The 72089-nt window shown below is 37.0% G+C and overlaps 2 protein-coding genes and 2 pseudogenes across 8 annotated transcripts in view; 2 read left to right on the plus strand and 2 right to left on the minus strand.

The window, feature by feature from the left end:
• The first annotated feature begins 15481 nt into the window (after positions 1 to 15481).
• LOC114044617 lies at positions 15482 to 17472 on the plus strand (annotated as a pseudogene).
• Positions 17473 to 34510: 17038 nt separating this feature from the next.
• LOC114044581 lies at positions 34511 to 35427 on the minus strand (annotated as a pseudogene).
• Positions 35428 to 42210: 6783 nt separating this feature from the next.
• On the plus strand, positions 42211 to 54474 carry LYSMD3 (LysM domain containing 3). Of its 5 annotated transcripts, none has more exons than XM_027864298.1 (5): positions 42211 to 42311; positions 42587 to 42745; positions 43178 to 43289; positions 44932 to 45223; positions 50457 to 54474. In XM_027864298.1, exons 4-5 carry the CDS (start codon positions 44963 to 44965, stop codon positions 51123 to 51125), a joined length of 930 nt encoding a protein of 309 aa, XP_027720099.1. In that variant the 5' UTR covers positions 42211 to 42311; positions 42587 to 42745; positions 43178 to 43289; positions 44932 to 44962; the 3' UTR covers positions 51126 to 54474. The 5 variants fall into 5 exon arrangements, with proteins under 5 accessions (XP_027720099.1, XP_027720098.1, XP_027720101.1 ...); XM_027864297.1 differs by having other exon boundaries at positions 44952 to 45223; XM_027864300.1 differs by having other exon boundaries at positions 43200 to 43289; positions 44952 to 45223.
• Positions 54475 to 64118: 9644 nt separating this feature from the next.
• POLR3G (RNA polymerase III subunit G) overlaps positions 64119 to 72089 on the minus strand; it is a 66134-nt gene continuing 58163 nt past the window's right edge. For all 3 annotated transcript variants that reach the window (XM_027864264.1, XM_027864266.1, XM_027864265.1), the window contains exons 7-8: positions 68989 to 69138; positions 64119 to 65173 (exon numbers count right to left, since the gene is read on the minus strand). In XM_027864264.1, coding sequence (XP_027720065.1) covers positions 65087 to 65173; positions 68989 to 69138 — 237 coding nt within the window. In that variant the 3' untranslated portion in view covers positions 64119 to 65086. The remainder of the gene's footprint in view (positions 65174 to 68988; positions 69139 to 72089) is intronic.

Here is a 72089-nt window from a genome sequence, read left to right on the forward strand (position 1 = left end):
GTAAAATACTGCTTAAAATAACTGGACCATTCAAAAGCTATGAAGAGGTTGCTTTCAGATCAAGTAATCAAAGCTACATATAGTCATGTAAAAAAATGCTCTACCAAAAAAAAAGAAAAAAAAGAAAAACTGCTCTAAATCACCACTGATTACAGAAATGCAAATTAAAAGAACTCGCCTCACACCGATCAGATTGGCAAAAATGAAAGAAATGAAAAATTATAAATATTGGAGAGGATGTGGGAAAATTAGGACACTGTTGGTGGAATTGTGAACTGATCCAACCATTTTAGAAAACAATTTGGAACTATGCCCAGTGTGCTATAAAACTGTTCATAACCTTTGGATCCAAAATACCACTACTAGATCTGTATTCCAAAGAGATTTAAATTTTAAAAAAAGAAAAAATGACCTATTTGTACAAAAATATTTATGGCAGTTCTTTTCGTGGTAGCAAAGAATTGGAAATTGAAGGCATTTCCATCAATTGGGGAATGGCTAAACAAGCTGTGGTATATGATTGTAAAGAAACACCATTGTGCTCTAAGAAATGATGAACAGAGTTCCAGGGGCGGAGCCATGGCAGAGTAAAATCAGTGATTTGCTTGAGCACTCCCCCAAACCCCTCCAAATACCTATAAAAAATGGCTCTAAACAAATTCTAAAGCAGAAGAACCCACAAAAAGAAAGAGTGAAACAAATTTCCAGCCAAAGACAGCCAGCATGGTTGATCAGAAAGATATATCATGCCGGGCGGGGAGAGGAGCATAGTTTGGCGTGGATGCGCAGGCCAAAGTGAACCTGGAGCAGGCCTCAGAGGACTGAATCACAGGCAGCTGTGGTGGTTTCCAGACTTCTCAACCCATGAACACCAAAGACAACTTAGAAGGTCAGTGGGAAAAGTCTGTTTCTGTGGTGCTGAGAGAGAAGGATGGTGGGGTTCCAGCCCCATTCCCCGAGAGTGGCCCCAGCAAAGTGGCTGCCTCCTGAGCTTCTGGTCCACAGACTGAAGGGGAATCGAGTGGCTGATCAGAGGGGGATGGCAGGAATCTCTCTGCTGGTGCAGGATTCTCTTGCTTTGCCCGTGCTTGGATCTGGGTCACAGTTCTGGGTGGCAGTCCTAGGGTGAGGAGGAGAGCTGGCATGGTGGAGGTGGCTGCGGAGAGGAAACCCTCCTCACAATTCCAAGACAGAAAAGAGTGCTCATAGACCAGAGCACAGGCCAGGAAAGGAGTAAACACCTCATCCTTAATCATGGTACCCTGGAAGAACTGAAAATTTACAGGTCCCTAGAAGTATCTCTGAAAACAGCTGCACAAAACCCCTGAAGCTTGGGACAGTACATTCTCCACACTGGAAACAGATTCCTACCTTAAGAAAGAGTTTATAACTCAAGTAACTGGCTGAGATCATGAGCAAGCAGCGCAAAAAAAGTCAGACTACATTATCTCACTTTGATGACAAAGAAGATCAAAACATACAACCAGAAGAAGACAATGAAGCCAAAGTTCCTACATCCAAAGACTCCAAGAAAAATGTGAATTGGTCCCAGGCCATGAAAGAGCTCAAAAAGGATTCTGAGAAGCAAGTAAGAGAAGTAGAGGAAAAACTGAGAGTGATGCTAAAGGAGACCCAAAAAAATACTGAAGAACATAACACCTTAAAAAATAGCCTAACCCAAATGGCAAAAGAGGTCCAAAAAGCCAATGAGGAGAAGAATGCCCTAAAAAGCAAAATTGACCAAACGAAAAGGGAAGTCCAGAAGCTTACTGAAGAAAATACTTCCTTAAAAATTAAAATGGAGAAACTGGAAGCTAGTGACAATTTGAGAAATCAAAGCACTGTAACACTAATCCAAAGGAATGAAAAAATAGAAGAGAATGTGAAATATCTCACTGGAAAAACAACTGACCTGGAAAATAGTTCCAGGAGAGAGAACTTAAAAATTATTGGACAATCTGAAAGCTATGATCAAAAAAAGAGCCTAGACATCATCTTTCAAGAAATTATCAAGGAAAACTGCCCTGATATTTTAGAACCAGAGGACAAAATAGAATTGAAAGAATCCACCAATCACCTCCTGAAAGAGATCCCCAAAGGAAAACTCCTAGGAATGTTGTAGTCAAATTCCAGAGTTCCCAGATCAAGATATTGCAAGCAGCCAGAAGGAAACAATTCAAGTATTGTGGAAACACAATCAGGATAACACAAGATTTAGCAGCTTCTACATTAAGGGTCCAGAGGGCATGGAATATGATATTCTGGAGGGCAAAGGAGATAGGACTACAACCTAGAATCACTTACCCAGCAAAACTGAGTATAATCCTTCAGGGTAAAAAATGGTCATTCAATGAAATAGGGGACTTTCAAATATTCCTGTGGAAAAGACCAGAGCTGAATAGAAAATTTGACCTTCAAATACAAGACTCAAGTGAAACATGGAAGAGAACAGGAAAGAGAAATCATAAGAGACTTATTAAGGTTGAACTGTTTACATTCCTGCAGGGGAAGATATTTGTAACTCATGAGTCCTTTGTCAGTATTAGGGTAGTGGGAAGGAAAAACATTTTATGTATGTATAGATAGATAGATAGAGGGCACAGGGTGAGTTGAAAATGAAGGGGGTGATATCTGGAAAATAAAATTAAGGGGTGAGAGAGGATTATACTGGGAGAAGGAGAAAGGGAGAAGTAGGAGGTAAAATATCTCACATGAAACAGACAAGAAAAGGCTTTTACAGTGAGGGGAAATGAGGAAAGGTAAGGGGGAATGAGTGAATCTTATTCTCATAGGATTTGGCTTAAGGAGGGAATAACATACACAATGGGGTATGAAAATCTATCTTACCCTGCAGGAAAATAAGGGGGGAAGGGGACAAAACAGCAGGCGGGTGAGAGGGGAGGACAAATTTGGGGAGGGAATAATCAAAAGCAAACACTTCTGAGGAGGGACAAGGTCAAAAGAGATAACAGAATAAATGGGGGGTAGGATACGACGAAGGGAAATAAACTTAGTTTTTCACAACAGGACTACTATGGAAGTGTTGTGCATGACTACACATCTATAACCTGTATCGAGATGCTTGCCTTTTCAATGAGGGTGGGTGGGGAGGGAGGAAGGGAGAAAATTTGTAACCCAAAGTTTTAAAAACACATGTTAAAAATTTTTAAAAAAAAGACCTCAGTTCAAAAAAGAAATGATGAACAGAATGTTTTCAGAAAAACATGGAAAGACTTACATAAAGTGACGTAAAGTGAAGTGATTAGAACTGGGAGAACATTGTACATAGTAACTACAATATTGCACGATGACAAATTGAGAATGACTTGGCTATTCTCAACAACACAATGATTCAAGACAATTTCAAAGGACACATGATGAAAAATACTTTCCATTTCCAGAGAAAGAACTGATGGAGTCTCTAGACAAATTGAAGCATATTACTTTTTACTTTACTTTTTTCATTTTTTTGTCTGCTTTCTTTCACTACATGGAAAAACATATGGAAATATATTTTCCACGGTTGCACATGTATAACCTATATCAAACTGCTTACACTCTCAGGGAAAGGGGAAGGGATGGAGGAAGGTAGAGGATTTGGAACTCAAAAATGTAATAAATGAATGTTTAAATTGTTTTTTACATAAATTAGAAAAAATAAAATTTTATTTAAAAAAATAACTGGACAATTGACTGGAAGTTGGAAGTGCTTTTGCTAAGGTAAGATTCACTACCAAGGGACCTGATGTGGATTTTTTTAATCTAACTGCTAGAAATATTTCAGATAAGATTTAAAAGTATTGACACATACTTTTTAAGTTAGGCAAAATATCTTCATTAAAAGTCAAATAACAATTTATACAATAACAACAATAATACTGTAAAGACAACCATCTATTAAATACTTTAGAACTGTCATAAACACAGTAACCAACCATAGTTCCAGAGGACTCAAGATGAAACATTCTATCTAACACCTGATAGTTGATGGACTCAGAAGTACAGATGGAGACATTTTAGGGTTGTTGGGTTTTTGTTTTTTTGTTTTTTGCCAATGCAGTAATTTGTTTTGCTTGACTATATATGTTTGGAAAAATAAAATTTAATTAAAAATACATAAAATAAAAAAGGCATAAAGTAAATGATAGCAATGTTTTCAATTGATTTAAATTGGTTCAAGTGTGCAACAGTTTTAGAATCACACTTTTTTTCCCATGGTGAATGATGATCAAATTGAAGTCTTTCAAAAACTGAAATCTAAAAATTTGGAACTCAAAATCTTGTAAAAATGAATGCTAAAAATTTTCACGACATGTAACTGGGGGAAAAAATAAAATACTATTTAAAGAAAAAAACTGAAATCTGAAACTACCTAGATGGGTTAAAATTATTTGCAGTGGTGAAATTTTTCTATCTTATTAGTCAACTATTAAGTGCAAATATGGTAATTATTTTCTTTAGATAATTTAAGGATACACATTCCAGGACAGAAAAATATGGACACTGCTAGATGACATCACTGTATCAGATAATTTTCCTTAGCTGTTACTCTTTGTCACAAGGAGGGTGGAGCAGAATGGTTGTTTTCTTTTCTCTTTCACAGAAATAATTTTGATATACAAACAAAATGCATCCCTAAAACGTTCTGTTTTTTTTTTTTAAGACTCAGGTAAGTGACTAAACACAAAACAGGACTAATATCCATTAACTAGTTTGTTTTTACTAGTAACTTGCAGATTAGTGAATTATTGACAGTGGTTTATTATGTTATCCTTAGTAAGGTTTCTTAGAATAGCAAAAACAATGTTTATTTTTTTAATCCAATATGCAGTCTTGGAGACAAAAAACAAACAAACAAACAAACAAAAACAACCAAATACAATATATCATTCTGCCTGAGAACAAATACTGCTTTGATGTGTTGTGAGTCTCTAATGAAGAGAAGAGGGAGTTCAGGTAACACCTAATCTTTACCTAAAACTAACACACTATAACAATGTAGCAATAACTTGATATTGACAACATATTTTGGATGTGAGGATTCTATTCATGATTTATTCCCTGTCCAGCATGCTGACCTACTGAAATAAGATTCTATTTTATGCTTTCTATGTTTCAGGTACATTTAACTATATATTTATTCATATTTATGCTTTCTGAACATGAGTTTAGATCTGAGCAGCAAAGTGGTTGGGCTGCTAGATGAAGCCTAGGGGAAAAGAAAGGAATTCAAGACATCAACTAAGGGCTCTGGAGAAAGAATGTAACTATAATCCCATCAAAGACAATTAAGTTTCCCCTACAAGAGTGAATATGAACAAAAAAGGAAGAAAGTAGAGGTGTGTATGAGCTTCATATATTTAAGTCCCTAAATAATAATTTTTGTAAATAATTTAAGTAAATATTGGTAAATAATTTGAATAAGCTCTGGTAGTTCAGGAAAAAATTTCAGAGACTTGACATGGGTCAAGAGATTTCCCAATCGTGAAATCGCTATTACTTTTTTAACTTTTATTTTACTTCTTTTTTCACTTATTTTCTTTCCCTCTGACCCCTCCACTTAGGGAGGAAAAAAAAAAGAAAAAAGAAAACTCTTGTAAGAAATATGCATAACCACGCAAAACAAGTTCCCATACTGGGAGATGTCCAAAAATGTATGAATTGTAGTTACAAATTATTTATAGGAACCAACTGCTGGGAATTCAGGTGGATAAGGAAGGTGGAATGATGAATAACAAGGCCCATGAAACAACTTTGCCTGCATCATACGTGCTATGGTTCCATAGTTGATAGGAAACTATCTGCCTGCTAGATTTAGAGAATACTATATATGAAATACAAATGGAATAAATATACCTAACATATCTAACAGGGCAAGACCTAGGATCAGAGTGCATTTATTCTGGCATATATACACATAAAACTAAATATATGTTTTATACATATTCATATCACAGTCCTTCATATTTGTAAATTACTACTGCAAGTGACTACTACCAATCTGTAGGTTTAAATATAAACACATGAATGCACAGTAGTTCTTTATTGCACACACAAAAAATGTTCTTTGTTTTGCACCTGTGGTCATTATTCTGAGAACATACAAAGTCCTCTGTCTGGCATTTAAAGTCCTTCACAATTTAGCTTCAGCCTATCTTTTCAGGCTACTGATACATTACTTCCCCTCAAACAATCTCCAGTCCAGCCAAACAGCCTACATACTCTTCTTTGCCTCTATGACTTTTCAGTCTGTTTCCTACACAAACACACAACTCCATACCTGGAATGCTCTACTTCTCACCTTGGAACCTTTAGTTCCTTCAAGGCTCAGCTCAAATGCAGTTTCCCTGATGGGCTTTTTCCTGATTTCCCCAGGTAGGTTCCTTCTCCAAAAAAATTTACTTTGTATTTATTTATCCAAGATCATGCTGTATCCCTCTAATATAATATAAAAGCTCCTTGACAGCAGGGATTGTTTCTACTATTTTTGTATTGCCTGATACTCAGATGTTTAATAACTGCTTGTTGACTGATTTGCCAGTCTGCCTCTAGACTCTGCCTTACTTCTGAGTCTTGCATGCTAAATTAGTCTCTGTGACTATTAGTTTCCAGATGTCTATTGATAAATTATTAGCATATAAGTATACGCACAGGATATCTGTAACTAAAGTACTGTCATGCTGCAAGTCACCCAAATCTAAACTTCAGAATTATTTTTTACTCATGCCTCTCATTTACCCTCCAAATCCAGCCACCAAATCCTAATGATTCTTTTTCTGTAAGAGCTCTCATTCATTTATTCAATTCCATTCCCACTGTCACCACCCTACTTCAAGCCCATCACTTCAATTTTGTACTGTTATAACGTTCTTTTTAATTATCTTCCCCATTTCAATCTATCTTGCACATATCAACCAGATTAGTCTTACTAAAATACCATTTCTAAATCATTCTCAAAACTTCCCTAGACACTACAAGATAAAGTCCAAATTCCTTTACCTGGCAATCAAGGACCATCCAAATTGGTCCCAATTTAACATTCCAAACTTGTCTTACACTATTCCTCAACTTAAATCTCTGCTCTAAACAACCTGGTTTATTCACTGATAATTTGGCCATTCCTGCCTTCATGGCTTTGTTTATGTTATTTCCCAAAAATAATACAATACACCCTACTCTCTACCTTTCCAAATCCTATCCATCTTACAAGGTTCAGATCAAGTCCTATCCCTTTCATGGCACCTGTTACACATTGAAATCAGCCATATCAACAAAAGACAATCTAACCTTCCTCCTTCAATTTTCCAATTTTCTTATTAATCCTTGTCATCGGCTAGTTGGCTGCCTAGTTGATTGCTCAATGATAAGTTTCAGTAATTTATTGATTAATCCAAAATTTTAACTATGTATCTCTTCCACAGTCACAAACAATGTACATACACATACATATACATATGTGTGTGCGTGTGTATATATATATATAGATATATATAGTCAGATGGTTAGATTTGCAGATGTACTGGTAAATGGTGAACACTAGCTCTCCAGGAAGAAAAATGCATTATCACATACATTTCAGTATAATCTTCCTTACTGACATTTTCTCTATGCCATTCTTAAGTTTAAACACTCAACAAGGCAATAAATTGAACCCTGATTTGTAGAGTTTGCTGATTTCCAAAGTGTGAATGCTCACAGAGCTCTCATCAGCTGGTTCCAGCTGGTTCCAGTACACCTCTAGTTAGATTACTTCAGATATGTCCTCAAAGTTATATTTGTCACTTAATTTCCTTCTGTTTTCACTTATCTAGTCCATGTTAAAATTCTTTGAAAAATGAGAACCTATTATTTTTTCAAATCACTGTACAATTGGATCTTCTCCCAGAGAATACTGATTTACAAGGTTAACTGAACTGAAAATATTGTCCTGTGATATGGATTAAAGGATATTATCACTTCAATTATACTGACGAAAGGATTATCATGGCATATTCCTTACAGATGAATACAGGCATGCATTATGAAAAATAGATGTTACCTAATTACCAGAATATATTACTAAAGAAGCGCTAACAAAATTCACATTTTAAAATGATCATGCAGATACTAAAGTAACCTATGCCTCTGCACTTGGAGTAGACACAGTTGATTCATTATCACATTCAAGCAGAGAATTGATTTTTACATTTATATTTTACATATATTCCCTGTAGGATTCCTTTTCTTGGAAGGAAAAAAAAAACAACAATCTGAATAACTTAAGACTGTCTTTTTAAAACTGTTGAGGTTTCTACGTTCCACTAATTTATTCCCATATTTGTGCTCACTATTTATTGACTTACAAAGTACAAACAGAAATAAACTATTCAACAGTTTCTCACAATACTCTCCTTTCTGCCCCTTAGAACTGCATTTTATTTGAAGCTATTCTGAATCTTTCAACCTGTGCCACATTTCAATAACGACTATTTAATAATTACAATCATTCCCTTATTAGCTTGGCATTTCATTTTCCTTGGTCTATGGCACCCTATAGTTCAAGACAAGGAAATCTCTTTGTTGATTAGTTATTTAAGACCAGCAACAATAACCATGCTGGAAAGAAAGGTACTTTGAGAGCTTTACATAAGAGCTAGTTCTTAACAGCACCAAACTGAGAGCAGCAAATTACAAACCCAAGTACTTCGTAGCAAGTAACCAAATTGGCTAGTTGAAATGCTAATTGCCATTCAGCAAGGCTAAAGACAGACAGGGGACCTTGTGCTTCATAGAATGACATGCATTTTTACTCCAGTTCTGCACCATTGTCTTGCTAAGAATCATTTGAAATCTATTCAGAAAGGTAGCTCTTTCCCTAACCTTTAAAAATGTGGGAAATTTCTTTAGCTCTAGCACCGCAGATCTGCTGATGTGCCAAAAAACCTGAACAGATGGCTGGATTAAGGACATGTTAAACCCCTAATAAAGTAGCCGCTAATAAAGCATGAAAGAGTTCAAAGCTCAAATATACAGGATCAATTCAGGAAATGTGTTTGGGAAAAAGTTTTTCATATACCAGATGAGCTACTGAGCAAGAGCATAATCAGCTACTTCAATTTTTAAAACATGTACACCATATATTCTATTGATGTGGAATGTTCATAATGTTCAGAAGAAATAAAAGACATTATTGAAGTAGAAATTGCCCTACCCAAATATACCAAAAATACACAAACCCTAAAAAGGACTATTAGCATAAATTTAAAGCTAATTTGTTGAAAATATGCCGAGAGCTCTGAGCTCAATTCAGTTTTTGCCTTCGTACAAAAGAAAGGCATTTCTGTTTGTACTTTATACAAACTGAGCGTTTAATAAATGCCTGTTGAATGAATGAATAAGAAAGCCTCCCTCCAACTCCTTTCCTAGATTTTCAAGTATAGCCAATTTTATATCTGATTATAATAGAAAAACAAAATGGCTCTGAGAGTTACCTGTTTAGGAGGCAGGGAAATGTATTGCTCGCGTACACTTTTAAGAATATAGTACACCACAAAGGCTCTGGGAAATTTAAAGTAGATAATTCCTCTACTACACCCACCTCCTCCTCCACCACACTCCTTGTCAGGCTGGCATGGACAGGGATATACTCAGGTGCTATGGCTCCATGTGTGGCCCAATACCCAGACATGATGGGAAGCACAGGATTATGTGAAAAGATGCCTTCCTAGCCTGACTATGAAGGGAGAAAACCAGACATACATACCATGTGCGAAAAAGCCATTTGCCTTACTTTGTTTTGAACAAATTGTTTAAAAAAAAAAGGTCTAGCTAATTCATTAACATTTTCACTTTTCTTCTGCATGAAATATTTTATTTTAGTAACACATAAATATTTAAATGTTAGGGTGAGAAACTAATCAATTTAAACAATAATTCAATTTAAAACATAAACTTTAAAAAGTAGCTTTCATCCTTGCTTTCCAACAACTGATAGGTGATGTAGAATTAATTTCGCAGGCAATTGAAGCATATGACTTTTCACCATAAATATCAGAATAAAAATATTTTTATATGGCTCATTTCTATTGAGATGATTCTAGAGGAAAAACATTATTTTATAAATAAAATATACATTTAAAATACAAAGGCAATTTTTATCTGAAGAGCTCAATATGCTTGAAATTATATACAAGGAGAGAACATCCCTGAAAAATCTACACAAAGAACAAGAGAAAAGTGGGCATTTCAACTTACCGATTTAGAGATAAGGCCCAGGATAGGTGAGTTGTCCCAGATAAACTTATAAGAAAATAACTAATTCATTCAATCAATATTTTACTGCCTACTGTGAACGCATATAAAAGACAGACAGACAGACAGATGACAGACAGACTGATGGATAGATAGAGTTTGAAAACAGTAACTACTGACCATAATTCTGTTTTCTCATCTCTATAAGATTAGAGAGGCAACAATAGATTAATGCATACAGGGTTGGCCACAAGGTCAGGAAGACTTGTGTTCAAGTTCGGGCTTTGATACGTATTAGCTGTGTGACTCCATGAAGGACACTTAACCTCTCAGTACTCCCTAAAATATCCTCTGAGACAGTAAAATGCAAAATAGTTGTTGATGTACAACATTGGTAGAGTTACCTACACTTTACACAACCCTTACACAAATGAAGTCACAGGTCCACAACTACCTACCCTGTTCCTTATGCATTTTGAAAAATCTTTAGAGAAAGATTTTGTGCTAATGTAGGACTCAGAAGATCTGGATTCAAATCCTGTCCCTGATACTTTCTAGACCATGAGCTCTTTGTGAGTAGGCACTGTTGTTTTTTTTTTCTTTTTTTCATTGTATCCTCTGTGCTTATATCACAGTGCCTGGCACACAGGAGATGCTTAATAAATGTATGCTGAGTTACTGACTGACTAGTGGTGTTATTCTAAGCAAGTCACCTAACTTCCAGGTGCCTCAGGTAAATTCGCTAGGATTTATCTACTAACAGGTGAGGCCTCGCACAAACAAAGTAATTCCAGATATTTCCCATATCCCTATTTAAAAAATATACAAATATGAAAATGGACTATGTGTACATAGAGGGTATCTTTGATCAAAACATAAGAAAGGAACAAGTAGATTTCATTTAGTATGTTATATATTGTATTATATTCTTATAATAATATATATTAACATATACATATAAAATATATTATATATTCATTTCACATAGTAGAAAAAATTAACATAACTGACAGAAATAATATAAGATCCTGCTGTGTACATTATTTATGATTTTAAGACAGAATTTTACTTGACAAATCAAAACATAGCATTAAAGGATATCCTACAAAAAAAAGGCATCCCACACATAACATCAAAATCATGCAAAACCCTATGAAAGATACACTACAGAAATAATTTTGTTCAATAATTGACTGAATCTTGATATCAATCAAGGTGTTAAACGGGGAGCTCACCAAAGGTATTCACCAATAGATGGAAGATACCCTGCATAAGGTCTTAACAAAGGGATAGGGGCTGGACCTATGATTTTCATTGGTATTGGAAACTCAGAGGCGAAGAAACTCCCTCTATCAATGCAGGATAGCACCTTCTCTACAACAGGTAGTCTTAGAGAGCTGCCGAGTGTCCTGATGTTGTGTCATGCTCAGTCACATAGGCAATGTATATCAGAAGCTGATTTAAACCCAGGTCTTCCTGGCTTCAGTGATGGCTCTCTAGGAACACTGTCTCCTAACAAGAGATGGATTTTCTGTTGATGGTAAGAGTCTCAAAATGTACAAGTTACACTATGCTCCAGAAAACTACAAAGCCTTCTCTTCAGTGAAGCCCAAAGTAACCCCAAAGAGATCTGTTTAATCACCAATACTGGAAAAATAAAGTAAATGAAAAATGCGTATTGCCCAGACTATGACATGAAACATATATTAGTATGTGTTTCTTGGTGCTGCACAAGGATGAGTCAGATGGAGACCTAAGCAGTATAAGGACACAAAGTTGGATTGTGGTTGCATTTGAGAAACTCCAAGTTGTTCAATGATCCTCAACTGCCTGCTGTCACAAAAACCCACCTCTCTCAAACTCCACAATAACAAAGCACACTATGGTCTTTGGAAAATCAAAATGACAAGCAATTTTTCAAATGAACATTGGAAAGTTGCTTGGTGGGCATGAAGAAGCTATAGCATATTACCAAAAGTCACATGCATGTAAGATATGGCATAGGAATTCTACCTAGTTGTAAAAACTTATTAGTAAGACCTACATATGTGAAAACACAAGATCTGATAATATTAGCATTTATATAGTATTTAAAGGTTTGCAAAGAACTTTGCAAGTATTATCTCATCTTATAAGATGTCACAAGTATATATCTAAGCATGCAATAAGTATAGAAAATAATTTTTTAAAAAAACTTAGAGCCAAAAAAAAAAAACAAACCAAAAAACAAAAACTTAGAACTTGGCTAGCCTATGGTGTTGCTTTTTCTTTAATCTTACAAGGTAATAAAGAGTATCTTCTTTCATTCAGTTAAATAGTGGGCTCAGGAAAATAGCAAGATGCATGACCTTTATCGAGCAAGGTATCTCACCTCTCTAGGTATATTTCTTCAACTATAACATGAGTGGTGTTAAATTAAATGCTCAGAAATTCCACATTCTGTTAATAACTGCCCCCCCTTGTCTTTCTGAATCAATGAAAGATTACACAAGATGTCTCAAAACTCTTCATACAGCCTTAAGCTTTAATAGCTAATCCACAAGACATATAAACTATATATCTATATATATAAAAAATGTGTGTATATATGCCTATACTATATATGTCATATATGTGTGTGTATGTATGTATTCTTGTAGGTACTCTGTATACAGATCTTCCTGTAGTCTCATGGGAAGATTCCTTCTTTCTAATTGAAGACACATTCTTTTGAACAATAAAGGTTCAAGGGCAACTCAAATTGGCCACATTTTTGCCTGGTACCCTTTTTCTCCACACTGACTAAACCATCAGCCATTAAAATGTCATATGTGAGCCAAATTGTACCTTACTTGCCATGCCCATGAAACTAATGTTATTAAATGAATACTGAAGCTATGTTTGCTGAAGCTGAATCAGGTATTATTTGTTGTTTAAAACAAAAAAACATGGTGTCCCCAGAGTCTCGGTGTAGTTCTGAGGTTTAAAACTGCACCGAGACTTTTGAAACTCACTGTATAATGAATATATCTCAGTTCTATCTCACCAGATCAGGAGTGAATACTTTTATCGAATTTACATTTACTCCTTAGAGTTGAAGATAACTTTTGATTCAGTCAGTTTCTGAATCATTCATCAAAGCTCTATGAATCATGGAAAACTGCTCTGATCATCAATTTTTCAACTTCAATGTGTCCCAAAAGTGCTTAGTAGAGTTTCAAGTTTTTGAAACACTTTTCATTTTGTAAAAATCACCATATTTTAAAATTAGGTATTTTTGCTATATTTCACTAAGTTTACATCTCAGTGGTTCAAACTTTTAGTAGCCCCTACAGACTATATTTTACACAAAGTTAATACTTGTCACTTAATCCAGCAAGTTAGTGCCCCAAATGTGACTTAGTGTTACTTTCTACTTTATTTTTTTAAAAAAATTATAGTTTCCTTTTCTCTTCCATTCTAATGAAGGTTTGACAGAGTAAATACATTTCTTCTGCATTTCAAGGTAGCAATGACAAAAACTAATAGGCATGTAGATTTAAAGTAATGTTCTGTTAGTCATGAGTTTTAATTTTATCAGCCCTTATTTATTCCAGCACTAGTGAATTAGCTGCACCCTTAAGATCTAGCATCAAGCAATAAACTCATTGTGTGTGGAGGCCACTTTTAGCTACACTAATTACGCACATGTTTAAGGCCAAGTATTTTGTAAATTGTAAACTCTACATTTAGTAAAATTTTAAAATATCCTCATAAATCAAAAAATGCTAAGTTTGATTTTTAAAGCATATTTTCAGGCAGGTGAAAGTTGAATAGATTTCATATTTTCAAAGATATTTATTTCTCAATATTAATTTAAAATACAATCATTTTAAAAGATTGTTTGGCAGTTCCAAGAACTACTTCCAAACAATTTTCAATTTGAAATCATATTTAGACACCTCTCCAGAACACAATCTACCTATTTACTCTATATAATGAGTTTTTATGTAGAACTTTTTTAGAATCCATTGCAAACGACTTTCTTAGAATATCTCGATCCTTTCATTATTATTAAATATCTACGGCGTGATGCTCAAAAACACTTAATTTTAAACTTCGCTTTTTAAAATTTAAGCTACGGTTAAGGTTACATGAGGGGAGGGGGGCAAGAGGGAGAGAAAGAAAGAAAAAAAGGAAAACTCCACATCTAGTTATTTCGTTTTCACCCTGTTTTATATCAACCAACTTTTCAAAGGAATATAAAGGCTGGAACACTTGGAAACGGAAAGGGCAGCGGGATGCCGGCTGAGGCGGATTCTGCCTGCGGTCAGCTCCCTGACGCGCTCCCGCCCCAGCTGGGGGCCACGACCTGAATTCAGGGCGTTCAGCTCAGGCCAGGCCAGCCCTGCCGCAGGCCGGACCTGCAGAGCCGCTGCCGTGGCCGCCAGCATCCCCCGACCCCAGCACCGCCACCTACCTCCCGCCCTCTTACAACAGGTGCTGCGGAGCCTGACAATCTCCCCGTCGGGGGAGCGCGCAGGGTGGAAGAGGATGTTTCCCGAACTGCACCCTCCCCCGCCTGCCAAAGACTCCTACCTGGACCCCAGGACAAGGACATCCGTGTCCTCTGGACAAAGCCGTTTGGAAACGCAGGCTCCCCTGCACTAGCCTCCTTTCCCAGTTTGCCTTCTCCCGGCTCCTGACTCTCTCCCGCTATCCAGATGCTTAGGAAAACTCGGTCCTCTTCCCCCCCTCCCTCTCTTCCTCCAGCTCCAATAGAACTAGCGGCTCCTGGGGCCCCGCGCACCTGACCAGAAGAGCAGGGGTGGACGGCCGCAGCAAAGCGCACTCCGCGGCGCAGCGGGGACCAGGCGGCCTTCACTCCGCCGTCCGAAACACCCTGCTTCGGGCATATGTAATGGTCTCTTCCGGCAGAGGCGCCTGGCTGGCCCGCGTGGCGCGCGGCGAAGGCTCTCGCGGCGCGGGGGTAGCCTGGCCTCCAGGCTGCGCGGGGCGAGCGTGCATCCCAGTGCGCGCGAAGGGGCTGCCATCCCTGGACTCGGGCACTGCCCCTTACCTGGGGAGCCCGCAGCCCCTCCCTCTGGCGCTCCCCCCAAGCCATCCCCATCGCAGCCTAGGGCTCGGGATAAGCTCAGTCAGCTCACCTACTGGAGAAATGGCAGCAGGTAGCCAGCTCACCTCCAAGAGCTGTCACGCTTTTTCTAGTCTAAAACTCTAAGGGCTGTAGGACACGCTGTATCTGAAAAACTGATGGTCAGAACAAGTTTCCATGATTCATAAAACTTTGATGAAGAAAGCCGGCTACAGACATACTGCCCGTCTTGATTTTGGTCTGCAGCAGCTGCACGGGTCAACTTCACTGGCACTTTCTGTCCTCCATGGCACACCCCCCACAAAGTGGACAAATCTCAGGCCCTTTCTTCTATAAGATTATGTGCCAGGAGTGAGGAACCTGCGGCCTCGAGGCCACATGTGACCTTCTAGATCCTCAAGTGCGGCCCTTTGACTAAGTGCAAGCTTTACAAAACAAATACTTTTATGAAGGGGGCTTGTTCTGTGAAGTTTGGGCCGCACTTGAGGACCCAGAAGGCCACGTGTGGCCTCGAGGCTGCAGGTTCCCCAGCCCTGTTCTGGGCTCTTCAAGTTGCACATGGTCCACATAACATTTTTATAGCACATATGGACTTCTTGAATTCATAGAATTTTCTAGCTGGAAGGACACTTGGGGATGATCTAATCCAATCTTCTCCTGGGGAATCTGCTGAGAGAGGCACACAGCGGATAGTGACTTACGGAAGTCATATAACCTAATGGCAGAGCTGGCCAAGAAAATAGGTCTCAACTCTCAACTCAATGCTTATACCTTCTATAATCTTTGAAGTATTGGATACTACCAAGAAAGGAATTTTTGACTTGTTCCTGCGGCATCGTAGTAAAAATCAAGAGACTCAAGAAAGCTCCATTGTAAAGCAACAGAAGCAACAACGCTGTTCGCGCAGGGGCTGCTGGGATCGCAGAGGCCCCGCCCCGGGGCTGGCACTGCGGCCCCTACTTCCGCCTCGGCACCTACTTCCCCTGGCAGCGCCGTGGCCGCCGCCATTTCCAAGATAGCGCTGCCTCTGGGCTCCAAAATCTACGACTGGTAGAACTGGGAGGACGCGGACTTCTCTATTACACGTCAGATGTGCCTTGAAGAAAATCCCTACATCCGGAAGACTAACGAAGAGTGTGGAAAAGAATGCAGTGTTTGTTCTGGGCCGTTCACAGTGTTCTGCTAGTGCTCCGGTTTTCACTGCGACTTAAGAAGACTTAAGGGTGTAGCAAATTTGCCACGAGATTTAAAAAAAAAAAATGTTTATCAGGCCTGCCCTTTGGACCTAGAATATGGCTTGTCTATTCAGGTCTGTGATGCAGGACTGTCATCCTTTAAGGATGACATACATCCAGAATGTTGAGTGAGAGAGATTTCCAAGACCTCTGATGGAGCTCAGCCAGTTGGTGGCCTTGGGAAGGCTCAGATTGGCTTAGACCACCCCTTACTACAAATGGAACTGTCCTCACATTTGTTCCTTCTGGGTAAAAGGAGAATGTAAAAGAGGAGAAGAGGGCACAGACATGAGAAGCCTATAGACCCTGATGATCCTCTTGCTGATCAGAACATCAAAGATCACTATTATGGTGGCAGAAAAGCTTCAAAAAGGGGCTTCAACAATGCCTTGTCTGTACCCACCAGATGATAAGACCATTACCACACTATATGTTGGTGGCCTGGGACATACAGTCAGTGAGACTGCTGTCAGAAATCACTTTTATCAGTTTGGTGAGATCCAAAAGTTAATTTACAGTTAATTACAAGCCTAGCTGCCGAAGTCCTTCAAGAAACTGACTGTAGATGGCCACAGGCTTAATGTGAAATGGGGAAGATCCCAGGCAGCCAGAGGAGTAAAAAAAGGAAAAAAGAAGGAACCATAGACTCTGGAATTAAGTTGGAGCCTGACCCAAGACTTCCTAGAGCTCTTCTTCTCTTACCACTGAAAAAGAAGCCTCTGCCAATTACTTTAATCTCTCTAGCCTTGGTTAATATTGCTCTGACCCCCTCCTCCTGGGATTGCACCTACACCCCTATTAGGTTTTGGACCCAATAGGTTTCACCCAATAGGCCCACCACTTCCCTTCATTCAAGCTCCAGGATGCATCCATAATCCTTCCTAGGATCCCCAGAGGATGGAGGGTCATGCAAGAAAGCACAGCAGTCTGTAACATCCTGCTACAGTGGTTGGGCTCTGAGGAGGAAATAGTACTTTAGAAATATAATTTTAAAATCTTGGAGTAAAAAAAAGAAATAAAAAAGCAACAAAATAACTTACATTGATTGAAATAGAATTTTTATGGACTACAAAGTGCTTTTTCTCTCAAAAATCCTCTGAAGTTAGTAATGCAAGTATTAATACCTCCATTTTACAAACTGATGAATGGAGGATCAATGTGCAATTCAACAAGCATATATTAAGATCCTAAAGTGCTAAGGACTATTCTAGAAATTGGGAATGAAACAAAAATAGTCCCTGCCCTCAAGGAGCTTACATTCTTGAGGATGGGAGCAAAGCTATGGTACAACATTACACAGAAAAGCAAAACGTAATTTGATAAGGGAGAGAGCACTAGCAAGTAGGAAATCAAGGAAGGCTTCTAGTAGGAGGGCATACCAAGTTTGCCCTTGAAAGAAGTTAAGGATTCTAACAGACCAGAGTAGAGAGAAAGTACAGTCTAGGCACTGGAAGATATTGCCATGTAAAAGCAAAAATGGGAGAATTAATTATTCAGTATCTGGGGAAACAGCAAATAGACATGTTTGGCTGCAATGGAGAGTCTATAAAGGAGAGGAATGGGAAATAAATATCCAGGGGCTTGAGTAACTAGATTAAATTATTTGGGGGCAGCTAGGTGGCGTGGTGGATAGAGCACTGGCCCTAAAGTCAGGAGGACCTGAGTTCACAATCCAGCCTCAGACCAAACACTTGACACTTACTAGCTGTGTGACCCTGGGCAAGTCACTTAACCCCAATTGCCTAAGCAAAAAAAAAAAAAAAATATTTGCCTACCATTTCACAGTAAATGTTTCGGCCTGGCCTAAAACTTAGTCTTCTTTTGGCAATAAATCCATTGCTTCATTTTATTTTTCCCTACTTATCTTACCCTTGTACAAAACCATTTTGAACTATCACCTAGAGTACCATACATTTCTGGATGCTACACTTCCAGAATGATACAGAATTTAGAAAATATTCAGAGAGGTAAAACTGAAATGACTAAATGAATTAATTAATGCTAATCAAGAACAAATAAAAAATTAGAACTCTTCTACCTGGAAAGATGAAAACTTAGAAACTACAAATTGTTAAAGCTGGAAAGGACCTCAGACACAATCTAGAAGAACCCTCTCATCTTACAGATAAAGAAATTGATAGGAGCAGCTAGGTGGCGCAGTAGATAGAGCACGGGCACTGAAGTCAGGAGTACCTGAGTTCAAATCCAGCCTCAGACCAAACACTTGACACTTACTAGCTGTGTGACCCTAGGCAAGTCACTTAACCCCAATTGCCTTAAAAAAAAAAAAAAGAAAGAAATTGATAAATAGAGTTATGTATCCAAGGTCATCCAGCAAGTTGGTAACTCATACAGAAATAGAACCTAGGTGTCTTTACTCATAGGTTGTGACTAGTTGATTTGATCAAAACTGTTGAATCAATTATTCATATAGACACAGTTTGAAACAGGGGACAAGATACTGAGGAAAAAATGGTATATGTCAATTATATTTTCAACTTGCTGTTCTATTATATCACTATTAGGCATACTGATTTGTGTCTTGGCTAAAGTTGTTTCTTAGTCAAATTCAGTGGAACACTGACAAAATTAATGTTTCAAAACTATTCCTTGTTTTGTTGCATTCCAAAATTCAGAAAATGTCAGGATGTATCTGCTAGAAGGTACAGTTTTTCCACCCTCAGCTGGACAAGACCACTAAAGGGAAAATCTCTGATAAAAGGAGATAGAAGATTCAGCTACAGAACTTGGGTTACTGAAATTGACCCAGCTAGATTCTCAGATGATATGGACCTATCTACAAAGTCTTAAAATCATCCTCAGGAACACAATCCTTCTGTCATTCATAGATACTGAATATTCAACTATTGCAATATCCCCCTTCACCAAAAGAGATCAGACATCACATTAACTAGTGAGGATCCCTTTATTCTGAGTTTTATTCTAACAAGCAGATGATAAATTTGGCCTGCCTACAGATAAGTGGCCTCAAAAAGTACTGAGACTTTTCTCAAAGTAATAGCTCACAAGAATTATCCTTGGTCTTGTAATCACCTCTGTTTTTTGCTTATAATGATGTATTGACCTTGCTGACCACAGACTTCTTGATTCTGTCATTTGCTTGATTCTTTGCTACTACTTGAAATTCTATTGACTTAAGACTGGAAGATTTTGCTTGGCCTAATCTCTTGCTACTGCTATAAACCCTGATGACTTCAGACTCTAACCTTTTCACTGCTTACTTGATTTATGTTCTGCCTACTTTCACGAATGAAACACCGTGTCATTTCATCTGGCATAAAGTCCAATTTTGTTCACTTACCTGTTCCCAATTAGCTCTTCCCACATGCATTGGTCTAGGCTGGTGATTCTGTGATTGGTTCCTGCCTCAACAGGAACCAAATAAAAGTCCTAGACACGAGGAAAGAGGTGTCACATTCACCGAGATCCTGCCTTTCTTTAATTTATTATTCTAGTCTATTTCATTACTTGACTGTAATTTGGTTCAGCCACATTGCTCTCCCTTTTGGTTTGTGTGTTCCAGGTTCTTACCCAACTTTCTGTCTGTAACATTTCTGGATAGCTCTTTCCATGACCACTGTTACTAATATATATATAATTATATAAATATACATATATATATTCTAGCTGTCTAACTGGATTCTGACCTCATACTTGCTCTGACTCATTCGAAACTGACCTTTTCCACTTAATTTAGCATATTATTTCCCTTCACAGTTGAGTCCTACACTACCTTTTCTGCATTATTTCCTTCATCTTGTCCTTCCCCCCCAATCTTTGTGCCTACCCTGCCACTCTCCTGGGTGTTGTGATCTCCAGAAACTCATAATCCTGCAAGATGACATCAATTCTAAAATTCACACTTCCTCAGTACCCCACTACACCCATCCCCCACACCTCCCTCTCTCTGATTAAAAGAGGTGAGAGGATGGACATCCAACAGGTCCTCCCAGATCCTCCCCCATTTAAGGAGGGAGCCCAGGGCAGTGATGTCATCATTTCTCTACCCCAGCTTCAGGACTTTATCATGCCTTCTGTAGCCAGAACCCTCTCCCCACACTTTTCAGATTATTTTCATATGTTGGTTTTCCCCATCATATTGTGAGCTCCTTGAGGGCAAACTGTCTTTTGCCTTTCTTTGTATCCCTAGTGCTTAGCATAGTGCCTAGCACAGAGTAGGCATTTAAATGTTTATTGACAAGTGATTAAATAAGCTTGTCATGCCAGCAGATTTTCTCTGTGCCTTAGGATATTCTCCTCACTTGAAATGCCTTCCTTTCCTCTTCCCACATATTGAAATCTTATAGCATGTGTAAAATCTCACTTTTTTCCCCTATGCCTCCCTGACTACCCAAGCTTGAATTGTACTCTTCCCTCTCCTCTGATTTCCTATAGGGTATAATGTCTGGAATACTTACTTACACTTACTTATTGATATTTAATCAGAATCACAGAATTACATAATCTCAGAGCTGTGGTGTCATCAGACACCACATAGCCTAAGCCTTACCTGAACAAGAATCACCCCCTGAAACATCTCTGGCAAATACTCATCCAGCTTTTGCCTGAAGAGCTCAGGTGATGAGAACTCAAGATCTCCTGAGACAGCCCCTTCCAATCTGAGATGGTTCTAATCATTAAGAAGTTTTTCCTTACATCAAGCTTAAATGTTACAGATGGAAAGTATTTAAGAGATCATCTATGCCAATATCCTCATTCAGGTAAAGAGCCTGAGGATTAGAGAAGTAACTTGAATACCATAAACAGTGGCTGAGCTAAGACTAGGATCCACACGATATCCCAAGTATCACAGCACAGTATCCCAAGGCTCTCTTTTGCTTAGTCCCTGCAAAGGAAAAAGTTGGGAGAAAAAAATCCCATGACAGCTAGCAGCTGTACTATTCTGAGACAGAGGTCAGTCTATGAGCAAAAGACTATCTAGAAATACGTGAAACTGCACCTAAAAACATGGGCTGATCCTCCAGGCCTGAAACTCTCTCCTTCTTCATCTAGACCTCCTAGCTTCTTTCAAGTCTCAGCTTAAGTCCCTCCTTCTGCAAGAATCCTTTCCAAGTCCTCCTTAATCTTAGTGCCTTCCCTCAGGAATTATCTCCAATTTATCCTGTGTGTATATGTATATGTGTGTGTCTGTATATCTTTGTGTGTGTATACATACACACTAGATATAGATATAGATATCTTGTTTGTATATAGTTTGCATGTTATTGCCCCCATTAGAATGTGAATTCCTTGAGAACAGGTGTTGTTTTTGCCGTTCTTTGCACCCCTAGTTCCTGGCACACAGGAGGCACTTAATAAATGCTTCTTGACTTGACTTGAGGTGACTCCACAACACCCAGGAGGGAGGCAGCTGAACCATAAGTAGTGTCTAAAATAGTGCCTAGGCCACATGTGGTTTTGAAGCTGCAGGTTCCCCACCCGTGGTTTAGTTTAAAGACATCTTGACCTAAGAATTATGATCTCCAATTTAAGAAACAGTGCCCTAGAAGAACCCCAAATCCCTGTATCAACCTGAAACTTGGCATTCTTCCTTTAGGTCATTGTTTCTTAACCTGGAGTCCATGAACTTTTTTAAAAAAATTATTTTCAGTTCTGAATTCTCTCCTTCCATCCCCTCACCCACCTATGAGAAGGCAAAAAATACAATACCCATTATACATATGAAGTCATGCAAAACATATTTCCACATTAACCATGTTGCAAAGGACAAAAAAAATAAAGAAAAGTAAAACATGACCCCTACTGTCTTTTCCAGCTCTAAGTTTATGATCCTGTATTAAATAGAAATGTAAGCAGAAATATGAGTAATAAAGTTGTTCTTCCTTAAAAAAAAGTAAAAGAAAATATGCTTTAATCTGCACTCAGAGTTCATCAGTTCCCTCTCTAGAGGTGGATAGCATTTTTCATCATTAGTCCTTTGGAATTGTCTTTGATCATTGTATTGATCAGAGCAGCTAAGTCTTTTACAATTGACTCATTACAATATTGCTGTTACTGTGTACAATGTTCTCATAGTTCTGCTCACCTCACTTTATATCAGTTCGTATAAGTCTTCCCAGCTTTTTCTGAAACTATCCACTTCATTTCTTTCAGCACAATAGTATTCTATCACAATCATATGTCACAAGTTGTTTAGCCATTCCCCAATTGATGAGCATCCTCTCAGTTTCCAATTCTTTGCCACCACAAAAAGGCCTGCTATAAATATTTTTGTATGTATGGGTCTTTTTGCCTTTTTTTAATCTCTCTGGGGTACAGAGTGCATGAAGTTTTTAAAAAATATTTTATAGCTAAATTTCAGTATAATTTGTTTCCTTTGTAATGCTATGTATTTTATCTTATGCATCTAAAAATATTATTCTGAGTAGGGGTACATAAGCTTCACCAGACTTCCAAAGGGGTCTATGACAAAAAAAAGATTAAGAACCTCTGCTTTAGATCTTCCATACTGTAAATTACCAGAAATGAATCCTTCAGCAGAAAGATGCCCTTTTATAATTGCTCTAGACCTTTCGATGCTCTTGCCAGTTTTGGCCCTCAATCCTAGTCCAAGACTAGTCTAGATTAAAACTAGAGCTACGTAACACATTTCTTACAAGTCAGTTGCACAAGATATGTTCTTAAGATATAGAATCACAATTCATAAGTACCCAGTTTCATATCTATGGGAATGAATTAGGTAACAAGATACATTCACCCTATTTAGAATTACCCTAAATAGCCAATATAAAAAAGTTAAATAAGCCTATTGCTGCAAAAAAGCTTGATGTTAGTAAGGTGGCAAATGTATTTCTTCAACAATCAGTACAATGCACAACCCAGCTGTAACAGAGTGTCAGAGGCTTTCCTAATGATCAGAGAGGTTAATGATTTGCCCAAGGTCACACAGTTTTGAAATGTGTCCAAGCCAGGATTTGAACTTTAACATTCCAGATCTAGCACAGAATCAACTATATTATTCCACTTTGTCTTGGACACAAATTAGAAGATTTCTTAGACTTTCAGGTTTTTCTCATGTCATCTTCCCAATCAGTAATATACCCACAATGAGACAAAATTCCTATCCTTTACTACTAGCCTAGCATAAATTGTTACTGGTGCTTGAACAAGAAGGCAAGTGGCTCTCTGAAATGTTGGTTGATCATGTTATTTTACTGGAATGCCAAGATGTTATTGCCACTTCTGGGTGTAGAATTGTTTTTCTTTAATTAAAGACTTCCATTCTTTTGACCAACTGGAAGTGCTCCCAACCCTCTGTAGATCATACTAAATAAGAAGTTGAAAGGTTGTTTTTCAGATATTAAGTTAGAATTTGACGCAAAAGTACCTCTTATTTCCCAACACTTGCTTCTTTGTTAAATTTTGAAAAAATTTTCTTTTTTTTCCATGATTTTGCATGTTCAGTTTTCATTCTAAAATTCATAACTAAAACTCAGTAACAAAACAAAACATAAAAGATTATAACCAAATATATTAAAATTAAAATATATACAAGAATGACATTAAACATTAGATCTCATTTAAATGCTTCTAAAAAACTTCTATATTCTAAGTTAATCCTTCCACCTGTGAAAATTTGATATTATCAGTTCTACATTAGATGAATTTAGCAAGTTTTTGTAATCAAAGTATCTTCAAAAAAGCAGAGTTGTTATAAAACAACTTATTTACAATAATACTCTTGAATTATTTTTTGTTTATAATAGGATATGGATATGAAAATTATGAAAAAGGCACACATAGAATTGTTAAGCAGCTCGGCTAAACATTTGCTTAAAATCAAATTAAAATAAATGGATTCATTGCTTTCCATCAAATCAATCTCCTTATAAATCTAAAAAAATTACTAAATAATCTCCACCATGAGATTATGACTCATCTTGTGCACAGGAAATAGGTTTTCTTGTGTGTTAGATAGTGCAGTTTCACTGTATGTTAGTAAAGGGCGACCAAAACATGAGAAAAGATGGTATGCATTTAGTTTCTTTAGTTCAAAGGGAAAAAATCTTTACTTCACATGATGCCTAAGATTCTATTCAGATAAGCAATAAAGTTTCCATTCCTCAACAAACAGCATATCTTATGATCATTTTCCTTCTGTGTTAGAGGGGATTTTTAAAAAGAAATCATGTAAGACCAGTTCGTTCCATCTTTTTTCAAGTCACTCCTAGTTCATACCCACCATGTGTGGTGCTTCCCTGTGGTTTGTTATTTTATTTCAATAGCAGGGGGAGGAAACCAACAAAGCTAGGCAGCCACACTGCATATCACAATGTAACCATGGAAGCATTTGTCCACTTGTCAGAGTCGCTTGAGAATGATTCAGCCATTCATTTCATTGAATCAATATTGAAGCTTTTAAGATTTATAGCATTAGGTTTGGGAGAAAACTAATAACACAATTTGTTCCTTTCTTAGAATACAGTTCTTTTTGGGAGAAGATTACTAGAATTTTTTTAACCACATTTTATTGGGGATTGGGTTCTAGAATTGTGTGTCCCTATGTGTAGAAGAATTACTCAATAGTATATTTGCACTAACATGTAGTGAAAAAGAACTTTACATTTTTCAAAGGCACTCTATGTATAACACCATCAGCAGAAAGACAAGAAACATAAATGGTGATCAAAGATGAAGTACACATTATGATCTCTTAAATTGTGCTTCATTTAAATAACTTACAAGTTAATGACTATTTAAATGAGCATGATATCACACTATAATGGGGCAGAGAAGTAGTCTTTTGGTGTGAAGTATTTAAAATTTCTCTTTGATAACATTCTTCCTTAGAGGGGGAAAAAGTGTTGTCAACAAATTTTTGTGGTTCAATTGTCCAAAACTTCTTATTAATTAAAAGAATAAACATCTAAAACAAAGTTTTTAAATTAAAATATTGGATTTTTTAAAAATACATGTTTACAATTACAACTGTTTCTAATGGGTTGGATTGCACAGAATTAAGTTCACGTTCTGAATGTCTAAATTCAATATATACCTTTTCCAGCAGAAATAATTTGCTATACTTAAGTAACATTGTGGATAACTATAATCCTATTTGGTGTGCCCTATCCACACCAATTTTGGACCCCTTTAAATTTAAGTAAAAATTGAGAAGAGGTCAAGTGTATCTATGTTGTTCCCCATATTTATCTTAGGCACCCCTTGTCACCTTTAGTCCTTATTTACCACTCCACATTCTCACACAACCCATCCAGGGCTTATTTACTACAACTAGCTAATGTACTCAATAAACCGGTGTTTATTAGAAAAAACTGGTTCATCTTCCTCCCATTCTTATCCATTTCCCCATCAATCAATCAACAAGCATTTATTAAGGCCCTACTATATGCCAACCACTGTGCTAGGCAGTGGGAATATAAAAACATAATTGAAACTGTCCCTGAATATTTTCTAAAGAACTTTACTTTTTTTTTTTAAAGATATTTCAACATGAGCCACCTGGAAAAAAAAACCATCATTTTCATTATCAAACCCACAAAATGTCTAATAATGAGTGATCCAAATGTCAAGCCAAAATAATAAGAGAGGGCTGTGTCAAACTAAGCTTAGAAAGAGCAGGACCTTTCCATGTTCCCCCTTACCGATGTATATAGCCACATCTAAAGCTGAAAGGAAGCTTGGGATCCAGGGAACAGGGAATTTGGAAGCTTATTTTTGCAGGCAACTGGGTGCTCAGTGTTCCTAGTTGGTAGTATGGATTTGACATTTCATCAAATGAGTTTATATAGGCTTGGAACCAATAAATCACACCAGAAAATTTAAAGGTGTCATCCCTAAAAATTTAAAGAAACTTCCTCTTATGTAATATTATCTCCCTTGATAATTATTTAGTGCTTCACATAAACAATATTTGGAGGGTCAGATTAGGGAATGTAAACTGATTTTCTGACTTTTGAGCATCTTTGTTCACATTTCTTCTTTGAGGTTTTTTGTTGTTGTTGTTTGTTTGTTTAAAGGAAAGGGTTTTGAGTTTGTGTCTGAATGAGTAAATTACAGAGAAAAATGCCTTTGACAGTGCATTTTTTTAATGTTCAAAGCAAAATGCCAAACTCCTTACCTTCCCTTAGTTGAAGACAACTTGTGTTGGTCAATTTCTGATAATTGTGAAATCACAGATTTCACAGAAAATCATCCACAAATGAAATATTATTATCCTAAGCTTTAACTGCATCCTTTTTTCCACTGTCAATTGGTCAACAAACATTTATTAAGCAACTACTATGTGCCAGATATTGTGTAAATGTTGAATATACAAATAAAATAAAACAGAGGATCTGTCCCTGCTCTCAAGGAGGTTACAATCTACTGGGGGAAGATAACACATAAAAGGAAGGTGGAAAGGGCCAGGGGGAGATATCTGGCATGTAATATACACTGGCAAAGTGTATAAGAGAATGTAAATACTGAAATTTTAAGATATTGAAAATATTCAACTTTTTGTAGTTGTTTTCCCACTATAAAGAAAGAATATTCCAAAGTATTGGAAACATGTTGTTGTTCAGTTGTTTCAATTGTGTCTGACTCTTCATGACTCCATTTGGGGTTTTATTGGCAAAGATACCAGAGTAATTTGTCATTTCCTTCTTCAGCTCATTTTAGAGATGAGGAAACTGAGGCAAACAGGGTTAAGTGACTTGCCCAGGGTCACATAGCTAGTAAGAATAGGAGGCTGGATTTGAACTCAGATGTTCTTGACTCCAGGCACTCCATCCACTGTACCATCTAGCTTTCCTAGAAACATACAATTTCAGAATATGACAAGGTAAATAATAATTAGATTTTATTTAGAATATTGTAATTGATAACACCAGGCCGTCTATTACTGATAGGTATAGGAATAGGTGCTATTGGTATAATGGAAGCTAAATGAATACCTAGGAGATGCATAGGCTATGAACAAACAGTTCTCAAAAGAGGAATTGCAAACTATTAACAACCACATGAAAGAATGATTCGAATAACTAATAATTAGAAAAATTCTGAGGTTTTGCCTTTGATCAAATGAGCAAAGATGAAAAAAGATGGGAATAGAGAGACAGGCACATTAGTTCATTGTTGGTAAAGCTGTGAATTGTTACAACCCTTCTGGAAAGTAATTTGGAATTATTCATATAAAGTGACTAAAATGTCCACAGCCTTTGGATCCAGAGATTCTACTGCTAAGCATATGCTTCAAGGAAGTTACTGACAAAAATAAAGGCTCCCTAGATGTCGAAATATTTATAGCAGTGCTTTTTGTGGTTACAAAAAATTGAAAACAAAGTGGATGCCCTTTTGGGAACTGCTGGATAAATTGTGGTACATGACTGTAATGGAATATTATTGTGCTATAAGAAACAATGAACAAGATGAACACAAAGAAGCATGGAAAGACTTACACGAACTTAGGTGAACTAACTTACATGAACAGAAAAATTACATACATAATGACTGCAACTGTATAAATGGAAAGAACTATCACAGAATAATCAAAACAATGCTACAAAATGATAACAAATTTGGTCTCAAGAAAGAACTAAAAAATGGTTTCTCTAGCTACTTTGTCCAGCCTGGGATCCATGAGAGTGGAACACTTCATAGGATGTCAGATTTTGTCAACGTGTTGACCAATGGTACTGATTTTTTTTTCTATTCTTCCTCTTTTTCTTTATTTTTAAAAGAATCTTTGTTGTAAGGGATGGCTCCTTGGGAGGGAGAAGGAAAGAATGGGGGAGAAGGGAAAGGAAGGAAAAGCTAGGTAATATAAAAACAAAAGATATCAGTAAAAGTCTAGGTCGATTTTTTTAAAGAATATCTTAAGTGATGTTTATTCTCATGGAAAGGCAGCACACACTAGTAGGAAGTAAGATGGACTGGGAGTCAAGAGACTTATTATCCACCTCTGTAACCATGGAGCCGTCTGACCTTAGAACCTTGGATTTTGAGCTAGAAGGGACCTTGAGGATCCTCTAGTCTAACCTCTTCAATTTACAGATGAGAAAACTATGACTCTATGAAGAAGAAATAGAGCATGAAACAGTTAAAATACTAATGAATCTTACAAAATTTGTTTTAGCATATTATGCAAATAATTTATTTAACACAGAACATTAAAATTTTCTTTTTTAAATGGCAATCAATTCTGTGCTATCTCCTGAGAGGGAAGCAGTATAATGTAATGAATGGACCAATCAATTAAGTTCTTACTATGTGTCAGGCACCTTATCTTTATCTTGCCAGGTGATCTTCAGAATCTTCCTAAGATAATTCAAATGGAAGCTATTCAGTTTCCTGGCAAGGTGCTGATATACTGTCCAGGTTTCACAGGAATACAACAAAGAGGTCAGCATAATGGCTACCAAGCATTCAAACTCTGCTGCAGAGAGCACAACTCTGATGGGCTGGCCAGGTTGTTTGAATGCCAAACATACTCTTGCCAAAAAGACTATTTTATGGAGAACTCATGCAAGGAAGGTGCTCACATGGTGGTCAGAAGAAACAATACAAGAGCACTCTTAAGGTCTCTCTGAAGAACTCTGGAATTTATTTCATGACATGGGAGACACTGGCAAAGGACCACCCAGCATGTCATATATGCAAGGTGCTGTGCTCTACGAGCAAAGCAGAATTGCAGTAGCTCGAAAGAAACGTGAGGTGAGCATATTTAGAGATATCTCACTCCAAATGTTCATATGAAATATTGTACCTGACCTGTGGTAGAGCATTCCAAGCTTGTATTGATTTGATCAGCCACAGTAGAATATACTGTAACTTGACTCTAACAGTGATGTCATTTTGCTCCTCTTTGAGAAGGAAGGACAACAACCATGTGCCTGGCACTGTGCTAAGGCTGGGAATACAATTACAAAGGTGGAGTTAGTTCCTACTGTCAAGATTACATTGTAAGGGGGGAGATAACACATAAAGGAGGTTGTGTCCAGGAGAGTCATGTCCAAAAGGGTATTTTGGTTTAGAAAGCCTTTCCATAAGTTCTCCTTACAGATTCCTCCTTAGATTCTCCTTAGATTCCCCCCAATGTACTAAAATCTTCCATATAATCTCTTGACATCATGAGGATACCAATGGAGTAGAAATGCTTTCTATCAATTATCCCTTGCTCTTTATAAACCACAAAAAATGAATATTAATGATAATAATAACAATAAGTAGAAGTAGCAGCAGTTGTAATAGTAGTAGCAGTAGCAGTAGTAGTAGTAGTTGTGATGAGAGGCAGCTTAAAAGGAGGGATAAATAGCCATCCTTGGAGTCAGGAAGCACTGAATTCAAGCCCGGCATCTGATACATATTGGTTATATGACCCTGGGCAGGGCACTTAATTGGTCAGTACCCAGGCTATTCTCTAGACTATAGGTTGAAAAGCAAATGATGATCTGCATTGGCAGAGTGAATTCTCTCACGGGTGCTCCCTACACAAATGAAATCACATGACTAAAAAAAATAACAGTAAAGGCAGAAGTATGCATCTATATTGATTAGTTATAGTTATTTTTAAAAAAAGACTATGTAAAGGATCTATCTTTCACAAGGCCAGTACTACTATCACTAATATTGAATGAATCTTAGAAGAATCTGGGAGGCTGAATATTTTGGTCTTTCCATTAAATGATATATGATCACAGCAGCAAAATTCTGAAATCTTCATAAATCTGCTACGAATATATACAGAAATACATACATTTAGTGAAAGTTCTAATGAGCTCTTATAGGTATTACAATGATATGATAGATTAGCTAAATTCTATTTAAGAGTAATTTACTTTCCTAAAAAACATCTTTTTTATACTTAGAACTGAAAGTTTCTTGATATGGGCAGAAATTCTTTCTCAACATTTCAATACATCAAGTAAAAGGAAAAAAGTAACTTGCAGTATGATTTTCTTAACAAACTGTTCAGTGATCAGCATATGTGAGAACCAAAGACACTTGTATGAATGGAAACTGGTTCTTGGAAAAGGAGGCTCCACTCTTCTTGCTATATATCCCACAGAGTTGATCTGAGTGTGAAACCCCCTTTGAAGTCAGCAGGAATTCTGAGCTTCAAATAATTCTGGAAAGAGGCAAAGCCAGGCAGGATTAAAGTTTGGGGGCCTTGGGTGAAAATAACATATGGCCAGGACATAGAAGGGACCCTTCTTAGAGGCAATAATTATTAGAGCAAATCTAGCTTGGTTTAGAGTACTAGAAAAGGGGGGTCTAAGAATTGATCCATGTAATCGAATGAAGTATATAGGGTGTATTAATTGCAAACAAATTATACTGAATAAAAAATTGAGTAATTACAGAATCTAAGTAAATCATGCTAAACTGGAAGTAGCTTGATACAGAGTAAAGTGTGCTGCCTCTGGAATTAGAGGAACTAGATGCAAGTCCTTCCTCTGATGCTCACTACCTATGTGACCCTGGGCAAACAGTCTCCTCTAAGGTCTCTTCCTGCTCTAGGTCTATAACCATAGTCCCTTTTTGGTGATAAGCTTCTCTTTCATTCCTCTTTTGGCTCCATTCCTGACTCTCTAGATTTCTCTACCATGTCACAGCAGTACCGTGTCACCCTAGAAAATCCCTCAGCCTCTGTGATTCCTTTCTCTGATTGGTAAGTTCCTCCTCAGAACCTCTCCTTGAGGAAGTGCCCAAGCCACTCATGCTCATCCCTTCACTCCTCTCCTATCAATACTTCTCCACCTTGCTCCCTCCTCCCACCCCCCCAGCCCCAATATTCAGCTTCCTTTTTTGTCTTGTCTTCCCAAATTAGAATGTAGGCTCTTTGAGAGTACAAATTGTCTTTCCTTTTGCTTGTATTTCCAGTGTTTAGCACAATGCTTAATAAATGTGTTGGCTATCTAAGATATTTCAACTATCAAAACATAAGAAAAGATTAAAATTTATTTATCTGAAAAAGTCATTCAACAATAAATGCTCTGTACATACACCTAAGTGTCTAGATCTGGGATCTTATGTCATGTTTCCCACAATCTCAAAGTAGGGAGGGACCTCAGCAGTCCAACTCATATCCAAAGGAATTCTCATTATTATATATAACTGACAGGTATATGGTACAGTAGCAACAACACTGGCTCTGAAGTCAGAGGACTTGGGTTCAAATCCTACTTCTTAATACCTGGAAAACAGTGGAAAAGTTACATAATTTCCCTGGGCCCCGGTTTCTCCAGATGTAAAATGAAGAAGTTGAACTGGATGGCCTCTGAAGTTCCTTCCAGCTCCAGTTCTATGATCTGATGGCCATCCAGCCTCTGCTTGAATAAAGCCACGGGGGGGGGGAAACCTACTACCTCCTGAAGTGAGCCATTCCACTTTTGGACAGCAATAATTGCTAGGAAGATTTTCCTGACAGGAAATCTAAATTTGTCTCTTTGTAGTCCCCCATTGCTCCTATAATGAGCAAGTTTAATACAAATTCTTTAAGAAAATCCTTAATATATTTACAGAGCATTGGAGTGCTCATACTGAGTCTCCTCTTCTCCAAGCCAAATATACCTGACTGCCTCAAACAGTATTCATATAGCATGGACTTAATGCCCTTCACCGATATGGCTGTCCTCTTCTCAACACTCTCTCAATATCCACAGCCTGATTAAACCACAGTACCTAAAAGTGAACACAATACTCTTAACACGGCATGACCATGACAAACTACTGAATGACTTCTCTTAATGCAGCTCAGGATTGCATTAAAATTTGTAGCTACTACCTCACACTGCTGGAACATATTGAGCTTATTATCCACAAAACCTTCAGATCTTTTTAAACAAACTGCTGTCTAACCATACCTCTCCCATACTGTACTTGTAAAGTTGATTTTTCAAACTCAAGTGTTAAGACTTGACATTTGACCTTAATGAATTTCATCACATTAAATTCAGCCAAATTCTCCAGCCTCTCAGAAACTATTTGGATTCTGGCTCTGTTATTTAGTTCTTTTAGATATGCCTCTCAGCTTTCTGTCATCTGCAAATTTGATAAGAATGCCATTTATACCTTTATCCAAGTCACTGAAAAAAATGTTCATTAGCACAGAACCAACCATAGATTCATGGTGCATTCTACTGGAGACCTCCTGCCCCACCGACAATGAACCACTAACTAGACTCCTCAAGACTAGCTACCCAACCAGCTCTGAATCCATCTAAATATATTATTTTCTCATCTATATCTCTTCCTATTCTCCACAAAAATAGTAGGAGATATTTCATCAAATTTCATTCTAAAGTCTAGGTAAACTACATCTATAGCATTGTACTGATCTATCAGGTTTTTGTGTTTTTTTAAAGGAATGGGATTGGTCGACTATGACTTTATCTTGATGAAGTCAAGCTGGCAATTTGTAATCAAGGCATCTTTTTCTAGAGGCCCCTTAACTAGCTCTTTAATGACTTGTTCTGAAATGTCCTCAGTAACTAAAATCAAACTTAGCTAGAGTTTGAAGATCCTATTTACTTTCTTTCAAAAAAATAATCGGAGCATTTGCCTTCCTCCAATCTTGCAGCCTCTCTCCTGTCTTCCCCATGCTTTCAAGTATCACTGACAATGGTGTTTCACTGGAGTAGGGGCATCCCTGTTGGAGAAACTCCCTCCACAAATGAGCATATATAACTCTGTTAAGAGACATGCCCAGGGTCACACAAATAGTACGTGGGTCATAGGCAGGACATGAGTACATGTCTCCCTGACTTCAAAGTCAGCCTTCTAAGCCACTGAGACACACTGCCTCTTTTTGTATTTTTTAATTGAAAAAGGCTCATCTTTACTTTTAAGTGTGTACCTCACTAGTTTTTTATTCTTTTTATAAACATGGAAAATCTAAATTTATTTTTTACATTGAATTTTGCCTCCACTTTCGAAAAGCAGTAGTGAATCTAAAAGATTCTTCTCCCTTTAACTTTAGTGTAATGACAGATCCTTTTTTCTTTTCATGGGCATTTTATCATTTGTCAATTACTCAGGCTCCTGCTTTCCCCTTATTTATTTGTAGTTCCAGCTCATTCTATCAATTCTAAAATTGTCCGTGGAATAATTTCAACTTCTAGGAGTCCTGTGGATAATTTTAAGGCAATCTTATAGGGCAGAAATGGAGTGCCACTTATTCCCTATTACCTTTCTGAACCTTAAGTTTTCTCATCTATAAAATGGTGAGGTTAAGTTAGATATCTAAGGCCTCCTTCCAATTTAAAATATGAGATTCTGTAAAATTTTTAAAGCTATCCAGAGAAAGAAACCTCATAATGCTTAAAATTCAGATACAAAGAAAATTCTTTGGGTTTCAGCTAAAAAAACAAGTGTAAATTGGGCTAAGATGTTCCTGTTTGTGATCAATTTGGTTGTTGTCCTTTGTTCTCAAACAGGACCAAAATGACACCACTCTGTTAGAGTCAAGGTATAATGAATCCAACCAAACAGACCAATAGGAGCTCCGAATGCTCTACCACAGATCGGGCACAAATAGACAGTCTATGTGCACATTTGGGGTGGAGTCTCTAAATTTGCACATCTCGAATTTCTTTTGAACTACTTTAATTCTGCTTTGCTCCATACAGCACAGCACCTATTCTAATAAGGGCATGCCATGCTGAGCAGTCCTGTGCCATTGTCTCCTATGTCACATAATCAATGCCAAAGTTCTTAAGAGAGACCTTTAGAGTGTCCTTGTAGTGCTTCTTCTGACCACTATGAGCACTTGACCTTTGTGAGTTCTCCATAAAAGACTTTTAGGCAAGTCTATGTTCGGCATTGGAACTACGTAGCCAGTCCATTGTAGTTGCACTCTGTTTAAGTAAGATATTTTTCTTTCTTTCTTTTTTATTTTTTTAAACCTTGGAAGTTTTATTTACTCCACTTTGTCTTGGGTCATCACCCTGTGCTTTTGGTAAACTTGATTGTCAAAGAGGACCGGGAGCTAGAGGTAAAGCTTGATGAGTTCACCACTGACCACTGAGGGCGTCAGCACCCCAAGGTCTGAGAACAATAATGTGATTAAGGAAGGCGGGGTGTAGTCAATCCAGGGTGTTCTTCTTTGAGATCTTGTCCGGTTCCAACAGACTTTAGTATCGCTGCTTTGTACTTAAACTTATCTGGCACATCTTGCTGATTCAGAGGAAAGAGTCGGACAAACTTAAAACTTTCTGCCACTACGTAGAAGGGCTTGTTCTGGGCCTTGGCACACACGGCTGCCTGGTTGGTGCCAATCTTGTTAATAATGCCGCCATTTTCAACAACTCCTTCTGCATCCATTATCACGAGATCCACTTTCTCCATGATGTAGCCAACAGCAGCATCTAAAATCACAGTGACTGGCACATTCAGAGTGCTGAGAGCTTTTACCATTTTCTTCCCGGATAAGTCAGACTGGGACTCGGTGATGTACACGCTGAAGCGTTTCTTGGCCGCGGCTGCTTTTTCCAGGACTCAGCACCATTCGTGAGTAGGCGTGAGTCAACATCCTAGCTCCATCTTTGATGAAAGTATGGCACAGGTCGGCAATTTTACTTCTGGAAAGTGAGATCCTCCTGAGAAAGAGCTCTCCTCACTCAGTCATGATCGTCTTACATTTTAAGTAATCTGAGTACTCCAGGAAGGTGAGACTGATGAATCGCAGGAAGAGTTCTCCACCTGAGGAGACGGCCACTAAAGAATCCACGCTCTCAAACCCTGAATCGTCTCCCCTTTGTCTCTCTTTAAGAACTCAAGTAAGGTTCGGATGGCAGCTACAGCAGAAGCTACATCAGAGTCTTCTTTCATTTGGGAAATAAAGTACTTGATCAAACCCTCGTTGTCCATGGTGCCTCGGCGGCAGCAAGAAGCACGTCGCGGCCCGGGAGCCGTCCGCGCCTCCACCAGCCTCTCCCGGGGCGAGCGGCCGCCAACACTGACAGCCCAATCCGAGGCACGCGCGGCTGGCCCCTAAGTAAGATATTAAGATAAGCTCCCTTCCCCCTAGAGATGCTACTACTAGGTATATACCCTAAAGAGGTCAATAAAAAAAAGAAAGGTTTATACAAACCAAAATATTTATAGCAGCATTTTCTGTGATAGCAAAGCACTGGAAACAAAGTAGAGGTGACCAATTAATTGGGAAACAGCAAATTATGAGACATATATGAACTGATACAGAGTGAAGTAAGCAAAATGAGGAAGATGATATACAATTGGAGGAAGAGGAGGAAAAGGAAAAGGAGGAACAGAGAGAGTAGAAGAAAAAGAAAAAGGAAGAGAAAGATAGGAGGAGAAGAATAAGGAAAAGAAGAAATGTTGCACAAAACTTGGTCTTGGAGAAAAGTTGAGAAAATTCACTTCCCTCCCTTTGTTGTGGAGATGGAATATTGGCCATTCTGCCAGCTAATTGAGTAAACTCATTTGAGATGACTGATAGAATCATGACTGCTAAAGACCTGAGCTATACCCTTTCTTGCTGGCTCCTTGTTTTAAGATGATTCAGGCCTAAGACATGTGCATGGAGCCAGAAGCCACTGGGAACCTGAGAACCCCCTCCCAGTGTCTTTAGGAGGTCAGGCAGGTGAGGAGACAGGGCAGGCACACCTGAGAAAACAATTGGCTGGTTATATCTCCATAGGAGTTGCCTTGGACTCTGCTGAGTCACCATGACTCAGATGCTTTTTTACCCTTTAATTTCTCTTGATTGTGTCAGGGTAGCATTTTAGGTAAGGACCTAGGACAGCCATGCTTCATCCCCCTCACAGCTGTCCTTCAGATTTTCTGGATTTTACCACCATCTGTCTCCCTCCCTCCCTGTCAGTACCTTTCCCCGCCTCCCCTTTTCCAGCTCCTTTTTAATTGTTGTCTTCATCCATAAGAATGTGAGCTCCATGAAGGCAAGCCCTGTCTTTCTTTCTGCGTGTATTTGTATCCTCCATGCTTAGCAAAGTGCCTGGCATGTAGAAAGTACTTAACAAATATTTGCTGCCTGCCTGCCTGCCTGAATGGCTGCCTCCTTGCATTTATCCTTCCAAAGGGAGCCGACGCAAAGACATGCAGATAGGAGAAGAACTACATACAGAGAACTTTGTGTCCCTAGTAAGTGGAATCTTCTCTTGCTGTGGTCCCCCTCCCCTGCAACCCTCTCTGGACAATTTCTCTAGTCTGGTCTCTGTCTATGGGAATCTTGCCTTTTTCTATCACTATTTACAGGGCCTTGGTCAAGTTCACTTAATGTCTAATTCTCAGTTTCCTCATCTGTAAAAGGATTCCATACCTCACAGGAGTGTTGGAAAAATGATATGAAGTTCTCACAAAATAAAGTATATCCTAAATATTATCTATTACAATTCTGCCAGTTTCCCTTTGCAGAGTACCCTGTGTCACACAGTCATACAAAAGCAGGATCCTAGTCTGGTTCTGTCTAGACTCCAAGTCTCAACTTTTACCACCACAGCACTGCATACCTCATGAGTTGTTGGGATGGAAAAGGTACTTTATAAATCATAAAACCCCATTATATAAATGTAAGCTATTATTATAGTGTATAATTATAATTGTTGGCCTATGATAAATGCTTTCTTCATACTCAGTTTTTCTTGTTCTGTACTTATTTGTGTATGTGTTATAGCCACCTACCCCTTCTCTCCCCAGAGGAATAAAAACTCCTTGAGGGCAGGGACTAGCTCCTTTAAGTCCTTAAGCATTTATGCTAATAAGTGTTTCAGATTGAAGGAAGGAAGGAAGGAAGGAAGAAAGGAAGAAAGGAAGGAAGGAAAGAAGGGAGAAAAGAAGGAGAGTTGGCAGATTTGGGAATGTTTAAGAGACAGCACCGACAATTGTGAGGACAATGCACATTTTAAACACAAATTGAACCATTTTCAGTGATAATATTTTTTAAAAACTATTTTCCAAATTAGACTGTGAATTGTGGGTTTTGTGCCATTATTAAGAACAGAATTCTTATTCTTTTTCAACTCTTAAACCTTTATAAAATAAAGAACATTTAAGAACATTGCCAGAAATTACAAATCCTTCCATGTATAGTGCCTTTAAAAATATCAGGAACAATAAAATGTTTTCATAGAATTCACATTTTCATTTCTGTAGAAATTTCAATGTATAAATATAATGTTTCAGACTGGACCTCAAAAAACTAAAATCCTGTTTTTCTGAGATCTGAGGATACCCTCTTTTTTTTGTAAGAGAAAGCACTTGTTCCTACTGGTCCAATTTCTGGAACTTGGCCAAAATTCATGGATAACTGAGTTCTTTGTATATTCCAATAACCAAATGTAACAGTATACTGGAGACCTAATGAAAGCTCAATAACTGTAGCTTCTTTAAATATGAGTTATAATGATTTAATAATATACACACGTTATGAAGAAAGTTTCATATAAAAGAAAACAGTTGCATTCCTGTGGCAATGCTTCAAATTCTATCACTTAGACTCTAACAGGGGCCCTGCTGCTCACTGACATTAAAATAAGGGAAGTAACCTATATGCAGAATGAAGGTTGTATCCCCATTAGCATTCATGAGAGTTCTACAGCTAAAGCCCTACACATCAAGTTGGGAATATACCCTTTGTCTATTGATGAGAAAATGTCTCTGTGATAAATGGTTACAGACAGGGTGTCATAAGGGCAAGAACACAGCTCGAGCAGGACTATTTTTTTTAAACTGCTGCTCTAGCATTCCTTTTTTAACCTAATGGGGCATAGCTCACGTCCACTTACAGAAAAATATTACAATGTGGATCTAATTGTCCCAACTTTTCCTGCACCATTTGCTTTTAGAAATAACAAGCCCCCTAAAAAGAAGCTAAAATGATGCCAAAATAACTTTGAAAGTCTTTAGTCAATTGAAATTTTTTTAAATCATCTGGATGACTTAAAGAATATAATTCTCAAAGCATCATGTTCATATTTATCTTGGGAAGACAGAAGATTTGGCCAAAAACCACCCATCTCTCCACTGGACTTTTCAGAGATCAAACACTTTGCCATAAGTATATGGCAAATTTGATGAAATGGCTCAAAAAGTCACCTGATCACAAAGCAAGTCCATTACTAGACTTGGGGACAAAGCAAGGAAAGAAAACTGTAGACTAATATTCCTATTGAGCATCAGTAAAAATGTTAAATACATTATTCAAGAAGAGACTATAGAAACATAGTAAAAAGATTATACAGTATGACGAAGTTGAATTTATATCAAGAATGAAGGGCTGGTTCAATACTAACAAAAATATAAATGTAATAGACTATCTTAATAACAAAAATAACAAAAGCCACCTGAATGTCAATAGAAGAAAATACTTTTGAAAAATACCACAGCCTCATATTTTTAAAACATTAAAAAACATAGGAATATGGAACTTTCCTCAGTGTTACATAATATTAATATAAAACTAAGAGCCAGTATTATCTAAAATGGAGAAACATTGGAGGTCCTTCCAATAAGAACAGGTATAAAGCAAGGATGTCCATTATCACTACTATATTTTAAATAGATCTAGAAATGTTAGCTATAGTATTAAAAGAGAAAAAGAACTAGAAGAAATAAGCATGGGCAAACAGAAAACAAAATTATAACTTTTTGCATATGATATGATAGTCTACTTAGAGAACCTTAGAGATTCAACTAAAAAATGTAAAGTTCACCATTAGCAAATTAGTGGGATTAATCCACACAAGCCATTAACCTTTCTACATATTATCAACAAACCCAACAGGAAGAGAAATTACATTCAAAATAATAACAAAATAAGAAAAAAACATTCCAAAATCCACCTACCCAGAAATACATAGGAATTATTTGAATGAAACTACAAAACACTTTTTATAGAAATAAAGACAGTTATTTGGATAAAGAGTATTGTTCATGATTGGAGCATGCCAATTTAATAAAAATAACAATATTACCTAAATGAATTTACTCAATCAGTGCTTCATAAAACTACCAAAGAGTTACTTTATAGAACTAGAAAGATAATAGCAAAACTCATCTGGAAGAATAAAAGTCAAGAATCTCAAAGGAAATAAATGGAAAGGAAAAGGGCCTAGTAGTTCTTGATCTCAAACCACATTATAAACCTATAGTCATCAAAAACTATCTAGTACTGGTTAAAAAATAGAAATGCTGATCAGTGGAACAGATTAGGTATACGTGATCCAGAAAATTGACATATAAGCACAGTATTCAAAACCCCAATAATTTCACAAAAACTACTGAGAAAATTGGAAAGCAAAGTTATCCTAACATTTCAAACCATTTCCACAATAAGCTCCAAATCTACACATGCCCTAAATATAAAAGGTGACATCAGAAACAAATTAGAGGAAAAAGGAAGGTGGTACCTGTTACATCTCTAGTTAGGGAAAGAATTCTTTACTGCCTGGGTGGCACAGTGAATAGAGTGCTGGAGTCAGGAATAGGTGAGTTCAAATCTAGCCTTGGATGCTTACTGGCTGGAGAAGTCACTTAACTTCTGTCTGCTTGGCTTCCTCAACTGTAAAACAGGGATAATTATAGCTCAAACCTATCCCCCATGGTTGTTGTGAGGATTAAATGAGATTATATATATAAAGAGTTTAACACAATGGCTTGCACATAGTAGATGCTTAATAAATGCTTGTTTCCTTCTTTCCAAATATGAGTAGAGAGGATCAAAAGAGATAATGGTCAATTGTGATTACCTTTTTTTTTAAAAAATATAAAATTGACAAGTTTTTGCACGAACAAAATCAATGCAGTTAAAATTAGCAAAAGTTAACTGGAACAAAATTTTTTGCAGTTGTTTCTCTGATAAAAGTGTGATACCCAGGATATATAAGGAACCACCTGATTGAAATATATAAGCATTTGAGTAGAGATAGAGATTGTTTCACTCATTCTTCTACTTCCAGTGCCTAGCAAAATGCCTAGCAAATGGTAGTGCTTGATTAAAAACCTGTTGATTATTTCCCAACAGATAACTGGATAAAGCATATTAACACACAGTTCTCAGGAAATACATAAAAAACGGTCCAAATCAGTAGTAATGAGAGAAATACAAATTAAAACAACTCGCGGTTTTATCTCATATTCATCAGATGGGCAAAGAACAAAAAATGGAAAATCACAATTATTGGAAGGACATGAAGAAGTCAGGAAGAATTGAGTTCAAGTCCAGCCAGACATTTACAAGCTTGGCAAGGCACTTAACCTCTGTCTACCTCAGTTTCCTCAACTGTAAAATGGAGATAATTATAGCTTGAACCTATTTCCCAGGGTTATTGTGAGAATTAAATGGGATAATATTTTGAAACACTTTGCAAATTTAAAACCTGTATAAATGCTAGCTAGTTATTCATGAATTATAGATGCAGAATGGGACCCATGCCCCATGTGTAGATTTGTTTTGCTTGACTTCTTATTTGATTAAAAGGAGGGCATAGAGTGATGGGGAGGGAGTAGTGATAGCAGTGCAGAAAAAGACAGAAGAGAAAAGAAAAAATTCAATAAAAACACTTAAAATGCACAGAAGAGAACAAAGGGAAGGTCAGAAGGTATGGAGCTTAGAGTTAGGAAGACCTGACTTCAAATATGACTTCGGACATTTACTAGCTTTATAACCTTGGGCAAGTCACTTAACCTGGGTTTGCCACAGTTTCCTCAGCTGTAAATGGGGCTAATAATAGCACCTACTTCCTAGGGTTGTTGTGAGAATCAAATGAGATAATGATTTTAAAAGCACTTAGCCTAGTGCCTAGTACATGGTAAGTGCTATGTAAATGTTAGATATTATTGGAGGTATTATTAGGGAGACATGGGACAGTTTTGGAATTAATGTACTCAGTTGATTATATACTTTAGAAAACCTAATGTAAAGTCTCAGCAACTATACTTTTTTTTTTTTAATGGAGCAATGACTTGCTTACAAAATTCCAGTAAACTGTCATATGTCAAGTTCTGCACACCTGGGCTATGTCCAAGCATTGGAACATGACACCAAGCAACAGGACTGCTGTTATCTATTTTCTGTCCCTGACCTAATAGCGAATCCTGCCTAGGCCAGTTGTCCACATTTCCCTGTGTGGACTCTTGGTGGCTCACTTTCCCTAACAATAATCCTGGGGGCTAGTAACCCGTGGGTTGGTTTGCCTCGCGCAGGTGGCTAAAGTTTGACTGGACAAGTCCCAGGCTGCCTGCATGTTAATATCAGAAGGAGGCAATTCCAGCCCCCGCACGCGCGCATTCACCCCGCTGGGCAGGCAGAAGCACCATCCTCTTCCCTGCACTGCGCGCGTGCTCCAAACCCGGCCCCGCCACCCCAGGTGCTCCCAGGCTAAGGAACAAATCTCTAGGTCTGGGGAGTTTCGTTTCCGCGCGCTGTAAGGAGGGAGGTTCCAGACGCCAACATCGCGCGTGCGCACCAGAGGCCCCCTGCGCTTCTCCCACCCCTATCTCTCTTATCCCCTGCCCCCACCCCCGGCTCACTCCTCCCGCCCTCTCCACCCCCTCCCTTTCCCCCCCCGCCCCCTTCCCACCTCCGCGGGTTCGACGTAATGACGTACAGCAGGTTTGCGGACGTGGCGGCGACGGAGGCAGCTGGGCTGGTCCGTGCGGAAAGGGGGAAGGTCGCCGCCGGGGGGGGGTCGGAGGCGGAGGGGGAGGAAGGACGAGGAGGAGGAGACGGTCTTGGGGAGCCTTGGCCATGAACTTGATGGGATCCGCAACGAGCTCAGCAGCCGCCCTCCCCCATGCTGGAGGGGAAGGTAAAGATGGCGGTGGGGGCGGGAAGAGAGAGAAGTCCCCCTCCCTGCCCCGAGCCGAGCTCCCTCTGCAGCTTCCGAAGAGGAAGAGGAGCTGCGGTCCCCAGGGGACCCCCTCCATGGTCCTGGCTACAGGTGTACGGGCGTGTCCTTGGGGCAGGGGCGGCTAGCAGATCCCTGCATCCCCCAACTCTGGCTCCCCGGGAATGAGGGTGGCTGCATTTTGTGGGCATGAAATAAATTATTTACCCTATTTCTCATCTCGCCACCTGTTCAAGCCAACCCGTGTGACGTTTAGAAATCGTGAGCAGTTCTTAGACACTGACGGGCAGGTGTGGATGGATTGCGATCTGCCTCGTTGGAGGGACCGTCCACATCGATGAGACCGCAAGCCCTTTGGAGTGGATGAGCTCATACCCCAGACTAAGTCCCAGCAGGTGAACAGGAGATAACAAAATAAAGAGGGAATGGGCAGGAGGGGGACGAGCACGAGATGACCCCCGAGATGACACCCCCCACACCCCCCGGGGAACAAGTCTGGTGTTACAGCCCTGGTACCTTGGGGCTTGTGCCCTGGCTCCCCTTTGATTGGACCCTTGTTAAGCTGGGTCGGAGGGTTGCACCCACAGTTCTTGCGAAGTGCCAGGGTATTTTGGAAATTAATTCTGACAATACGCCACTGTTAAGTGAGTAGGTGGCTTCCTAACGCCACCAGGTGCAGCCACCTGTAGCCCATCTACAAAATCTCTATGGAGTGTAGGGTTTTCCTAAAAGATCAAAAAAATGCTCTGTGGGCAGTGGAGATTTTGTAAAGAAAAGAGATGGGGTTTTTCTTTCTTTTTTTTTTTTAAATTCTGTTTTTTGACCAGATGACTTGTTACCATGCTGCAGACATTTGTTTTAAATAGTTGGCTCAGTAAATAATCTACAAAGGCCAGATTCCAGAATTTCATTTTCAACTAGATACACTGTCAACTCCAGGTAATTTGATACGGTTTTATCTCTGTTTACAATGGTAACTATAGGATAGTGAGGTTGTTAGTTAGTTAGTTAGTTATTGTGATAAGGATTTCACCATATAGCACATAAACAGTACTTGAATTTAACAAAACAGTGTATTATTAGTTCATCCTAGTAATTCAGCTAGGTGCTCATGAAAGTTTGATCAAGGAATGATTTTCAGATTACTTGGGCAATTTTTCTTTATAAACTTCTATACTTAGATATACTACAGAAATGGGAGTGTTCTACAGAGCCAGGAAAATACTGGGCCAGTTTTAATAACACTTAACTAAATAAGTTTCCATTTTAAGGAAAATTTATATCTTTGGGTCAAATAAATGTAAATTCAGCTAACCTTAGACTTTCAGAAGTAAATATCCATTCTCAAATACATTAGGAAACTAATTATATACATTGTTCGCCTCAGTTGAAATCTTCGGCAAACCTCAAAAAAAAAAAAACAGCATAGAGATGTGTGTATGCTGTTTGTTTAGCTGTACTTTGAGCATTTTATCTACTTTAATTTTTAGTAGTATCTTATATACTGTGTGACTCATACTGTATGATTCATGGTTATTTTTTAGTAAATAATAAGAACACTGACCAAACCAAAATTTTATCTTAAGGTTTTTTTCAATTCAGTTATAAAACTATTAATTTTCTTTTGAAGGGAGTAGCTGAGTAAAGAATGATATTCCTCACATGAAACATTTAATAAAGAACTTAAATTGCGATACAGAATGTTAATACCTGGTAGGACTTTCTTTTTTTCCAATGTGTATAACCCAAATTTAGAGAGTTGTTTTATTATTATTAGCTGACATTCTGGAAGTAAAAGTCACATTAGTTTTTGTCTGAGATCAGGTATCAGTCAATGATATTTGACATACATACAATGTTGTTGATTTTGAGCCACTAGAATACTGGTGTAGAAGAAGTACACTAGTTGGCCTAGTGTAAAAAAAAAAACAACATATTTGATTAGACTTTATCCTACAAGTTGAAGAGGTGAAGGTAAGAGCCCTTAAAAATACAGTGACAAATAGAATAATGTTCTGATTCATAATAAGGCTATTATTGTACATTAAGATCTATTGTGAGAAGAATATCCTCTTATTGAGTATTTAAACATTTGAAAGATGCTTTTCACACACTAAGGAACTTGGGTATGGTAGTACCAGAAGTCTAGGCCACAGGCATAGAGTATATATTTAAAATACTTCACACTGCTGGAACTGTTTTATCACCATCAGCACTTCATTTCTTTAGATATAGTGCCAACACAGACACCTAATTATCTCATACCTAAGGCAAACTCCTCCCAGCCTCTCAGGGGAAGGTTCTTTAAAATTATTCCTTAGGGATTTGTCCTTGTTTAAACATTTTTCCCCCAAGCACACTACAGTTGATGGATGATTGGACTGGGGAAGAGTTCTTATTCTCCAAATTTATTTTTAAGACTTAGAAAATCTATGTCTATATGTAGATTTCATATATATACACACATATATAATATACATAATAAAGATATTTTTAACTGCTTTGAAAATAAGCTGCAAGTAGAAAAACTGATAGGTTTTTGCTTTAAGTTTTGACTCAAACCATTTTTTTTTTTCACAAGGTTTCTCTTTTCTTCTGTAGAGTTTGAGGTTATGGCAGGGAGGAATCAGACTCGCAATTTTCAATTTCCAATAACTCAGTCTGTGGTGAGCAGCCAAATATATTCATTTGGAAATAATACAGACACCGATATCTTTGAAGAGGATGCCGAAGTGTATGAACTTCGACCAAGAGGAAGAGAGAAAGTCAGAAGAAGCACATCAAGAGATAGACTGGATGATATCGTATTACTAACAAAAGATATACAGGAAGGCGATACTTTAAATGCAATAGCCCTTCAGTATTGTTGTTCAGTAAGTCCTTTTTCTTTGATTGTCCAAAAAAAAAATTATATACAATGCAAAGTGAAATTCCATTTACCTTGTTCCTCCTTTCTCCTGTATTTCCCATCTTCTCTTTGTAGTGAAAAAAAAACATACATATGTGCGTATGTGTGTGTGTATATGTATATACACACATACATATATATGTAAAATTCTCAGAAAGCTTCCATATATAGACTTATAAAGATTATAGACTTTATTTAAAATTTCAGTATTGATGGCTAAATATGTGCCTGTTAGAATACTAAAACCCTTTTTATATCTGTAAATGTGTCTATCTTAGATAACGAATAGAAAATGTCTCTGATTATCTCTCCCAAGTGCTTGGAACAGTGTGTATAATTTTACTGTCTTTTTGATGGTGGTGATGTAGATAATGACCATTATGATTCTACATTCTAAATTTTACCATGTAAAGCCTAAACAAAGTATCATTACAAAGATAATATATTACAAAGTTCAGCTATAAACACAAAAAAACAAGTGCATCCTAAGATATGAATGTATGTGATCCTAACGTACATTTTGACAAAGAAAGTGAGCTCCCACTCAGATGAAGCCAGACCCAGGCTTTAAAAGTTAGGTATTTCCTCGAGCAATTAACTTGATGCTGTGCATAGAATAGGAACTCGATAAATAAATCATTTTTTGAATGAGTAACATTCCTTCAAAACTACTATTTTTAGGAATTGGACTAAATGACCTCTGTGGTCCCTTCTAGATCTATAATTTTATAAGCATGTCTGCCTAGGAGTTACACTTTTTCAAGATAATAATCATATGAGCAAGGTAGAATATAGTCTATCATTATCAAAAGCAGTTTTTTCAGTAACTGTAGGAAGAATTATATGAATCTGTTTCTTAAGCCACATTTATAATCGTAACAAAAGCACATGGAAATAGCACGACAGAAACATTTAAACAATAAAAATCTACAGTAATATGAAATTTGCAGTTATTAAAGTAATCTGTTCTTACTTTGAACCTTTTATGTTGTTTTTGCTTTTAAAAGCTATTGGTTATAATTTGATTGGTGGTCATTAATGACCATTATATAATTGAAACTGATGAAGGGCTTTTTGGAAAAGGTGAAAAATTAAATTCATCAGGAAATCATAGGACTTTAACAAGAGGTATAGAATGAAATATAGATGAGAGGTGTGTTGAAGTTAGGGAGTCCAACATTGACATTTGAAACATTTCAGATGAGAAGTAACTAGTACCTAAAGTATAGAATTAAGGATGAATGTGGGAGATCTATCTCGGTAAACATAGTAATGTATGAACTGATTCAGTATTCAAATGGAGAGGATTGACTACAGTATCACCTGGTTCTTGTATGAAGATATCAGAGAAATGATACTATCATCCATTGGGATGGCATAATATGACATGAAACCATCTTTAGAGAAGTTGAGCCTCTCTCCTTTTGTCACATGTAGTCTACATGATTTGTCTAGCCTGAGAGAGTTTTATGTGTCGGTATGCATGGAGGCCATTTTATATGAGTTTCCTCTTTTCCCTTGTGCCTTTCTTAAATCCTCTTGATCTCATTTCTCATTTTCTCCTTTCCCACACAAGGTAGCCCTTTTTCTTTCCTAGTCCAATCCCTTTTAATATACACTTGATCCTGTCCCCTCCCATCTTCTCCAGCAGGTGGCATCCTTAATTATCCCCTCTCCAGAATCTTCAACCTCTCCCCATCTACTGGTTCCTTCACTACTACCTTCAAATGTGCTCAAGTCTTACTCATCCTTTTAAAAACTTCCCTAGACCTTACTTTCTCCTTAAACCATCTTCCTATCTCTCTCCTCCCTTTCTCAGCCAAATTCCTTGAACAACTTTCTCTATTCCATTCCTCCACTTAACCATCCTTTCACTCCTTAACCTTTTGTAGTTTGGCTGCTGACCTCATCACTGAATCAGAATTGCTTTCTAAAAAGTTAGCACTGATCTAGTAATTGTCAAATCTGTTGGCCTCTTCTCAGTCCTCATCTTTTTGATTCATCAGCTGTAGTTGACATTACTGATCCACTCTCTCCCCCTAAATATTTTCTCCTCTTAAGGCTTTTATGATATTATTTTATCCTGGTTTTGCTAAGTGTCTGATTGTTTTCAGTCTACTTTGCTGGCTCTTTATCCAGTCATGACCTCTACCAATGTCTCCAGTTGTCCAAGGCTTCTCCCTCTATACTTTTTCTTAATAACCTCATCAGCTCCAGTTGGCTTAATTATCATCCTTATGCAGATGACTCCTGTCCATTTTCTCTCCTGAGCTTTATTCCTGGATCACTAAATTGGCTATTAGAATTTCAAATTGGATATCTCAAAGACATCTCAAGCTCAGTATGTCCAAACAGAACTGATTATCTTTCCCTGACAGCCTCCCATCTTTCAGACTTCCCTATTTCTTTTGAAGGCACCACCATCCTTCCAGTCTTCCAGGTTCATTATCCTGGACTGCTCACTCTCCCTCACCCCACATATCTAGTCATTTTGTCAGATCTTGCTATTTTTGCCTCCAGTCTCTTACGTCTGAACCCTTCTCATGATTCATATAGCCCCTCCCCTGGTTTAGTTGCTTATCACCTCTTCCCTAGCCTATTTTAGTGGCTTCTGAATTAGGCTCCCTTCTCCAACCCATCCTACACACTTTACAAAATGATGCTTCTGGAAACACAGATCTGACCACGTGAGTCTCCTACTTAATCCACTCTAGAGGATTCCTATTGCCTCTAGGATAAAACTCAGAATGTTGCACCAGTCTTTCTTTTCAACCTCATTGAATATTTGAACCCTGTGATCCAGCCAAACTAGTCTTCCCTCTGTTCGTCATGTACAACACTCTTATCTCTCATCTCTGTGCCTTTGTACTGGCCATCCCATGGACCTGGAATACACTCCCTCCCTACAGCCACCTTATAGAATCCCTGTCTTTAAGATGGGCTCATCACCATATTCTGCATGAAGGCTTTCCTGATCCACCACAACTGCTAATGTCATCTATCCCAAACTAACTTATATTTTAACTACTTTTCATTTACTTTTAGTTATTAACTTTATGCTGTAGGTACTTTATATATAATCTCCCATTTGGATGCAAGTTCCTTGTAAGTAAGATTATTAGTTCATCCTCTGTACTATACTCTCCATACATCCCTAGCACTGTTTCTGGTACAAAGGATATGCTTGCTAAATGCTTGTTGGTTATTTGATTGACTTAGCAGAAAATAATCTTAGGGTAGAAAAGTTGATTTTTATCTATTATTAGAAAGATCAGTGATCTCTAATCTGATCTCTAGGAATTATGAATAACTATTAGGAGAATGCAAAGATGGGTAGCACATCACCTTCCCCACAAGTTGTGGGGCTTGTCTGTAGCATAATCACATCTTCTCTTATCCCACCCCACCCCAGTAATACTCCCTACTCACCCATTCCACTCTCTTCTTCCTGTTTTTGCAAGTTCCCAGTCTCAGTGCTGCTGAGATAAGTCTTGGTACCTCAGTATAGTTATACCTGAACTACCGCCTGGGTACCAACACCAGTAATTGTACAGGTCTTTGTGAGCTCCCCCTTGCCCAGAATATTTAGCCCTGCCCTAGCAGAGCACTCCTGTGAAGTTGGAGGCCTTCCTTTTTGAATGGGACAGTATATCACACAAAATGGTCAAGAATGCTCATTCTTTGGGAGTTTCAGTCTGCAGACCACTTTACATAAATTTTCCCCAAAAACACACCCCTTATCAAATGTCCTATTACTGTTGAAGGCCTCGTCATCTTTCTAGTTACCCTGGATTGCAACCTGGGTGTCATCTTCAGCTTCTTACACTCCTTAACACCATGTGAAATCTTGCCATTTCTTCATCCACAACATATTTTGCCTTTTGTCCCTTTTCTCCCTTCTCTCACAGACACCACCCTAATTCAAAACCTATCACCTTTCTCCTGGACTATTACTGTGGCATACTAATTAGCTTTGCTGCCTTAAGTCTCTTCCCTCTAATCCACCCTCAGAGCTGCCAAGTGACTTTCCTAAAACCATAGCACTCCCCTACTCATTAAACTCAAGTGGCTCCTGTTGCCTCAAAGATCGAATATTATCTCATCCTTTTAAAATTTTAATTGTTGTGTAAGTAGTAGTATGAGTAAATAGATACATATTGGGGGGTGAATGTTAGGAAAAAAATTTTTGATGGAGTGCACAATCAAAAAAAGTAACCAGTAACTACTTTTTTATATTAACCCAAAATTCTTTTTGGTGTTAAATGGTTGGTTGAAAAAGTTAGCATGATATGGTAATATTTTAACGGTCTTGTAAGTGACAAACTTCTCCATTAGCTTAGGGTATAACAGGAGAGATAGTGAATTCTGTAGGTGATCCAAGTCTGGAAAAGAAGGCAAAGAGTCCACAGAGAGAGTCTGCAGTGAGTTTCAGGTTCAAGTTGAAAGGTGCCAGAGATACTGAGGAGGAGCTAGTGAGTTACTGAGTCTGGTGGGTAATTAAAGTGTGCAAGAGGAATTGATCTGATGAAAGGGGGCTTGTTAAAGCTTGTCACTGAGGAGGAGGTCCCGGTTTGTTCAGTTAGGGAAAGGCCCATGTGGCCAAACTAGTGCTTTGGGCTTAGAAAATGTTTCCCTTACACCAGTCACATGGGGTAGATAATAGAAGCATCATTTCTATTTTACAGATGAGGAAACTTTCAGACAAGTTCAGTGACTTCCATATGGTCTCACAGCTAGCAGCATTAGCTTGGTCCATGCCTTTCTGTACACCAAAGCCAGTGCTCTTTCCACGATACCAGACTTTCACTTGAGATATATGGACCACAAAGCCTAGGCCCCAGAATGAAGAGGTTTTCGTATAAGACTGACATTTAGTTCATTTAGCAAATGTTTATTAAGTGACTCTAATTTTTAAAGCACTGTACCTTGTTGATGGGAAGACATGAACAAAATAGGACAAATGCTGCTCTCAAGGAGCTTACGATCCAAATGGATCAGGGAAAGGACATGTACAAGGCTCTGGGAGAAATACAAAGATGGTGAGGCAAAATGCTGTAAGAAATTAGAGGAACAACTTTGACTTCTCTTTGTTTTCAGTAGAAAGTTTGAGAAATAATGAAGGTCACTGTTTGAAACTTTTTCCTCTTTTTTGATTTTGAATTCCACTGACTCTTGCTTTAACAATTCTTTTTTAACAGGTAGCAGATATCAAGAGAGTTAATAATCTCATCAGTGATCAAGACTTTTTTGCACTTAGGTCTGTTAAAATTCCAGTAAAAAGGTTTAGTGTATTGACTGAAACACATTACTCTCCCAAAGGACGACAGACTTCACGTCCTTCAGCTGCCCAGTGTACTCCAGAACTACAAGAGATATTTCCTAATTCAGATCTTCTGGTTTCGAACGAGACTGCTGGGAATTTCTTAAAAGAAGTGGACAAAGACATAGAACAAATAGTAAAATGTACAGACACAAAGAGAGAGAACCTCAATGAAGTGGTTTCCGCCTTAGCAAAACAAGAACAACTGTGTTTTGAACCTGAGAATAAAAGCATTAGACGTAAGGATCCCTATTACGGAGCAGACTGGGGAATAGGCTGGTGGACGGCTGTGGTGATCATGTTGATAGTAGGCATAATAACGCCAGTATTTTACTTACTGTATTATGAAGTTTTAGTTAAAGTAGATGTTAGTCATCATTCCACAGTGGACTCCTCACAGCTGCATTCAGGAGTCACCGTTCCATCACAACAGAGAGAAATAGAGAATGGAATAATTCCAACAAAAGGACCAAATGTGGGACACCAAGATGATTATAAACTTCATAAACAGAATTCTCAGTCACCTTCTACACAGCATATAACATAACACTCAGTTTTAGATTATAATATTTATAACTATAAATGTATCTGGAATGCAGAGAATCATTTATATTCTTTATTTACCACTCATGGGCAGTATTTTGGTTTATTGAAAATGCTTTTATTTCTTCCAGATACTTTTTTGTTTTGAGCCATTTGCAAGTCAATTCTGTATGAACCTTAGGCTTACTACCTGTTCTATGTTTTGAATGGTTTAAGTCAAAGTTTCTGTTGTGGCACTGCAGAAGTGAATAGTACACATAGAAAGTTTTCTGTAGAAAGTTTTGCACCCATTTATTTAAACATAGCCTTGAAGTTTATTTTTTTAAGTAATTTTTTTTTGTTTAAGGCATTGATGTTAAAGTTATTAAGCAATATGAATGGTAGCACTAGATGTATGCACCTGAAGAAAATCCATTTATTACTACCAGATAAACATTATCTCTTAGCTCAAAATGTTTGGTTGAGAAACAATTGTTTGATTCTAAAAGTATTTGTGATAGCACATTGTGTACATGATGCTACCCATTTCAATCTGTTGATTGATTTTTATATCACATATAATATGGCACAAAACAAAAAGTCAAATCAAAAGTAACAAAATCAGAAAGGAAGGTATAATTTTGGCAAGAGGAGCTAGGACTTTCAAATTCATATTATAACCTCTGGGAATTATATAGAAAAGTGGCATCACTGAATAATTAGAATATAGAAGTGAATCAAAGGATATGAAGTGTTTAATCTGTTTCTCAATTTTTTGGACATGTCTTTTAGCTATTATGCCTATGTTTTGTTTTGTCTGCAGTAAAATAAGTATACTTGGACTTCTATACTTTTTTAGTTCTTTGAAGAAATGTGCTATACACATGCATTATTTGGGAAAAATTCTTAATACCCTATGATGAACCGTTGCAGTTCTGTACATGCAACAACATGCCTTAATTAAATTGAACGCCTTAATTAAATGTTAATGTTACTATGAGAGTTGATATACTTTTTAGAATCAAACTTATACTTCGTTGTCCTCGACTTCCCTTTCAATAGAATTAATGCCTGTGATGTATGTGTAGTTACTGTAACTGATCTTAGCTTTCAGTTAATCAAGCACAATCTAATGGGCAACACAGATGTGTCTGTTGTCTTTTTCATCTAATGTGAATTGCCAAAAATGGTTTATTAAGAAAAAATTATAAACAGGGTCATTTGCATTGGTAGGCAAAATAGGTACAGCTCCTTTCTTGATCCCTTACCCTTGCTGTCTTCCATGGGGGTGATCATCTAAAGTAGAAAGTGAGTGACACAGAATTGTTTTCTTTCTAAATTACAGTATATTATGAAGACTAAAGGAGATGAATTAGCAAGGGATCTTTTGCTAGGGCTGTGTGAAAATATCTCTCTCTTCTGAGGGTGATCAGGTCAGGGTACCTGTCATGCCTTAAGTTCATAGTAAATCTGGCTAAACAAGCATTTGCCTACTGACTCATTCTGTTTATAAAAAAAACAAAAGTGGTGCTGCCATAGAAGATAGGCTTAATGGAATCTGACTTGTCTTAAATGTGTAATTAAAATTTTTTGTGTGTTTTAGGTATATGATACTGCCTTATTTTACTGGCATTATTTCCTAGTGTCTGATGTTTGAGCTTGAGAAACAATCATTTTGTATCTAAGCCCTATCCAGTGAATAGTGTGGCAGATGAGTAACCTAGACCTATAAGAGAGTCCTGTTCTTTTAGAAGCAAAGCATCATAAGGATGAAAAGAAAACAACACTGAGCTCTTTCATATATTAGATATTTACCAGAAAGTGTTACTAGTAAATACATCCATCTACTCATTCATATAAAAACAGCCTGAGAAATGAGCAGCATTCATGAAGACACCTAATTATGTGTGAACATCCTTTCTCAAAAAAAACTTAATTTTCTTTGCTGTATTGCAGAGAGGAATGCTGTCTTTTTCTAATCATTAGTGTTAACTTTAGCTTATATTACAATGCTTTTTAGTAAGCCTACTGAAAAATTGTAAGTTTTGAGGGGAGTAAAAGTTACAAATAGTAAAACTCAATTATGTGAAGACTTTATAGTGTAATTCAGATTGGTGAGCTAAAGGATATCAATGACTGCCTTCTACTGGTGCTACTTTGAAATTATAACAGTGGTCTAAAAAGTAAAATAAAGTAAATAGGTTAATAAAAGTATATTGCTTTTATTTTAAAACCTGCCTAGATATAGGAACCACTTTTGCCCTATAGAATGTCACTTTTGGTAATAAACGTGAATGTAAAATATATCCTCTGGATTGCTGGACTGAGCAGTTCCCTTTATTTACCTGTTATATGGTTCTGGAATCAGAAATTCTAATCTTTAAATGCAACATCCAAGAGAGAATATGGTTAAACTTAGCAAAGAAGTACAATTTTAGTAGTTAATAATCATTATAAAAATAAAATTTCAGTTTGTTAATGTGCTGATGAGCACCATGACAGTGCTATATGAAAGTTGCTTTATGTAATTTTCTTGAGGACATTTTTTTTTCTAATTGTAGACTTTGGAAATGGGCTTTAAGGTTAAATGTTTATTGGAGTCTTATCCTGATAAGTGTTTAGATTTAACTGGTATACTTTATATTAGCATGTGTCAAACTGGCAAAGATATAATTGGAAAAATAATCTTGTTTCCCTTGGAAATGTTTGGTTATAAATAAAAATATTTTGTGTGTTCAAAGATGTTATTGCAATTTTAACACCTCCAAGGTAAGACATGGGCCTCATTTTTTTTAAAAAACATGTATTTTCTTAGATAATGTATTAGTAAATTACAAAGTCTCTGCCTTCCATATGAATAAGATAAATTTATTTTGAATATTTAATTTCTCTAGGAAACTTGTTTTTAGAATCTGCTTGATAAGGCAGACTGTGGAGTTATTTAAATGACTCACTAAACAATGATTTAGTCATTTTACTGATACTTCTGAAAGTTGGAACCTTTGTAATTGGGAATTGGAAAGAAATTTAACTGGGAAATAAGATAAAGCAAATATAATGAGAATTTTGCAAATATAATGAAAAAAGAATACAGTACAAATAAATGTTAAAGAGTGCCAAGAGTTCAAGAAAATGTATTTAAATGGTGCACTATGCTAAGAATCATGCTTTATGTTTTGACTTAGAACACTTGCTCAGGAAATCAGTATTTTTCTTCCAAGTATGTGCATATTGCACTGTTAGATCATAAACAGAAATACCTGAATGCTTTATTTAAGTATTTTTATGCACACTAATGCTGTAAATCTCTTATAAAATATTTTTTATATAAATGCAAGATGTAATAATTATAGAACTATGTGTTAGCATGTCTTTAAAATGGTGGCTTTAAAATTTTTGCCACTTAAACTTTTCATATCTTCAGATGTCTAAGTGTAAAACATAATAAAGTTTTTATTTTATTATCCAATCTAAAATGAAAGCTGGTGAATTTAATTGAAGAAAACCAAACTCTCTACTCTCCATATTCAAACAGTAGTTCTAAGTTATATACTTGAATTGATAAACCATTTTTGTTAGATTCAAGCAAGAGTTTGAGAAGCAAACCAATTCAGATATATTTTGTTTAAAGTGAGTTATTAAACATAAACATTGTATCGTTTGTAGGAAATAAATTGAACCAGAAACGAGCATATAGAACCTGGATAGCTATAATTCTTCTCTGGGTGCACTGCTGCAGGGAGACAACTGACTGCTAAATTTTCACTTGGAAAGGATTTGTTAGGAGGTCATTTTGACTTACTTTACATTAAACCAAAGAAAAAGTGACTTGCCAACATTGTGCAAGCATTAAGTAGCAAAGGCCAGAACATGAACTCGACCTCTGATTAAATAATTAGTATCACACAGCCTTTTAAGTTCCACTGAGATACTGACTTTAGTATGATGATACTTTGGGCAAGATGAAGTTGCTCAATGTCTTCATATTTCATCACTTTTTGACCAGCAGTGTCATATGATGTCAAAAAATATATTTTTAAGCCCTATGTAGTCATACATAGTCAATGCCAAAATAATTTTGGTAAACAAAATGCCTTTGGCGTTTTTTTTTCTCCCAACTCCAATACACCAGTGATTCTGAGTTTATGTATTCCCTCCAATGATACAGAGCGTATCTATCCATGCCCACCTGTCCTGTATGACTTGCCTATACCCTTTGTAGGGACTACCCAACATCCTGGGGGGGGCTTCATTGATTTCTGTTGACCTCTCAGTGCATGATTAGCCCATTTTTTGCTCGTACATTTCTTTGATGACTTCTTTCTCACAGCTCCTTCCAATAGAACAAGCTCCACCTAACAGTGTTTAACATACAGTGGGAACATAATTTTTGCAATCACTTTTTTGTAATACAGTCTGCTCACACTGTATGCTTCTGCACTGCCCTTTGACCAATCTTCAATTTCAATTCTAGAGACTATAGTGTCCCCTGATTTGTAGCAATATATAAAAACCTGAAGAATGTTGGTTTTTTAAAAAATGTGCCTTTGTTTTTGGTGGACATGGATAAACTAGAAGTGTACAGTAAACATTCATCATTTACTCAGTTTTTCTTCAGTGGGAGTTCATACCAAACTCAGTGATTATGAATCTTATTTCAGAGCCTCTGTAGTGTTCCTGGGCTTGATGCAATCAACAATTTCTTCTGCACTCATCCGGAGGGCCATACCACCACTAGGGAGTGCCTGTTCAGCTTGGCGCATGAGCTGACCCCTGACAATGGTGAAGAGCTGATGGGTGAATATACATCCCTGTTTTATGCCTCACAATATTAATGATCACAAGGTTGCTTCATATCTTTCAAGGAATCTTATAAAATGCCTTGAGAGACACTTCTATCTTACACCAACTCCAATTCTCACTCAATTATATAACAGCAAAGATGTGGTCTACTGTATAACATGGTTGGCAAAATCTTTCCTGTTCCATTCAAATGTCCTTACAAGTAAGTCCTTGATATGTCTAGATACTTCTCAAACATTTTTATAAACATGGGAAAGTAGATGTATGGATTGGTAGCTACTGGATTTCTCTCCATTCCCCCCCCCCCCCACCTTTTTATGGTGGGGTGGTGGTGGTAGGTTAATAATATCAGAAATTTTTTTATTTTTTTCTTTGAATACTTTAGAACTAAAAGAATTATGCTTCCACTTACATGTAGCACCATACAGATAAATCATGAGACATTCCCAACTTTTTGGAAATTGCTATAACTCTTTTCAAATTTGATTTTATGATATCTTCCTTCCTGCTAAAGAATGTTGTTTGGGACATATTTACATGTAAACTGCTTCTGGAGTTGGAGGGAGTAGGTGGATTAAAATATTTTTGAGAATTTTAGTGATATCTTTTGAGATAACTTGAATGTCCAAAAATCACTGCTCTGTCTTGTTCAATCAAAATATATTCTTCTCAGTATGGTACCCCAAACTTGATAGTTGCTTCTTATATACCAAAAAACAAACAAAAAAAAATCAGAAGTGTCATAAAGACAATTCTGTTATTGTTTGAGGTGCTAATTCAATCTAGAAAATTTTTTCTTTGACTAATCAGAAAAGCATAAGTCTCTTAATTAAGAATAGATTTTAAAATGTTATTTAAAAAATAAAGCTGCATAACATGAGGCTATCTTACCATTAACATGATCTTCAATTTTCCCATCTGAAAAATTATGAGAAGTTTTGAGATTTTTGGATATCACTACATTTAAGATTTGTATTAGTCATACATAAATGACAATATCTGATTTAAAATTATTTTAAAATAAAACCATGAATTTTTCATTAATGCTAAGTCATGACTTATTTTACATAACTTTTAAAGGTGAGTCAATGTTTGAGTTTGAGTAATAATTCTAGTACCAGTAATTAGAAACATACTAACCACTGTGTGATGTAAGCTCTTGAAGACAGAGAACGTTCCAGGTTTGTCTTTGTATACCCAGTGACTTAGCAGAGTATCTGCTACATAGTAGGCACTTAAAATAAATGCCTGCTGAATTGATTAATAAGTTCATAGATTTAGAATTAGTTTCACTACTCCAAATTCAGTGGACTGTAACATTTAATTTTACTCCCTGCTCGGGGGAGAGGGTGGAGGGTGGACATGGGAAAGCTCCTCTCAGATCCTCCATTTACAGAGGGTGTACAGGGCCATCATCTTTTCATTTCCCACCTAGCTGTAGGACTTCATTATGCCCCACCCCCTTTTCAGCTTGTTTTTAATGTATGGTCTTCCCCCATCAGAATGTGAGCTTTTCAAGGGCCCTAGGGACTCTTTTTGGCTTTCTATGTATCTCCCCCAGCACTTTAGTTCAGTGCCTAGTACAAAGTAGCTGTTTAATAAATGTTTGCTAACATAGTCTTTATCCTCTATAAATAAGTATGTAAACAAGTACTGTATGCTGGTGAAACACTGTTTGCCTTATTTAACAATGAGGAAACATATGGCCAGAAAAAAAAATATTAAACTTGCTATAAAGACTTCGAGGGCATTGTTCTATATTTAGGAGGTCCTGGATCATCTCTGCCATTTACTACTTATGTGTTGTTGGCTAAATCACAACCCCTCTGGGCTTCAATTTGATTATCTACAAAATAAGAGGTAGGACTAGATGGCTACTGAATTGCCTTCTATTCCTAGCCCCATGATCTTCTGATCTACAATCTCACAATAGTATTAACTATATGAGTCCAGTTATTTAGCCAGGTGCAAACCTCCCCAACTGGACATGACTAGACCCACAGAGAATGGGAGACTGTCAAATACTTTCCTAAAATCTAGGCAAACTATGTCACCCATAGCCATTCCCCTGGTTTACCAGCCTGATAATTGTAAAAAAAAAAAAAAAAAGGATATGGAATATCTGGAATAATTTGTTCTTGAAGCCCAGGTTCTCTGTGATCTCCAATTCCTTTTCTTGAATTAATTATCTTTTTCATAAAAATTCTAGAATTTTGTCAGGAATCTAAGTCAGTCTACTATATGGCAAAGGTTCTTAACCTGGGGTCCAGGTTAGACTTGTGAACTTGTTTTTTTTTTCTTTTAACATTTTGATCACTATAGTTCATCATAATTGGTTTCCTTTGTAATCCCCTGAATTTTATTTCATACACTTAAAAATATTTTGAAAAGGGGTTCATAGACTTCATCAGACTGTCACAGAGGTTCATGACCAAAAAAAAAAAAAAGTTTAGAAGCCCTGTTCTAGACAATTAGATCCCGATCCTGTTCTTTGGATAGACAGTCCTTTTCCTTGCATCATTAATATCTTTATTCTCTTTCCTGTCTCATTTGTTCTCCAGTTCCTTTTCACTATGGGCTTCAACACTGACAGATACTGACTCCAGTGAAAATGATGGGGTAGGGACTTGGTGCAGAGATAAGGGGGGAAAAAGCTTAAAAAAAAACCACACTTGTAAAAAGAATTAAAAATTTTATTTAAAATTTTTTGGATAGTAATCATTCAAAGCACATTAGATTTCTTCACTTCTCCCTGGCAAGAATATCTATCTCTCTTACATTTTTTTTTCTTCTGCCTTTCTAATAAGAATTGGTGTGACTGATAATTGATTCTGAAGACCAGAATTCACTTTGGTAAGTTTCTTATTTAATATTTACAATAAAAAATTAATTATAAGATTATAAATATATAATATGTAAAATTATAAAATACACAATTATAAAAATTATAGTAATATAAATGTGCCATTTTTGTATTCTTATATATTTTATATCTTGAAGGACATTTCTTGTATTTTAAGAGACTATCATATACAACACAACATACATTCATTAGTATATCTAAAAGGAATTATTAAATCTTCCTTTCAAAATTTAATATATATAAATTGCTACCCAGACATGCCCTTCACCAAAGTATCCCCTACATCAGTGGTCTTCAAAGTGGGGGTATATATGACAATCTATTGGTACGCAGAAAGAAAATAGGTTTAAGGAGGACAACGTAGATGTTCTGCGTTGTAGCTGCTACCTGTGTCTACAGACTCTGTTCCCAAGACAGGTAGTAATCACACACCTGTCCCCCTCCTGCACACCCTTGGTTTTCCCCCTTCCCCATCTCCAGAGCAACAGCAGTACAAACTCTTTGCTTATTCCTCCCCACCCTTTTCTCCTTGCTCCCAGAAAAACAAAGTAGGGCTCTTATCTTCTGACTTGAGGCAAGTTGCAGCAGCTAGTTGGATGCAAAGGGTGGCTTAGCCAATCAATCATATAACTCTCTCAAATCTAAAATCCTGCTCCTAATATCTACCCTATCTGAATCCTCTGGTCAGAATGGAAGCAAATAAAGACCATTCACCACTAGCAAGCCAGAACCTATCCTGGCATCTTGTCATCATTTACTTTCAACTGCTCCCTTCTCAAATCCCTTCTCTGCCACCCCCTCTGGCCATGAGACCTGACGCCCAAAGACCAGTCTTACCCGCTAAAACCCTTGCTCAAGCCTTCTAAAGGAAAAGTGGAAACTGACTAGTTAGATGTCAATAAAAATCTTTGAATAATTAATGGATGGTATTGAAAAATGAAGACCATGATTTAGTCCTTTCCTTTTGATCTTACACTTCAGTGTGAGGTATCTTCTCCAGTTATAAAGCCATTAAAACTTAGGTCCTGAAAAAAAAAATAACTTAAGATTTTCAAAAATAATGAATCCTATTGTTCTCACTAGGAAATGATATGAATCATTTTTGTGACTTTGCTATTTTCCGGCTTTTCAAAGCCCTTCATAATCTGTCACCTTCCTACTTTTCCAGTCTTCTTATACCTTACTCAGCCCTCTGGACTCTACAGTCAGTGACACTGGCCTCCTTGCCAATGATGCTCCATCTTCTGACTCCACACATTTTCAATGGCTGTTCCCCATGCCTGAATTCTCTCCTTCCTCACTTCTGCCTCCTACTTCCTTCAAGTCTCAGATAAAATTCCACCCTCTGCAAACCTTTTATATCACCCTTATTCCTAATGCTTTCCCTCTCAGCTTGTCTCCAATCTATCCTGTATAGTTTGTTTATACATTGCTGTCTGCATGTTGTCTCTCCCCATTTGATCTTGAGCTCCTAGAAAACAGAGACTGTTTTTTTTGCCCTTTTTTGTATTCCCAACACATCATGGATACTGAATAAATGCTTGTTGATTTCATTTGACTTTAAATAACATTTTTACAAATTATTTTTAAATAGTTTATTTCATCTTTAATTCATTCTTTTTTTTTTAAAGTTCAATTTTTGCATCTCTTTACAACGTATATTAACGGATTAGTACAGTGGCAAAAGTCCTACTCAAAACAGGTTTTGATGAGAGGACTAGAAAATTATTGAAAAAACACACACACACACACACAACAAAACATAAGAAAGCACATAGGATGAGTCAGGAGACTGGCTGTTCCACCAGTTATTAGCCATGTGGCCTTGGGGAAATGATTTAACCTCTCTGAGCGCTAAAGCTCTATCCTGCAAAATGAAAATAATCCTTGCCCTGCTGACCTCACAAAGATATATTGAGGATCAAATAAGTCACTGCATGTAAAGGTCCTGTTCAAAGCCTTAAATACCATATGAATAATTATTAGAGAGAAGGGGCTAGAGAATTAGAAAGTTGGGGTTCAAATCCTGCCTCAGACACTTATATTAGTCATCCAACCTGGGCACTTCACTTAATCTTTCTAAGATCTGGTTTCCTCATATGTAAAAGGGAGATAATAGCACCTACCTCACAGGGTTATTGTGAGGATCATCAAATGAGATATAATGAAGGTGACTTATAAACCTTAAATCACTATAAAAACAGGAGCTGTTATTAATAAATACTGGTTCTGCTCTATAAAGATCTAAATCCGTAAGAACCATTCTATTACACTGAGTACATTTATTTTTTTCCTTCCAAAAATACAGTAACCATTTCAGTGTGGATAAAGCATTCAGTCATTTTGCTTCTAAGAAAATTTAATTTTTAGGCAAAAAAATTGCAAGAATTTCCTCAATTTGTAAAAATGAGCATTTATAGCAAGAGTAAATTTAACCTTTTAAAGTTTTTTTCCAAATGAAGACTATCATTAAACCAATTTTATAATCTTTCAATTAGAAATGATTTTATATTCTCTTAAACAAAGTTATTTTACTCAAACTAGAAAACCAAAAGCAGTAATAATAAAGCACCCACGTAGCTGAAAATGCTTTGCTGCCTCCTTTTCTTATGTTAGTAACCTACATGAGGAGTTAATAAGAAAAGTGGCAACACAGAATAGTTGGCAGACCCAATCTCAAGAATGAGGAAGAACAGGCTTCACTTCCCATCTCTCAATATGTGCTATCAATTGCAGAATGGTTGCTCATCTGCATATTATGGAGGGTTTCTTCATAGGGAGGTTCCCTATACAAGTGAATTTGCTGGTCCAAATTTAAAAAAAAATTTTTTTTCACTGGGGAAAGGCAGAAGAGTAATATATTGAAGTTATTCCTAAGTAATTCCTTGATCATAAAGTTAACTTGATCATCTAAAGGGTTAAAGCAGGAAGAAAGAGAGTTAGGAAAGTGATATCCAATTCAAAGGCTTACTTGTGCCAGGCCAGTAGGTACCTGAAGGGCTTCAATATAGCAACTAATTTTTTTAATTACATACATAATAGTTTTCTAGACATTAAACAATATTTTACTACAAAGAATCTTGGAGCAACAACAACAAAAAAAATATTTGTTGGTCTACATATCTTATCCATCTAGGAAGAAGATTTAATTGTATATTCTACTCACTATAAGCCAGCTAGGTGGCAAAGCAGATAGCATGCCAGGCCTAAAGTCAGGAAGACTCATCTTCCCAAATTCAAATCCAGCCTCAGACACTTCCTAGCTGTGTGACCCTGAGCAAATCACCTAACCCTGTTGGCATCAGTCTCCTCATCTGTAAAAATGAACTGGAGAAGGAAATGGCAAACCACTTCACTATCGCTGCCATGAAAACCCCAAATGGAGTTAAGAAGAGTTGGACATGACTGAAAAACGAATTAACGACAACCATCTACTCACTACTAAGTGTACAGAGCAGGACATATAATAATGTCATTGTGACCCAGGACACATCACTTAAACCTCTCAGTGCTCTAGGCAACTAAAACTAGGAATTTCTTCGCCCAGCAATTCCTTACACTAATGAAATCACAACTTAAGTCTCTATCCCTTTCTATTAGAAATCACAGAATCTCAGAGTTGGAAGGGACCTCAGAAACTGTCTAACCCAACCGAGAACTGAACAAATCTCCCCTTTACAACAGACCATGCAAGTGGTCATCCAGTCTCTTCTAGAGGACCTCTAGTTGGAACAATCTGTTCTTTGGAGACCGTCAATTTTTTTTTTTGGATAGTGCAAACCATTAGTAAGATCTTCTAATTACTTACTGCTCCTCTGCCACCTGGGGCCAAGAACAAGTCTAATCTCTCTTAGAGGGACAGCCCTTCCAAGGCTCACTTTTCTCTAGGTTAAACATCCCCAGTTTCTTCAATCATCACATAGTTTTAACTCAGGCCTTAAAAACAAGGTTTAATGGCTTTACAGGAATGGTCCAATTTCAAAAGCAGAGAGTCACAGCTATCAGAAAGACTTTCCACACAGAAAAAAAAAGGGTGATTTGAATTTGAAATAATTATTTTCCATTTCCATAAAATCCTTTAAACTTGAAGGAATTAGCTGATAATCACATTTTTTTATTAACAATGGTCATCATTTCCACATCAAAAGATACTACCCAGGGGTAACTAGCATTCTACTTCCTGAGGAAGTGATTTCTAAGTCCTCAGAAAAATGCAGGGAGACTTGTCTCTAAATTTTCTCAATCAGAAAAAAGGGAAAATCTTAGAATCAAAACACATTGTATTTGCAAGGAAGAAAATATCCCATTTTTTTCAAAGACATCATTTCACCTTTAAAACACAGAAAAAGAAAAAGATTTATTTCCTACAGGATTCTACTTTTATTAGTAGAGGTTATAAAACTGTGATTTAAAAAAAGATCTCTAAAAGATACTTTGTGCAGTGGAATGAGAGTTCTAGGGTCAAAGGACTTCAATTCAAATCCCATCTCCTTTGCTTACAACTCATGGGGACCTTGGGCAAAGTCACTCAGTTCCCTGGGACTGAATTTCCTTATCTGTAAAATGAGGGGAGTGAACTAGATGCATGGCCTTCAAATTCCTTTCCAGCTCTATGATCCTATGACTTGAGTGGAACCTTGCATATAGAATGTGAGCTTTTTGAGGGCAGGAAAATTTTGTCTTAGTGTGATCAGCACCTGGTACAAAGCAGGCACTTAATACATGTTTGTTAATTGATTGATTGATTCTTAGGAATTTTTTCCTATTTTATGAATGCACATACCAACGCAGAAAAAAATTTAACTGAACTACCCAGTACATCTGAGTGGATCAAAAATAGTTCAGGTAGAACTGGAACTCAGGTCTTCAGACTCCTAGACTAGTCAGTGTTCTTGCGTAATAATGACAGGGATGGGGAGTGGTGGATGGGGGCAGAGGAGGAGAGAAGACCCAGGTTTTTTTGTCTCTATTTTTAAAGAGAAAGACCATAGTCTTTGGGAATGAAGGCCTCAATTTTCAAAAGCTATAGTTGGACTCCGACTTAGTATTCCCAAGAATGAGTATAGTTGTGAGTGGAGAAGATTTCTACAACAGACTTTTAAAAATAGACTTGAGGTGTTACCGAATCTGGTCAGAGAGACAGCCTTTTTAAAACCCCTTTTTTATCTGTCCAATGATAGTTTTCACAGATTATTCTGAAGGTGTGAAAACCATCACTAAACAGGATATTACTGTCCTCAGAGGACAATAACATCTTCAGATTCTGGAGGTTTCAAAGAAATTTCCATAAAACTTGGTTTAAAAAAAAAGGCAGAAGGGGTAGCTTTTGCTATTCTACTAAAAAAAGTTAAGTTTTATTTTCAAGATATCCTGAGCTTTATTCAATATCATTATGTAAACAAACAGAATTAATTCTATAGCTTCTATACTCTACACAGTACTCAAGAGACCTTACTCTACCTCAAAGAATAAACACTTGCATGGGGCTTTACCCATCCACACTGGGGTACATTATTATATATGAATAAAGCTTATGGAGTTACCCTCTCATATTCCTACATATTATAATACTAAATATTCTTTTTTAAAATAACCTGATCTCCCCGCTTCCCAAATCCAAGTGTTCATGGATGAGAATTATAAAATGACTATTAGACCCCAACATCTCCAGCAGTATCATGCAGAAAGCAGTTCCCTGGTATCTTTATGTCATTCAGGGTTCTTTCATTTCATCTGAAAGCCACCTTCTACTGACTGAGGTTGGGAATTTTAAAAATTCAATCTTTCACTTGCTTCTTCGTACAAAATTCACTCTAACTTTAAAACTAACTCGGAAGATGTCCTGAAGGGTACAAAGTCATCAGTCTAAATGCAGAAAGGTCAAAAAATACCAACTACTTTCAAGTTTCTTTGTTTTCAAAGTGCTCCATGTGCAATGTAAGATCAGTTTCCAGGATAAAGAAATCCATTATGAAGACTAATAAAATCTTCAAAAGATCAGCAGTTAAAAACAAGAGCAGCTTGGTTCAAGTATTAATTTGTATGTTTTAGGCACATTTAAATCAAAATAGTAATTGCAAAATTCATTTGAATATGGTTGAGGCAAAGGCATTTACAGGAAAACCCTGCAAACAAACATGTAAACTGTAACAAATCTGTAAACTCAAAGCGACTTTGGAATTTTTAAGTAATAAATGCTCACAGGATAGTGAACAAGAATACAATACTTACTCATTTCTCATCAGAAACAAAAGAGGTAATAAGTTTGCTTAAGTATTCAGAGGCCATATAATAAACAAAAATAATCTGAATAATTATCACTAATATGTTGCTTCGTCCATGTTGTCATCACTTTCTGCACCAAAATCATCTCCGTTGTCAAAGTAAGAATTGATGTAATCATTTTCCTAAATAATGGGAAAATAGCAACATTGAAACATAATTAGACATCTTTGGTTACTGAGACAGACCACTGACCATCAATTTATTGATTATCAGCTAGCCTAATTAATAAATTGATTATTAATTCCCCAGTGGGGAAAAAAACCATAATTAGAAGATTAAGTTACTCTCTTAATCTGTTCTTCTACTTAAGTGGGAAAAAAAATTCCAAATTACCAAATCAGAAATAGTATCAGCCCTAAAACAAAAAAATAGTAGGATGGGGAAAGACCTCACAATTTTTTTGTTTGCTTTAAAAAAGGCTTCATTGACTCCACTCACAGTTTTTTTTCCTTCTCTTCCAAATAAAGACCTCCAATTCCCATTGCTCCATAGATAAGAGTCAACCTCTCATCTATAAAAGGAAGTAAGGAGGGAGGGAACCTGACCTTAGTCTAAATATCTTTTAAAATCCTTTCCAGTCCTAAGATACAATGATTCTGTCAACATAAATATTGTTAATTAGAGGAGATCTTAAAGCTCGGTTCTAAGGTGAATCATTGCATTTTGTTGTTGTTGTTGTATCCAGCTTTTCTTGACCTCATAGACCACAGAATCAGGCCTTTCTATCCTCCACTATCTTTTGCAGTTTGTCCAAGTTTAAGTTTGTTGTCTCCTTGATACTATCTATCCATCTCATCCTCTGCTGTCCCCCTTTCCTTTTGCCTAATTTCTTTAAGTATTGACTGATTTGACATCTTTGCTGTCCAAGCAAAGACTCTCAAAAGTCTTCTCCAGCATGACAATTCAAAAGCGTTGACCCCTGAAGCCTCAGCTTTTGTTATAATTCAACTCTCACAGCCATACATTGCTACTGGAAAAACCATAGCTTTGATTATACAGACATGTATCAGCAGGGTGAAGTCTCTTGTTCAGATTTGCTATAGCTTTCCTTCCAAGGACCAAGTGTCTTTTAATTTCATGGCTGCAGTGATCTTTGAGCCCAAGAACATAAAATTTGACACTGTTTCCATTTCTTTTCCCTCTATTAGCCAGGAAGTGATGGTACCAATTGCCAGGATCTTAGTTTTTTTGATGTTAAGCTTCAAAAGCCAGCATTTACACTGATTTCTTTCACCCGTTTCAAGAGGCTTCTTAATTCTTCTTCACTTTCTGCCATCAGTGGTATCATCTGCATATCTGAGATTGTTAATATTTTTCTGGACAATTTTAATTTCACTTTTTGATTCATCTAGCCTGGCATTACTCATGAAGCACTCTTCTACTCAAACAATTAAACAACCTCAGAGTAACTCCTAGCACCAAGAGGCCAAAGTGCCCTTAGGCACTGTAAATGTGCATCTGAAAACCACAGTCCTCCAGTTAGTCAATCATAAGAGGTTCTTTTTTGCATTAGAAGCATACAGATGTAGCTGACCATAACAACAGCTTACTAGAAGGGCAGAACTCAAATACAGTACAATGAAGCCCACTGCTCAATTTCTTTTAGGTTTAGTTAGGCTTGGGACTTGCAAGTTTTCAGGGATGAAAGAGAATATTATTCACATAACAGGCTCAAGAGATGTCCCTGAGCACTAGCCTTAGAGAATTAATTCACTAAATCTGCTGGCAAAATTTCTAGTACATAAGACCTGCAACAGAAAATGAGTAACTGAAAAAATACAGACGAGCTCTTAAAATAAACTCTCCGAGATAACCATCTAGTCCCTGAGTGATTCAGTTCCCACATTAAGAAATTTGGAAATAGGATTTCTCCCCAAGGATATGTTTTTTTCTGAGGGATGCCAATATTTCTACAAATTATTCATTTGGTTAATTACCTTCATTTATCCTTCAAAATAAAACACCTCTTTTGTTCTCATGCATTGACGAGATGTCACAAAACAGAGAATGTTAAGAGAAACTTTAACTGCTTCAAATTCATCAAGTCTTTGTAAGTATTTCTTCTCCTCTCATCCTCCCACCTCACCTAATTGGCACCTCACCCCCTATTATACTGGAGGATGTAGGAAAAAAATGCGAAATACAGCTATGTATGCACACTGACTGATACTCCACTAAGGACTGATACATAGTTCACCCCAGTAGTGAAGAAGCCCGGAATCCTGCTGTTACTGTGTTCAGCAGGGGAGCTCCTAATTTGCCTTTTAGCATTGGCTGAGCCATGACTCAATAAGAGAACAACTCTAAAAATGCAGAATTCCAAAAACTAGTCATGTCCAGAAACCAACAGGAATTTTTAAGCAAATCTCACTGGTTTTGGCCAGGACTGCAAGAATATTTGTCCAGTAAAAGCTAGGGCACCTACCAATTTACCAAGCTAAAAGGTGTTCTGAAGAAACACTTAGTAGTCATAAGCAGCAAGAAATAGGGGACATTAAGGCTGATTTGACTGACCCCAACTCAAACCCTGGGGTAACACCTCCCTGAGCTGAGCAGCTCTAATCTTGGTTGTTCATAGTCCAAAAAAATGGGTAAGCAAAAGGGCAAAATATCACCCCTCATCCCTTGAATCTAGGTAGCGTCTATAGTCATCTTGAAGATGGGGGTAGCCATAGAGATTATGGACTTGGAACTAAGTATCTGCCACACCTGAAATTCAAAAAATTTCTACAAGTTGGAAAATTTTTAAAAATATCCAGAGGGCCTATAACACTAATGGTTGGCCAGAACCTATGTTCAGTCAATTCAAATTGTCACTCAATATAGCTAGATTATTAAGGCATTATTAGTGGGATAAATATAAACCGATGCTTGCCCAAAATCAGACATAGACTTATATATAATGGGGGAGTGCTGCAGCCAGCTTATATAAGCTCAGGAGAAACAACTGTTAAATTTTAGTGTAAGCATTTACACTTCAGTTACTGGCGAATGCTACAAATCAGAGTTTGATTTATTGTTTTGTTGACTGTCTAGATTTAAGAAAGTGATGAAGAAAATGTTAACAATGTAGATTAAAATTAAAAGTGTGTTGTGAATAATTCCCCCCACCCCAGAGCTGGTCGTTAAACATTTACCAGCACACCCCTGCTGTGTGCATGTATATATGGCAATGAATGAAACTGTAGCATGCCCCTCAAGAAAAATGCATTTCACTTTATTGTCACTCAAGTACATCAAAGTCTTTGTTTTATTGTAAATATAAAGGACCTTCTAGTGGTTGCAGGAATTCCTATTAAATGGTCACCGAGTGAGTTCCATTTCTAAGGTACTGAGCATCAGTTGAGAATTTGATCCTATGATGAAAGGAAGGGGCAAGGGACCCCAGTATATCTCTTAGAGACTCTGACACATTCATTCAAATTGGGGACAAAGGCAGGAATGCTCCCCATAAATCTATCCCCCAAACTAAGTAGTCATAAGACTTTTGTATTACCAGGCACATGAGGCCTCCTAAATTGAGTCTGAATCTATCAAGCCTGTGTCAACTAATCAAATCTATGGGCTACTTCCTCTCGTAACTTAACCTATTCCTAAATTTCTGATTTAAGAAACTCGTATGATTGTATCTGAAAAAAAAACTACTCCCTTAAACAAGAAGAGTGAGAGCTGCCAATCCACCTATTATAAAGCTGCTTACCAATCAAGCACTTCTTCCTGAGCCTATATTCACTAAAGCCTATAATTTCAGTGTCATAATGGTCCAATTGATTTCAATGTTCTTTATATCACTGGTAATAACCAGGTTCCTGGTTCCTGTTAACCAATTGTTTTTAAAAAACCATATGCCCATTCATTATTATTGCTATCTCCAACCTTGTTATTATTCATAAAGGGGCATATTATTATATATTATGTCATTATTTAAAAATGGTACCTCTTCCTGTTCTTCTTCATCATACTCTTCTTGTTCATCAGCTGCTTCATCATCATCATCATCATCATTATCTTTCCTTTTCCCTTTGCCTCCTTCTTTCTCATCAGTTTCTTCATCTGATTTTTCTTCATCACCTTTCTTTTCCAAGTCCTGGTATAAGTTAGATTCATTAACCAATTTATAGTAACAGCTTGGCCACAACCACTCCAATCTCATTTATAAGACAATACAATTGTAGTAACAGCTCTCCAGTTTTCTTCAAAAGAATTGGTATTGTAACATGTGGGTGAAAGATTTGGTCCTTATCATCATGCCAATTTCTTTAAATATGTTAATGACAATATTGAGATTTGAGGCAATGCTGGTAGGTGAGGGTTTACATGATAGATCTTTCAAAAAGAAAAAGGGGAAGCCAACACCTAAATTTTCACTCTGGCCATATTTCTACATCTCACTTAAATCATTATGCCAGCTTTGTATCTGCAGAAGTTTACTTTGATTACATATAGACACATCTCCAATTTAGTAAATGGGAAAGTGGGGAGCCTCATTTTTATTTCTATGGTTGGTGTCCATCATTTGTTCAAACCAAGGTCACCAACAATGGAGTAGAAGAAAGAATGCTAGGTTTGGAGTTGAAAGACCTGGGTTCAAATCACAGCTCTGACACATTTAAATAGTTGTATTATCTCTGTCCCAAGGATTATTCATGGTGGTTGTGAGGAGCAAATTAGACAACGTGTGCAGAGACATGCATACAAACATAAACTATTATAATTACTGTTGTTCATCACAGCCACTAAAACTGAAGTCAGTTCATAAATAATGTATTTGAATTTCTGCAAATGTGTTAAAACATCAAATTAAGTAACATGTACAATACACTCTGTAATTATTATTAGTATCATCATTATTATTAGAATTTTACAGATTTCCAGAAAGATAGCTCAACAACTTTTGCAACTGGCAATATAATTAAGGCATAAGTCAAGGCTCCACTAAAAAAAAGGACCACTCTTCACAATTAACAGAATTCTACCTAAAATATTACTCAAAGATCTTCCATATTATAGAACATCATCTCTGTTCAATTGCATCTCTATATGTGGATTACAGAATTGCTCTTTTGTATCTCTCTCCAGTTTGATCAGAACTTTCCGGAAACAGACACAGGAAACATATTTGAATGGCCTTGAATACCAGAGCACAAGTCAAGATCTATCTTTTTGAAATGTTCACCCTATAAGGAAAGATTCAATGACGCTAACCTAAAAAACAAAGGAAAAGATTTTTTAGGGACCCTCAACTGAATCTGACAATGACTTCTATGTGACCTTAGATAAATTTCTCATTCTCTCTGCCTCTAGTTTTTCAATCTGTGAAATAGTACCTGCCAACATCTACATACTTTAAATGATAAATGAAATGCTTATGTAGCTTTCCACTCAATAAGTGCATTAAGATGCTTCAACACATCTCAAATAAAGAATTCTGCAGAAATCCTATAAAAGATATTATCAGAGATGTATAACTAGGGGGAAAAAACAGAGGCCAGTCCTGTAGCAAGAGTAGAGATAACTGATAGGCAAATGGTACAATCTATTGATATCTACACAATGTCAAGATCACTGGAGAAAGCCCTCCAACAAAATAAGTGAACCTCCCCAGAGGATTTTTTTGCAGGACATGTACAAGAGTTGAATAAAATAGACAGATATGGATGATTTCAAACTACATCCTTTGAGGGAAGAATTCTTCTTCTTCTTATTAATAACGAGCATTTAAAGCACTTTAAAATTTGCAAAGTACTTTACATGTTTACATGTTATGAAGATCATTTGATCTTCATAACAACCCTGTTAGGTGCCATTATCATGCCATTTTTACAGAATAGGAAACTGAGCCTGAGGTTAAATGATTTTTCCAGAGTCACACAGGTTTTACAGGTTTAAGGCAAGATTTGAATTTTTAGCTCTTTATGACTCCACATCAAGTCAAATAGTATTTTTTCATTTTCCTTTAAGAGGCAACATTGTCTACCACTACTAGATCTGTATTCCAAAAGGGATAAAAAAAAAGAAAGAAAGAAAAAGGAGCTATATGTACACAAATGTTTACAGCAGCTCTTTTCTGGTGGCAAAGAACTGGAAATTGAGGGGGTGCCCATCAATTAGGGAATGGCAGAACAAATTGTATTCTATTGTGCTATAAGAAATGATGAGCAAGATGCTCTCAGAAAAACCTGGAAAGACCTTTATTAACTAATACAAAGTAAAATAAGTAGAACCAGGATAATATTGTACACAGTAACAGCAATACTGTAAGACAATCAAATGTGAATGACTTAGCTTAGCTATTCTCAGTAATACAATGATACAAGACAACTGGAAAGGACTTATAATGAAAAATGTCATCCATCCCTAGAGAAAGAACTGATGGAGTCTGAATACCGATAGAAGCATACTGGTTTTTTTTTTCATTTTTTTTTTCAGGGGGAAAGGGGAAGTTTGGTCTGTGCTTTTTTTTTTTTTTAACAACGTGATTAACACGGAAATATGTTTTGCATTATTATACATGTATAACCATATCATATTGCTTGCCTTCTCAATGACAGAGGTGGGGAAGAAGGGACAGAAGTCGGAACTCAAAATTTTAAAAATGAATGGTAATTGTTTTTACATGTGATTGGGGAAAAACACTAAATAATTTTTTTGAAAATAGTATTTTACTTTTCCCAATTACATGTAAAAATAGTTTTCAACATTCATTTTTTAGTAAGATTTTGGGTTCCAAATTTTTCTTCCTCCTTCCCTTCCCTCTCCCTTCCCTCCTCAAGACAGTAAGCAATCGGATATAGGTTATACACATGCAATCATGTTAAACATATTTCCACATTAGTCATGTTGTGAAAGAAAAATCAGAACAAAAGAGAAATAATGTTTTTTTTTTTAAAGAGGCAACATTGCCCTCCTCCCTCTCCCCCCCAAAATTACACATCTCAGGTTAAGCTTGGGGCTAAATTCATCTAATTTTGAGCAAGTAACAATATTTTCATCAAGCTGGAATTTTAACCACTAAACTGTTACATAGAATTATCAAAT

This window comes from Vombatus ursinus, unplaced genomic scaffold (genome assembly GCF_900497805.2).
Source record: "Vombatus ursinus unplaced genomic scaffold, bare-nosed wombat genome assembly UNPS02014774.1, whole genome shotgun sequence".
In the NCBI taxonomy this organism is placed as follows: Eukaryota; Metazoa; Chordata; class Mammalia; order Diprotodontia; family Vombatidae; genus Vombatus; species Vombatus ursinus.

Bases quoted from the DNA above. Each gene is read 5' to 3' on its own strand.
- LYSMD3 (XM_027864296.1), top strand. From the start codon at position 42,714: ATGAGCTCATACCCCAGACTAAGTCCCAGCAG. The intron at 42,746-44,931 runs GTGAACAGGAGA...TTTTTTCACAAG, and splicing joins CCCAGACTAAGTCCCAGCAG to GTTTCTCTTTTCTTCTGTAG. The intron at 45,224-50,456 runs GTAAGTCCTTTT...CTTTTTTAACAG, and splicing joins CCCTTCAGTATTGTTGTTCA to GTAGCAGATATCAAGAGAGT.